The sequence below is a fragment of the Dendrobates tinctorius genome, unplaced genomic scaffold, assembly GCF_039654945.1.
Source record: "Dendrobates tinctorius isolate UK_male_01 unplaced genomic scaffold, ASM3965494v1 ptg000162l, whole genome shotgun sequence".
Lineage (NCBI taxonomy): Eukaryota > Metazoa > Chordata > Amphibia > Anura > Dendrobatidae > Dendrobates > Dendrobates tinctorius.
Genome location: NW_027361829.1, coordinates 5,798,656 through 5,870,744, shown reverse-complemented (window position 1 = coordinate 5,870,744; position 72,089 = coordinate 5,798,656). Strand labels below are relative to the sequence as shown.

At 48.6% G+C, this 72,089-nt stretch overlaps 1 long non-coding RNA gene across 1 annotated transcript; it reads right to left on the bottom strand.

Moving 5' to 3' along the window:
- Positions 1–36,866: 36,866 nt before the first annotated feature.
- On the bottom strand, positions 36,867–56,280 carry LOC141052561 (uncharacterized). The gene is made up of 2 exons (XR_012220836.1): positions 56,109–56,280; positions 36,867–37,159 (listed from the first exon to the last, which is right to left on the bottom strand). It is a non-coding gene; the product is annotated as an uncharacterized lncRNA (long non-coding RNA).
- Positions 56,281–72,089: the final 15,809 nt, after the last annotated feature.

Below are 72,089 nucleotides of genomic sequence, written 5' to 3'. Positions count from 1 at the left end.
TGCTTTCCACCAACCGAAAGGGCATCATCTCAAACGAGATTAGTTTGGCAATGTGGGCGTTCAAACCCAGTGTACGCGGATGAGAGACTGAGTACTTTGTTGACCTACTCATAGTGTCTGGGAGGGTGAGCTGGACTTGAGAGCTGCACATGGTGGAAGTAGCGGTGGACAGGGCGGACTAAGAGAGGGTTGATGATGGTGATGGAGTTGGTGTTCTTTCTGATGGCCTAGAATCAGTCTTTCGTTGATATAACAGTGGGATTCCCTGACTGCTGTGGCCTTGCAACGACACCTCAACATTTGCTGCTGTGCTAACCGGTGGGCTTACAGTGGGGGAAACAATGTAGCGTTGCTGACTACCTTCGTTGTGATCAGTTGCACATGTGGCACTTGAGGTTTGGTGTTGTGTCCACGCTTGCAAGTGCATGCTGGTTAAATGTCTAAGCATGCAACTGGTATTCACATTTTTCAGATTTTTCCCTGGGCTAAAGGTCTTTGCGCACTTCTTAGGCCTCTTTCACACATCAGTTTTTTGCCTTCAGGCGCGATCCGGCTTTTTTTTGTAAAACCGGATCCGGCAAAATGCAATGCCGGATCCAGTTTTTCCCCATTGACTTGCATTAGCGCCGGATCGTGCCGGATGGCATTGCGTTTCATCCGTTTTTTGCCGGATCCGGCAACTTGTCTCATTCCGGCGTCTGGAAAAAACGGCTACTGTAACGTTTTTGGTCTCCGGCGAAAAAGCCGGAAGCGCCGGATCCGGCGCTTCCAGCTTTTTGCTACAATGAAAGTCTATGGGCGCCGGAATGCGCCGGATCCAGAAAAAGACGGATCCAGCCACCGGATCCGGTTTTTTTAAGTCTGCGCATGCTCAGATCCAATTGGCCAGCCCCCCAGGAACAGAGACGGATCCAGCAAAAAAACGGATCCGTTTCTACAGTTCTCCAAAATTTATGCCGGATCCGTTTTTTCTAAAAAAAGCCGGATCCTGCCTGACGGCAAAAAACTGATGTGTGAAAGTAGCCTAACAGATAACCTTGGCCTGATCATGAGAATTTTGTTCAAAAAAGTGCCACACTGCACTCTTCCTACTTTGGCAGACATTTTGCGGCCTAGCATGCTGTGATCTTTTGACCCTCTGGACAAGCTGTCCAGCAACTCTTTTGATTTTTGGAAGCTGTCTTTGGAGTGCTCCGGGCCTGCCAGATAACAGCTGTTGCGATGTCGATGTCTGCTGTGGATGATCCTCATCTGAGCTATTGGAAGCAGCACCCTCTTCCCCCAATGGATGCCAATCTGGGTCAACAACTGGGTCATCCATCACCTCCTCTTCTATGTCATGTGCACCTTCCTCTGTGTCACCGTGTATGGTGGTATAGTGTGCGGGAAGGGGCACCTAAGTCTCATCAGGGTCAGAATATGGCTCTGTACACTGCGAGGACAATGTAGTGCTCTGAGTGAATGTACCAGCAGAATCATCCATCAGCGGCTGTGCATCAGTGCACTCCATGTCAGATTCATCTTGGCCTGGGTAATTCACCATTTCACTTGATAATCCAGGCATGGTATGTGAAAACAGCTCCATGGAGTAATCAGTAGTATGGCCTGCGTCATCCTTCAATCTTGGTTGGGGTGAAGGACACAAGGAAAGGTGTGGTTCATGAACATGAGCCTCCAATGACGACTCAGTGCTTTTACTTTTTACAACTGAAGAAGAGGAGGCGATAGAGCTGGAGGCTGAGTCAGCAATGTAAGACAAAACTGTCACGGGGGCTTAGTTCAACTAAGGCTGAAATACCCGGGGCCCCTGTGGTGTCCCTTTTACTAGGGGAAACCCTGTCTGACCCTCAACCCAGGGTTTTTGCTGAAGGTGCAAATGCCTGAGCCTCCGACCTTTCCTTATCTCCTGCTCAGCCCTGCACTTAACCCTCCACCCTCCACCCAGTGAGGAGTCACACCACCAAAGCTCCCACACAAATAATGACAGACAGGGAGAACTTAAACTGCACTGCGCCGCACACACACAGGAATAAACAGTAATGTGAACAGGGCACAACTAAACACAAATATGGGAAGGAGAAAGGATAACGACGGATCATACGACACCAGATATGAATCTCTCTCTCTTGAACACCTCCACTCCAGACCGGAACCACTTGGTATGAAACACAAGCTATAATCGGAGACGCCCATATGCCAGTATGACTATTTAAAGACCGTGGGCGTGACTAACCTTCCAACCTGGTCTCCAGCAGGATTAACCCCCGAGAGCCTGAAGATCAAGCCGGCGCCACTGAGGCTATAGTGGCTGGAGGTGGAACTACCTCTGCCTGACGGACGCTGTGGTGTGAACAGCGTCCGACATGACAGTACCCCATCTTCTACGAGGGACCCCAGGGCCCTCAAGACTCATAGGACCCGGCTTGTCCGGATGACGACGGTGAAAAGAACTGACCAGCCGATCCGCATGCATGTCTGAGGCTGGAACCCAAGACCTCTCCTCTGGACCATACCCCCGCCAGTGCACCAAATACTGAAGAGTACGGCGTACTACTCGAGAGTCCACTACCTTGGCGACCTCGAACTCTAACTCGCCATCCACCATGACTGGAGGTGGCATCGGCGTCGTGTCCACCAAGCCTACCACCTTTTTCAATAAAGCCCTGTGAAAAACGTTATGTATTCTGTTCACCGCAGGAAGTTCCAACCGATAAGCCACTGGGTTAATGATGGCAGAAATCCTAAAAGGCCCAATAAACCTTGGACCCAGTTTTAAAGATGGGATTTTGAGTTTTATGTTCTTCGTAGCTAACCACACCCATTCACCCACACACAGGTCCGGACCTGGCACGCGTCTACTGTCAGCCACCCGTTTGTACCTGGCACTCATGCTCAACAAACGCTGTTTCACCCGCCTCCAGACTGATGACAATTGGGCTCCTAGCTGATCCTCCTCCGGGACACCCCCGTAGTCACCCTGACGTAAGGTACAAAACTGAGGATGTTGACCGTACACACAAAAGAATGGAGACTCTCCTGATGACTCTTGGCGGTGATTACTTAATGCGAATTCGGCCAGAGGAAGGAAAGTAGACCACTCCTCCTGGTTGTCGGACACAAAGCATCGTAAATACTGTTCTAGATTTTGGTTCATGCGCTCAGTTTGTCCGTTAGACTGTGGATGAAACGCCGATGAATGTGACAACTTGATCCCCAACCTTGAGCAAAAAGCTTTCCAAAACCTCGCCACAAATTGCGTACCCCTATCAGATACTATGTCAGACGGTACTCCGTGGAGTCTGACCTCCTCCTTCACAAATACCTGAGCCAACGTCTTAGCATTGGGCAAAGAAGACAACGCCACAAAATGCGCCACCTTTGAAAAACGGTCAACCACCACCAGGATGACCGTGTTCCCTGCCGAGGCTGGCAAGTCAGTGATAAAATCCATGGAGATTTCTGTCCATGGCCTATTGGGTACCCCCAGAGGCTGTAGCGTGCCAGCAGGATGGGTTCGGGGTGACTTAGCCCTAGCGCACGTGATGCAAGCTGCCACGTACGAGACCACGTCCTGCCGGATTTTGGGCCACCAGAAACGACGCGATACCAGCTCTAAGGTGCCCTTCACCCCTGGGTGACCAGCCAGTACCGAATCGTGGTGTTCCTTCAACACCTTAAGCCGAAGATGCAGGGGTACAAATGATTTGTTGGCGGGAAGACCTGGTGGTACCTCCTCTTGGGCCTCGGCAATCTCCGCCTCTACCTTAGTCGTGAGAGCCGAGACCACTACCCCTTTCTGGAGGATGGGTACCGGCTCTTCCTGAGGTTCTCCCCCCGGAAAACACCTAGACAAAGCATCCGCCTTGGTGTTTTTAGCCCCGGGACGGTACGTCACAAGAAAATTGAAACGAGTAAAAAACAATGCCCAGCGAGCCTGCCTAGGAGACAGACGCTTGGCCGACTCCAGGTAGAGCAGATTCTTATGGTCGGTGATAACTGTGACCTGGTGAGCCGCCCCCTCCAAGAAGTGTCGCCATTCCTCAAAAGCCAGTTTGATGGCCAACAACTCCCTGTTGCCGATATCATAATTCCGTTCGGCCGGCGACAGCTTCTTGGAGAAGTAGGCGCATGGATGCATCTCGCTCAAGGACGAGCCTTGAGACAGTACTGCCCCCACTCCAACCTCCGACGCATCAACCTCTACCACAAAAGGTTTAGACACGTCTGGTTGCACCAGAATGGGGGCTGAAGCAAAACTATTCTTCAGACGCTCAAATGCACGTATAGCCACCTCAGGCCAGTTCGCCAGATCGGCACCCTTTTTTGTCATGTCCGTGAGCGGTTTGGCGACAGTCGAAAAGTGTTTTATAAATTTCCTATAATAATTCGCAAACCCAAGGAACCGCTGGAGTGCTTTCAGACTCTCCGGCCTCTCCCATTGCAACACCGCTTGCACCTTAGCGGTGTCCATTTTAAAACCGGCTGCGGACACAATATATCCCAAAAAGGGCAACTCCTGGACAAAAAATAAACATTTTTCCAGCTTAGCATAGAGCTGGTTCTCCCGGAGCAACTGTAACACCTGCCTAACATGCTCCAAATGAGTGTCCCGATCGCTAGAATAAATGAGGATATCATCCAGGTATACAATCACAAATCTCCCCAGGACATGAGCAAATACATCATTAATAAAATGTTGGAAAACGGCAGGCGCGGTGGTCAACCCAAACGGCATAACCAGACTCTCAAAATGACCCTCAGGAGTGTTAAACGCCGTCTTCCACTCATCCCCCTGACGGACCCTTATGAGGTTATACGCCCCCCTGAGGTCCAGCTTGGAAAACCATTTCGCCCCCGCTACCTGGTTGAACAAATCCGGGATCAACGGCATTGGGTAGGGATCACGGATAGTAATCTGGTTTAACTCTCGGAAATCCAGACACGGGCGTAACCCCCCATCTTTCTTCTTAATGAAGAAAAACCCCGCGGCTACAGGCGAGGACGAAGGCCGGATGTGACCTTTGCTCAGACTCTCCGTGATGTAGTCTTTCAGAGCTTGTCTCTCAGGACCAGAAATATTAAACATCCTGGCCTTAGGTAATTTGGCCCCGGGTTTTAACCTAATCGCACAGTCATAGGCTCTATGTGGAGGCAGTTCTGAGCAACCCTTCTCAGAGAAAACATCCGCGAAATCCTGCAAAGCCTCCGGCAGGCTGGGCGTCACGGCGGACACACATGTGGCCAAGCAATTGTCTTGGCAGAAACCACTCCATTGTACTATGTCCTGAGTTTTCCAATCAATTACCGGGTTGTGCCTGGACAGCCATGGAAAACCCAGGACCATTTGAGCATGGAGATTACGGAGGACCCTACATGTAACCGACTCAGAATGTAGGACCCCAATGTGGAGTTTCACCTCTGCCACAAACTCAGTAATCTCCCCTTGAGGGAGGGGAACAACATTAATGGTCACCACCTGTATGGGGTGAGGAAGTTTTTCGATCTTAAACCCGGCGGTGTGTGCAAACTCCTCATCTATGAGATTGGTGGCGGAACCGCTATCCACAAACACTGATATAGGTAGCTCTCTGCCGGCGATAATAACCTTGGCAGGGAGCATACATTGAGATACCATCATGGAGGATATGCATACGCTCAGTTGGGTCTCCTCCATACCCTCTGAGCTTAACAGTTTTCCGCCGGTGTGACCCTCTTAGGTAGTACCGGGCAAACGTTAACATAATGACCTCCTTTACCACAGTAGAAACATGCTCCGGGCTTCCGGAATCCCGGAGCGCGAGGCTGAACCTGTGCCACGCCAGCAATCTGCATAGGTTCAGGGGACTCATCTACTTCAACCACACCTGCACCTCTGTTTTCCCCCAGAGGTAGCGTCTCCTGTGCCCCCTGACGAAAACGGCGATCAATACGTATCACCAAACTCATGGCAGACTCCAATGATGCCGGAGTCTCATACATCAGGAGGGCTTGTTTCACCCTCCCTGATACCCCATGAATAAACTGGCTCCGCAGTGCTGGGTCATTCCACTGTGTGTCTACAGCCCAGCGGCGAAATTCCGAACAATAGTCTTCTGCCAAGCGCTCCCCCTGGCGGAGGGCGCGGATTTTAGATTCCGCTAGAGCCAGTCGGTCAGGGTCATCGTAAATGAGCCCGAGGGCAGAAAAAACATTATCGACCGAATGAAATGTAGCAGAGTCAGCTGGTAAGGAAAATGCCCATGCTTGGGGGTCACCACTCAGTAATGACAACACCAGCCCTACTCGCTGGGCCTCATTACCTGAGGATATTGGCCGCATGCGGAAGTATAATTTGCAGGCCTCCCGAAATACGACAAATTTGCTGCGATCGCCTGAAAATCGTTCTGGCAGCGGAAACTTCGGCTCTGCACCGATACCTGCAGATGCCGTTTGCACCTTTGCTACTACCAGGCCCTGCTGCTGAACTGCCCCTTTCAACTCGGAGACCTGTATGGACAGCGCCGCCAACTGGCGGGTTATGGAATCTAATGGATCCATGGACTCCTGAAAAAATGTGGGCCGATTATAATGTCACGGGGGCTTAGTTCAACTAAGGCTGAAATACCCGGGGCCCCTGTGGTGTCCCTTTTACTAGGGGAAACCCTGTCTGACCCTCAACCCAGGGTTTTTGCTGAAGGTGCAAATGCCTGAGCCTCCGACCTTTCCTTATCTCCTGCTCAGCCCTGCACTTAACCCTCCACCCTCCACCCAGTGAGGAGTCACACCACCAAAGCTCCCACACAAATAATGACAGACAGGGAGAACTTAAACTGCACTGTGCCGCACACACACAGGAATAAACAGTAATGTGAACAGGGCACAACTAAACACAAATATGGGAAGGAGAAAGGATAACGACGGATCATACGACACCAGATATGAATCTCTCTCTCTTGAACACCTCCACTCCAGACCGGAACCACTTGGTATGAAACACAAGCTATAATCGGCGACGCCCATATGCCAGTATGACTATTTAAAGACCGTGGGCGTGACTGACCTTCCAACCTGGTCTCCAGCAGGATTAACCCCCGAGAGCCTGAAGATCAAGCCGGCGCCACTGAGGCTATAGTGGCTGGAGGTGGAACTACCTCTGCCTGACGGACGCTGTGGTGTGAACAGCGTCCGACATGACAAAAACTTTTTCCTGATGCTCTGGCTTTAAAAGCGGTTTGCCAACTCCTAGAAAACTAAGCGTTCGAGGCCTTATGTAGCCAGACGATGACGCAGGCTCAACACCTCCTGCATTCGGTCCTATTTTGCTCTTGCCACTACCATCAGATCCACCACCAACACCATCATTACCAGCTGCCAACCCCCGCCCAATTCCACGGCCTCTTCCACCAGCCTTCCTCATTTTTGGTAGAAATGTAGACAAAATCCAACAAACTATATAGTAATGTAAAACAAGGTACAAGGTGTCTATAGGACAGGGGAGATTTTGAATTTCTGCAGACACTTGTGGACACTGGACACTTTTGGATTGTGTGAGGCCCACTGATATCTGAGCGCTATGTCACAGGCTCGATGGCACAGCTGTGACCAAAGTGACTAGAGGATAAGGGAGATTTTGAATTTCTGCACACACTTGTGGACACTGGACACTTTTGGATTGTGTGAGGCCCAATGAATATCTGAGCGCTATGTGACAGGCTCGATGGCACAGCTGTGACCAAAGTGACTAGAGGATAAGGGAGATTTTGAATTTCTGCAGACACTTGTGGACACTGGACACTTTTGGATTGTGTGAGGCCCAATGAATATCTGAGCGCTATGTGACAGGCTCGATGGCACAGCTGTGACCAAAGTGACTAGAGGATAAGGGAGATTTTGAATCTCTGCACACACTTTTGGACACTGGACACTTTTGGATTGTGTGAGGCCCAATGAATATCTGAGCGCTATGTGACAGGCTTGATGGCACAGCTGTGACCAAAGTGACTAGAGGATAAGGGAGATTTTGAATCTCTGCACACACTTTTGGACACTGGACACTTTTGGATTGTGTGAGGCCCAATGAATATCTGAGCGCTATGTGACAGGCTCGATGGCACAGCTGTGACCAAAGTGACTAGAGGATAAGGGAGATTGGATTGCTTTTAAAAAAGCAGTTTGCAGAGCAGTGGGTAAACAGCAATGCCAGCCTGTCAGGAAGCCTTAAAAGGCAGCCCAACAACCAACACCACTGATACACCACAATATAGCCTCCCCTTGCACTGCACACACAATGACTGGTGTGTTGTGCAGGCCAAATTGCTAGCAGCAGAAGCAGTTTTTTTTTCTTCTCAGCAGGACAAAAAAAAAATTGGGATTGCTTTTAAAAAAGCAGTTTGCGGAGCAGTGGGTAAACAGCAATGCAGGAATGTCAGGAAGCCTTAGAAGGCAGCCCAACAACCAACACCACTGATACACCACTATATAGCCTCCCCTTGCACTGCACACACAGTGACTGGTGTGTTGTGCAGGCCAAATCGCTAGCAGCAGAAGCAGTTTTTTTGTCTTCTTCCCTGCCTAACGCTCTCCCTACAGAATCAGCAGCAACCTCTCCCTATACTGAGATCGGCAGAAGTAAGATGGCGGTCGGCGTGCTCGCCCTTTTATACCCCCTGTGACGCCCACCAAAGCAAGCCAATCACTTGCATGCCCTTCTGAAAGATGGTGGTGACCCCTGCCTATGTCATCACGTTGCCCACAGTGTCCGTGGATCCTGATTGGCTGAAAAAGAGCGCAAAACAAACTTTTGAAATGCGACTTTGGCGCGTAAGTCGCCGACCTCGTGGCCGACCTCATCCTAGGGTCGGGTTTCGTTTCATGAAACCCGACTTTGCCAAAAGTCGGCGACTTTTGAAATTTTTCGACCCGTTTCGCTCAACTCTACCAGTTACTATGCCAACGCCTACGAACTTCACATGATGCTCCCAGGACACAGATTCTGCCAGATAATATCAGCTCTTAAAGTGAAACCCACAGCACAAATGCAAATCTAGCTTCATCACATGACGCATGCCCCTGAGAGAATGTGCGCCAAATCCGACCCCGGCCTCTAAATCGGAGGCTCATCGACCCCGGCCTCCAAATCGGAGGCTCATCGACCCCGGCCTCCAAATCGGAGGCTCATCGACCCCGGCCTCCAAATCGGAGGCTCATCGACCCCGGCCTCCAAATCGGAGGCTCATCGACCCCGGCGTCCAAATCGGAGGCTGAGCGACCCTGGCCTCCAAATCGGAGGCTGAGCCACCCCGGCCTCCATATTGGAGGCTCATCGATCCCGGCCTCCAAATCGGAGGCTCATCGACCCCGGCCTCCAAAATGGGAGGCTCATCAACCCCGGCCTCCAAATCGGGGGCTGAGCGACCCGGCCTCCAAATCGGTCACAGAGTGGCCCCGCCCACCATATCAGACTCTGAGGGGCCCTGCCCACCAAACCGGACCGAGGGGCCCCGCTCACAAAATCGGACCGAGAGGCCCCGGCCACAAAATCGGACCTGAGGGATCCCGTCCACCATTTTAAGCCCTGAGGAACCCAGGCCACCAAATCGGATCCTGAGGGGCCAAGCCCACCAAATCAAACCCTGAGGGGCCCCACCGGCCAAAGTGACCCCTGAGAGGCACCCACAGTTAAAACGGATCCTGAATTGAAAGTCTTGCAGGGGCAGCAGGCAAGTCTCTCTTAAAGGGGCAGCCCGGGCACCATTTCAAAGCACTATCTGTACTTCCTTCAGGAAATACACATCTAGTGTTATTATTATTCAGGTGATTTCCGCAATTAATGCGGCCCGAACCGCTCCACACACAGACTCTGAGGCATTGTTTCTAAGCCAGCGTCCACGAGTGGTGTGCTAAGTATTTTTCGTGTCGATCAGATTTGTAGTTTTTGCGCAATTTGCGTTTGAAATTTTTTTTTCCTGTCATTGGAATACATTGTCTCAATGCATTTCAAAGGGAAAATTTTGCCATAGAAATAAATTGCGTAGTCATGACGCAATTCAAATGGCAGCTAAGCTCATTGATATGCGCAGGCAGACCCAGTTACTATGCCAACGCCTACAAACTTTACATGACCCCACCAGGACACAGTTTCTGCCAGATAATATCAGCTCTTAAAGCGAAACCCAAAGCACAAATGTAAATCTAGCTTCATCACATGACGCATTCCCCTGAGAGAGAATGTGCGCCAAATTGCATTTAGAGGCCCAGTAAGCCAAACTGGCTCTTAATGGGTTGACGCTCCAAATTGATTCTTAAAGTGCTGGCGAGCCAAATCGAAAGCTGAGTGACCCCAGGCTCCAAATCGGAGGCTGATTGACAAATCGAACCAGAGTGGCCCGCCCACCAAATCGGACCCAGAGTGGCCCCACCCACCAAAATGGACCCAGAGTGGCCCGCCCACCAAATAGAACCCAGGGTGGCCCTGCCCACCAAATCGGACCCAGAGTGGCCCCACCCACCACATCGGACCCTGAGGGGCTACATCCACCAAATCGAACCATGAGGGGCTCCGCCCACCAAATCGGACCCAGAGTGGCCCCGCCCAATAAACCGGACCCTGAGGGGCCCCACCCACCAAACCGGACCCTGAGGGGCCCCGCCCACCAAATCAGACCCAGAATGGCCCCGCCCATCAAATCGGACCCAAAGAGGCCCCACCCCTCAAATCGGACCCTTAGGGGCCCCGCCCCTCAAATCAGACCCTGAGGGGGCCCGCCCACCAAATCGGACTCTGAGAGACCCTGCCCACCAAACCGGATCCAGAGTGGCCCCGCCCACCAAATAAGACTCTGAGGGGCCCCGCCCTCCAAATTGAACTCTGTGGGCCCCACCCACCAAATCGGACCCAGAGTGGCCACGCCCATCAAATCGTACTCTGAGGGGCCCTTCCCTCCAAATCGGAACCTGAGGGGCCCCGCCAAACAAATTGGACCCTGAGAGGCCCCGCCCACCAAATCGGACCCTGAGGGGCCCCATCCACCAAAACGGACCCTGAGGGACCCCGCCCACCAAATCGGACCCAGAGTGGCGCCGCCCACCAAATCAGACCCCGAGGGGCCCGCCCACCAAATCGGATACTGAGGGGCACTGCCAACCAAATCAGTCCCTGAGGGGCCCCACAGGCCAAAGTGGCCCCTAAGAGGCACCCACAGTTAAAACGAATCCTGAGTTGAAAGTCTTGCAGGGGCAGCAGGCAAGTCTCTCTTAAAGGGGCAGCCTGGGCACCATTTCAAAGCACTATCTGTACTTCAGGAAATACACATCTAGTTAATATTATTCTATTGAATTCCGCAATTAATGTGGCCCGAACCGCTACACACACAGACTCCGTTTAGATGTTGTTTCGAAGCCAGCGTCCACAAGTGGTGTGCTAAGTATTTTTCGTGTCAATCGGATTAGTAGTTTTTGCGCAATTTGCGTTTGAAAATTTTTTCCTGTCATTGGATTGAATTGTCTCAATGTATTTCAATGGGAAAATTTTGGCAAAGGGAAATCATACCTTGAGGCGATTCAAATGGCATTTAAGCTCATTGATATGCGCAGGCAGACCCAGTTACTATGCCAATGCCAACAAACTTCACATGACTCCAGCAGGGACACAGTTTGTGCCAGATAATTTCAGCTCTTAAAGCGAAACCCACAGCACAAATGCAAATCTAGCTTCATCACATGACGCATGCCCCTGAGAGAAAATGTGCGCCAAAGTGGATTTAGAAGCCCAGTGAGCCAAACTGGCTCTTAAAGGGCCGACGCGCCAAGGTGATTCTAAAAGGGTCGGCGCACCAAAATGAGTCTTAAGGCGCCGGCGCGCCAAATCGAAAGCTGAGTGACCCCAGGCTCCAAATTGGAGGATGAGCCACTCAGGCCTCCAAATCGGCCCCTGAGGAGCCCCGCCCAACAAATCGGACCGAGAGTGGCCACGCCCACCAAATCGGACCCGGAGTGGACCCGCCCACCAAATCGGACCCCGAGGGGCCCGCCCACCAAATGGGGCCCTGAGGGGCCCTGCCCACCAAATGGGACCCAGCGTGGCCCCATCCACCAAATCGGACCCTGAAGAGCCCCAGCAACCAAATCAGACCCTGAGGAGCCCCGGCAACCAAATAGGACCCTGAGGGGCCCCGGAAACCAAATCCGACCCTGAGGGGTCCCGCCCACCAAATCGGACCCTGAGGAGCCCCGGCCACCAAATTGGACCCTGAGGGGCTCCTCCCACCAAATCGGAACCTAAGGGGCCCCGCCCACCAAATCGGACCCTGAGGGGCCCCGCCCACCAAATGGGACCCTGAGGGGCCCCGCCCACCAAATGGGACCCTGAGGGGCCCCGCCCACCAAATGGGACCCTGAGGGGCCCCGGAAACCAAATCAGACCCTGAGGGGCCCCGCCCACCAAATCAGACCCTGAGGGGCCCCGCCCACCAAATCAGACCCTGAGGGGCCCAGCCCACCAAATCAGACCCTGAGGGGCCCCACAGGCCAAAGTGACCCCTGAGAGGCAACCACAGTTAAAACAGATCCTGATTTGAAAGTCTTGCAGGGGCAGCAGGCAAGTCTCTCTTAAAGGGGCAGCCCGGGCACCATTTCAAAGCACTATCTGTACTTCCTTCAGGAAACACACATCTAGTTATTATTACTTAGTTGATTTTCTGCAATTAATGCGGCCCGAACTGCTACACGCACAGACTCCGTTGAGGTGTCGTTTCGAAGCCAGTGTCCACAAGTGGTGTGCTAAGTAATTTTCGTGTCGATTGGATTTGTAGTTTTTGCTCAATTTGCGTTTGAAAAAACATTTTCCTCAATGCATTTCAATGGGAAAATGTTGCCATAGGGAAATCATGCCCTGAGGTGATTCAAATGGCAGTTCAGCTCATTGATATGCACAGGCACACCCAGTTTCTATGGCAACACCTACAAACTTTTCATGACCCCTCCAGGACAGAGTTTCTGGCAGATAATATGAGCTCTTAAAGCAAAACCCACAGCACAAATGCAAATCTAGCTTCATCACATGACGCATGCCCCTGAGAGAGAATGTGCGCCAAAGTGGATTTAGAAGCCCAGTGCGCCAAACTGGCTCTTAAACGGCCGACGCTCCTAAGTGATTATGAAAGGAACGGCGCACCAAAATGAGTCTTGTCTTAAAGGGCCGGCGCGCCAAATCAAAAGCTGAGTGACACCAGGCTCTAAATCAGAAGCTGATCAACCCTGGCCTACAAATCGGACCCTGAGGGGCCCCGCCCAGCAAATCGGACCCAGAGGGGCCTCACCCACCAAATTGAACCCTGAGGGCCCTCGCCCACCAAATCGGACACAGAGGGACCCCCCCACCAAATCGGCCTCTGAGGGGCCCCACCCACCAAATTGGATCCTGAGGAGCCCCGCCCACCAAATCGGACCCTGAGGGGCCCCGCCCACCAAATCGGACAGAGAGGGGCCCCGCCCACAAAATCAGACCCTGAGGGGCACCACAGGCCAAAGTGACCCCTGAGTGGCAACCACAGTTAAAACGGATCCTGAGTTGAAAGTCTTGCAGGGGCAGAAGGCAAGTCTCTCTTAAAGGGGCAGCCCGGGCACCATTTCAAAGCACTATCTGTACTTCCTTCAGGAAATACACATCTAGTTATTATTATTCAGTTGATTTTCTGCAATTAATGCGGCCCGAACTGCTACACGCACAGACTCCGTTGAGGTGTCGTTTCGAAGCCAGCGTCCACGAGTGGTGTGCCAAGTCATTTTAGTGTCGATCGGATTTGTAGTTTTTGCGCAATTTGCTTTTGAAAATACATTTTCCTCAATGCATTTCAATGGGAAAATGTTGCCATAGGGAAAACATGCCCTGAGGTGATTCAAATGGCAGTTAAGCTCATTGTTATGCGCAGGCACACCCAGTTACTATGCCAACACCTACAAACTTTTCATGACCCCTCCAGGACAGAGTTTCTGGCAGATAATATGAGCTCTTAAAGCGAAACCCACAGCACAAATGCAAATCTAGCTTCATCACATGACGCATGCCCCTGAGAGAGAATGTGCGCCAAAGTGGATTTAGAAGCCCAGTGCGCCAAACTGGCTCTTAAACGGCCGACGCGCCTAAGTGATTATTAAAGGACCGGCGCACCAAAATGAGTCTTAGGCCGGAGTCACAATAGCGATAAAATCGAATGAATTCAATGCGATAAAAAAATCGCATTGCATTCGTCCCAATGTTATTCTATGGGGCAGCTCCCATCATGCGTTTTTTTATCGCATCCGTTCCTCGGACCAAGACAATCGCAGCATGCTGCGATTGTCACCATTTTTCGGATCGGATTCGCCAATGCAAGTCTATGGATGCGATTAAAAATCGCATTGAAAACGCACCACACGTGTGACCTGCGATTAAATCGCAAGACTTCTCCTGATCAACAGGAAATTCAGGAGGCATGGCCAGGAAGCTTTGGGATGCAATTTTCTCTTGCAGCATTAAAAAAAAAACAGGAAGAACGCCTCCATGGAGTCCTCCATCATGTCCACGCCAGTCAATGTGGAAATGCTGATAGTTCTGGTCCAGGAGAAACCAGAACTATGGGACCAGAGAGATCCCCACTATGCTGACCGCACATGCAGGGAGGCAGCGTGGAGAAGAATCTGTGCCTAGATGTTCACTGGATATGTGGCAAGATCTCGGGAGGAACTGGAGCAAATTAGTAAGTGAAATTATGTGTACACATAATCAAATCCCCAAATCTAATCTGCTCAATGTTAGTCCCAATATGTGTCGTCATTGCTCACATATCTGGACATAATTACTCCGCCATTTTTATTGTGTGCATATTTACAACATCTAAATTACAGCTCCCTGACTGGTGGCACCATGACGAATTTGGCTTACAAAAATTTGAAATATTTAGGTAATTGTTATGCCACCAAATGCAGTGCTCTCCTTGTTTTTTTGCCCGTATCTTAGCCACTATATATCTTTTGCTTTTTGACTCAAAACATCATAGATGTTCGCATTATTACCACATGTTTTTCTAAATTTTGTTAGTAATTCTGTTGGTTAGAAGATCCTTTGTAGTAGGCCTCAACCTTTTCCTTATTTTTTTGATTGGTGTGGAGCCAACAGATCACAAATCATACAAATACAAATCATATCATTTGCAAAATGTGTGCCTAAGCATAGGTAAACTCTTGATACCATAGCCATATGTGTGGTGTAACAAAATCCTGTGTTTTTGTTCACATTGCAGTGACTGATGTGACAATGCGTTGGCGCAGCTGCAGGGACACATACAGGAGGGAGAGACAGCTGAGGTCCCGTAGTGGAGCGGCCGGAACCACAAAGAGAAAATACCTGTACTTCGACCACCTACATTTCCTTGCTCCTATGATGGATCTGAGACCATAAGTACATGGTTTAATGTAGTACTTTGGATATTCTCTATGCAAAATTTAATTTATGTTATTTTTTCCATTGTAGCACCGAGTCAAACCTCACATAGAAGGAGACAGGTTACGACTCTCAGGTGGTGATTGATCCTGAGTCGGATGTTGCTGCAGGGTCTGGCCCATCTGCAGGACTTCCCAGAGCCACACCACCACCACCAAGATCACCACCACCAGAATCTGTTAGCCAGGCAGCACAGCATGATGACCGGGGCAACAGTAGCAGCCCCACCATGCCACTGGATCCATCTCCTCAGCCTTTGGCCCTACCACGACAAGGCAGGCGCAGGAGAGAAGGAGCACCTTTGGGAACAAGAATGCAGGTGGACCGAGGTGTATTGGACTACTTGTCCACAGCTGCTCATGATGATGGTGAGGAGGCTTATGGGCGCAGTCTGGCACAGTATTTGAGGGCAATTCCCCATGGGTACAGGCTGCGTACGAGAGGGGCTCTCCAAATCGTTTTGGATGCCAGCACACCACCCAATAATCCCCGCAGTGTGTTTCAGTTTCTTGAAAGGTGGCAGCTGTCAGATGAGAATCAAATTGATAGGCTGGTTGGACTTGATGTGACAAGCCAACCAGCCTTGGAACCTGTTCCTCCTCCTCCTCCTCCACGGGTGGCAACACCTCCGCCTCAGCCTGCACACATCCCCAATGTGGCTCCACAGGTCCAATATATGGGCCAGGGCGCACATGCCCAATATGGCCACTTTAACGTACCCAATGTTGGTGGGTGGCCACAACATGGGTATGTTAGACATGGACATATTGGGGGATATGGGCAATTAGGGCAGCCCTACCAGGACTACCCACACCAATATCAAAATTACCCCTACCCAAACCCACAAATTGATCCTGGCAGGATGCAAGAGATGGCACAGCCAGCTGCCAGCGCACAGGGGGACAGAGATGTGGCCCAGCAACCAAAGCCAAATGTCCAAACAGGCCCCCCACCTTCACCACCCCCAACCTACCATGACTTGTAGGTTTTCATTTTTCCCTTGATGTAATGTTTTGTGTTTTGCACATGATGTTTCATTTTTGGTTTGGACTGTTAAATACTAATGTGCTGATAACAATAGGCCATATGCCATTACTATGGTTATTTGGTATGGCAATACCAAAAAAAAAAACAAGTAATAAACTTGTTAAAATTCACAATGTGTGTCTGTTCATGTTCGTACATGTTCTGTAATGTGTTAGATAGATATAGTAAAAAGTACTGTTAAAAAAAACACAAAAAAAGGCCAAGCAAACAATCTTTATGAGAGCACAACACAACCAAAGCACTACATAGATAAGGCATCATCTTGCCAGGGAGTAGCACCCTGAGGTGTTAGAATGTAAGTTGTAAAGACATCACGTACTTTGAGTCCGGAAATTGGACGACGGGGTGGGTTTACATGTGTCATAGGCCTAGACACATTAGCAGACTCCACTTCAGCATCATAATGTGAGGGACAGTCATGAATTCTTGTGAAGTTATGTAGGACAACACAAGCTTTAATAACTTCATTGACATTAGCTTCACTCAGCTGAATTGCGGACTGTAGGACCCTCCATTTGCCCGTAAGAATACCAAAGGCACACTCCACCAGTCGCCGAGCACGTGATAGGCGAAAGTTAAATATTCTACGCCGGTGGTCAAGGGTTCGTCGTGGATATGGCCTCATCACATGTCTGCTCAATTGAAACGCCTCATCTGCTACAAGAACATAAGGCACCGGTTCCAGATTTGAGGTGGGAAGCTGACGTGGTGGTGGTAGGTCTAGCTCATTGTTACGCAGCCGCTGACCCAAAATGGAAGAATTGAAGACTCTGGAGTCTCCAGTTCTTCCATAGGCCCCAATATCTACAATTATAAACCTGTAGTGAGTGTCAACCAAAGACAACAATACTACAGAAAAATATTGTTTATAATTATAGAATTGGGACCCTGAGTTCGGCATTTATGCACACGGATGTGCTTCCCATGTAGGGCTCCAATACATTGTGGAAACTGGCACGTGTCATCAAATCCACGGGAGATACGCAACCAGTCAGGCATTTTGGGCTCCGGCATTACCACATGATGGAGTCTGGTCCAGATTTCGGAGCATGTAAACCGTACAATGCCAGAGATTGTGGATTTCCCAATTAAAAATTCTAAATGCAGACCAGCATATGAAAGGCCAGTTGAAAGGAAGCTAAAATAAAAAAAAAAATACATGAGTACACAGCCCAACAAACAACAGATACAGTTTCAAACACATTTAAAGTCGAGGAATTCTAAAGTAGGCATGATGAACATTAAATTACATGCCATGGCTTGGTTCCGTAAGCCACAAGCATATAAATGTTTTGGAGAAATGTGGTGGAAATAATTTAAGAAAATAGGGCAATAAGAAATAAGGTTCAAGGTCTGTTAAATAAATATGCAGCTTCACACATCATCAACATATTGGTTTGAGACATACCGTAAGGTGAGGAGTAGACACTCCTCTGCAGAAATAGCTTTGCGCATCCTCGTGTCCTGAAACGTGATCCCAGGGCGCACAATCTCAAGCAAAATATCAAAGGTAGCAAGGCTCATCCGACAATATTGATAGATCTTCTCCGGATGGCTACGCAGAGATGTATAGAGACGGTGGATATGGCCTTTAGATATCCTTCGGAGCAAAAGTGGATGGACCCACATTCGTCTACGCCTCCTCGGATCCACAATCACAGGGTATTGCTCCCCAAAATGTCGGGATACAACCCAATAGAAAAGAACACGCTCAGTGGTGTTAAAAGTGAGCCTGTCATGTTTAGCACAAAGCAGAGCTAACCAAATCCAAGCACTGACTGTATGTCAAAGGTAGCAGGCTCACACCTGTTGGAGAGCCCATAAATATAGGGCAGGATGATTTTTTAAATGAGTTTCAGGACTAAAAACCGTTATTTGTCAATTTTGGAATGGTCAGAAAAAAAAATCGTCAGACGGATGTCAAACGGATGCTTACATGCAATTAAAATCGGATCAATAAAGAAAAATCGCATAAAAAACGGATCACTGGTCAAGAAACCTTTGTGCGATTTCGGACCGTTAAAATCGGACCGATTTTTTTTAATGGTTGTGTGTGACTCCAGCCTTAAAGGGCCGGCGCGCCAAATCGAAAGCTGAGTGACCCCAGGCTCTAAATCGGAAGCTGGTCGACCCTGGCCTACAAATCTGAGGCTGAGCCACCCTGGCCTCCAAATCGGATCCAGATGGGGCCCCGCCCGCTAAATCGGACCCAGAGGGGCCCCGCCCACCAAATAGAACCCTGAGGGGCCCCGCCCACCTAATCGGACCTTAAGGGGCCCCACCCACCAAATCAGACCCAGAGGGGCCCCGCCCACCAAGTCAGACCAAGAGGGGCCTCACCCACCAAATCGGACCCAGAGTGGCCCCGCCCATCAAATCGGACCCTGAGGGGCCCCGCCCACTAAATCGGACCCAGAGGGGCCCCGCCCACCAAATCCGACCCTGAGGGGCCCCGTGCACCAAATCGGACCCTGAGGAGCCCCGCCCATCAAATCAGACCCTGAGGGGCCCCACAGGCCAAAAAGTGACCCCTGAGAGGCACCCACAGTTAAAATGGATCCTGAGTTGAAAGTCTTGCAGGGGAAGCAGGCAAGTCTCTATTAAAGGGGCAGCCCAGGCACCATTTCAAAGCACTATCTGTACTTCCTTCAGGAATTACACATCTAGTTATTATTCAGGTGATTTCCGCAATTAATGCAGCCCGAACCGGTGTCGTTTTGCAGCCAGTGTCCACGAGTGGTGTGCTAACTATTTTTCGTGTCAATCGGATTTGTAGTTTTTGCGCAATTTGCGTTTGAAAATTTTTTTTCCCGTCATTGGAATGCACTGTCTCAATGCATTTCAATAAATGTTGCCACAATGAAAACATGCCCTGAGGTGATTCAAAAGGCAGTTAAGCTCATTAATATGCGCAGGGACACCCAGTTACTATGCCAACGCCTACGAACTTCACATGACGCCCCCAGGACACAGTTTCTGCCAGATAATTTCAGCTCTTAAAGCCACAGCACGAATGCAAATCTAGCTTCATCACATGACGCATGCCCCTGAGAGAGAATGTGCGCCAAAGTGGATTTAGAAGCCCAGTGAGCCAAACTGGCTCTTAAAAGGCCGATGCGCCAAAGTGATTCTTAAAGGGCTGGCACATGGAAATGAGTCTTAAAGGGTCGGCGTGTCAAATCGAAAGCTGAGTGACCCCAGGCTCCAAATCGGAGGCTGATTGACCCCGGCCTCTAAATAGGAGGCTAAGCCACCCAGGCCTCCAAATCGGAGGCTGATCGACCCTGGCCTACAAATCGGAGGCTGAGCCACCCTGGCCTCCAAATCGGCCCCAGAGTGGCCCCACCCACCAAATCGGCCCCAGAGTGGCCCGGCCCACCAAATCAGACCCAGAGTGGCCCGACCCACCAAACCGGCCCCTGAGGGGCCCCGCCGACCAAATCGGCCCCTGAGGAGCTCCGCCCACCAAATCGGACGCAGAGTGGCCCCGCCCACCATATCAGACTCTGAGGGGCCCCACCCATCAAATCTGACCCAGAGGGGCCCCATCCACCAAATCGGACCCTGAAGGGCCCCGCCCACCAAATCGGATCCTGAGGGGCCCCAGCCCCAAAATCGGATCCTGAGGGGCCCCGCCCAACAAATCGGACCCTTAGGGGTCCCGCCCACCAAATCGGACCCTGAGGGGCCCCGCCCTCCAAATCAGAACCTGAGGGGCCCCACAGGCCAAAGTTACCTCTGAGAGGCACCCACAGTTAAAACGGATCCTGAGTTGAAAGTCTTGCAGAGGCAGCAGGCAAGTCTCTCTTAAACGGGCAGCCCGGGCACCATTTCAAAGCACTATCTGTACTACCTTCAGGAAATACACATCTAGTTATTATTATTCAGTTGATTTTCTGCAATTAATGCGGCCCGAACTGCTACATACACCGTTGAGGTGTTGTTTCGAAGCCAGCATCCGCGAGTAGTGTGGTAAGTAATTTTCATGTCGATCGGATTTGTAGTTTTTGCGCAATTTGCATTTGAAAAAACATTTTCATCAATGCATTTCAATGGGAAAATGTTGCCATCGGGAAAACATGCCCTGAGGTGATTCAAATGGCAGTTAAGCTCATTGATATGCGCAGGCACACCCAGCTACTATGCCAACACCTACAAACTTTTCATGACCCCTCCAGGACAGAGTTTCTGGCAGATAAATATGAGCTCTTAAAGCGAAACTCACAGCACAAATGCAAATCTAGCTTCATCACATGACGCATGCCCCTGAGAGAGAATGTGCGCCAAAGTGGATTTGAAGCCCAGTGCGCCAAACTGGCTCTTAAACGGCCGACACGCCTAAGTGATTCTTAAAGGACCGGCGCACCAAAATGAGGCTTAAAGGGCCGGCGTGCCAAATCGAAAGCTGATTGACCCCAGGTTCTAAATCGGAAGCTGATCGACCCTGGCCTACAAATCGGAGGCTGAGCCACCCTGGCCTCCAAATCGGACCCTGAGGGGCCCCGCCCAGCAAATCGGACCCAGAGTGGCCCCGCCCACCAAATTGGACCCTGAGGGGCCCAGCCCACCAAATCGGACGCAGAGGGGCCCCGCCCACCAAATCGAACCCTGGGGGCCCCGCTCACCAAATCGGACCCTAAGGGCCCCGCCCACCAAAACGGACCCTGAGGGTCCCCGGCCACAAAATCGGACACAGAGGGTCCCTGCCCACCAAATCAGACCCTGAGGGGCCCCGCCCACCAAATCGGACCCTGAGGGGCCCCAGCCACAAAATCGGACCCTGAGGGGCCCCGGCCGCCAAAGCGGTCCCTGAGGGGCCCAGGCCACAAAATCGGACCAGGAGGGGCCCCGCTCACCAAATCGGACCCAGAGGGTCCCCGCCCACCAAATCGGACCCTGAGGGGCCCCGCTCACCAAATCATACCCTGAGGGGCCCCGCCCACCAAGTCTGACCCTGAGGGGCCCCATGGGCCAAAGTGACCCCTGAGAGGCACCCACAGTCTTGCAGGGGCAGCAGGCAAGTGTCTTTTAAAGTGACAGCCCGGGTACCATTTCAAAGCACTATCTGTACTTCCTTCAGGAAATACACATCTAGTTTCCCATTGAAATGCACTGAGACAGTGCATTCCAATGACTGGAAAAAAAATCTTCAAATGCAAATTGCGCAAAAACTACAAATCCGATTGACACAAAAAATGCTTAGCACACCACTTGTGGATGCTGGCTTCATAATTATACCTCAACGGAGTCTGTGCGTGTAGTGGTTCGGGCCGCATTAATTGCGGAATCAACTGAATAATAATAACAATAAGAAGAATAAGCTAGCAGCGTTCGGATAACAATATAGTGCTTTTTTCAAAAGCACTATAATAAGTTAGCAGCGCTCGGTTACAATATAGTGCTTTTTTCAAAAGCACTATAATAAGTTAGCAGCGTTTGGATTACAATATCGTGCTTTTTTTCAAAAGCACTATAATTACCCTGTTTTGTTAATTAATTTCATGTGAATCATACAATTAATATGAATTATAGTACATAGAGAAATAATCATCAATACTATACACCACTTCTCCACTGGAGGGACCACAGTGTCAGCGAGAAGGAAATACTCTGGTCTTGTCATCACAGAAACTGTGCACCCACGATACCTTCTGGAAATGTCCCTACCTCGCTGAACCAGGTCCACCTTTTTATACACAACTTCCATATCCTCCCCTATTACATCTGTGCAGTATGTTTAGGCTGAATCATCAGTATTTTGCAATTGCACAGTTGGTTGTTGTCTTGATAACAGCACAAGACTTCAAGGTCTGTTTGTTATAGACTGCTACAATCTTAAAGTTTGTTTGCACCAACCCAAGATCTGTTTGCCATTGGCATGTCTCTTAACAATAGCACAATGCATCAAGGTTGTCTGCTACTAATTACAACCCAAGATCTGTTTGCCTCTAACAATCAATGTTGCACTGTTCAAGGTTCAACATATGTTGCTTGTCACAAAGTTAACTCTTCATGATCATAGCATAACACTCTAAGATGGTGGCATATGATCAGCATGACTTCCATAATCACCTATTCTGAAAACTGGATACCTATCGTAACCCAGTCACACACTCCTACTCGTCTCATTTGTATCACAATCGGTCCTTGATTATTGATGTCATGCATGACCATGGCTACATGAGACCATCAAAACATTTTGGTCTCCCTGGTCTCCGAGCATCATACTATTATTGAACACAAGACTTCCTTGTTCAAGCAGCATAAATATTACACCATAGTATATTGCAATATATAGTGTTTGGATTCAAACAACCATATTTCATATTTGCAATACATTCCACCCTTGTTCTAGTGACCACACTATATCAAAGCACATAAATAATATATTACAATATGTAAGCTATAAGATATCCATATTTTTATTAGCACCACACATTCACCACCTCGCCTTCCACTTCCACACCCTGGTCTTCCTCCTGACTTTTTGGCAATTGTGTCTCATCATCGTCCACCTCTTGTGACATGTTCCCACAGTAGCCTTCATGTGACCGTGGCTGCTCAAATATTTGGCATGCGATCTCATCTTGCCCTGCTTTAAGTGGACCAGGCGAGAGACCCGAATCTATGAATGGGAAAGTGAGCAGCTCTTTGGAGTCTCCAAGTGTAGAATCAGTTGTCTCCAGGCACTCGGGATGGTGGGAGGAAGGAGGATCAGGCAGAGGAATATGTGGTCCAGACTCACGGCTACTCAGACTTGAGCATGTGGAAGACAGGGTGGTGGTGGCAAAGTGACTGGAAGCATCATCTGCTATCCAGCCAACAACCTTTTGACACTGCTCTGGGTACAATAGTGGTGTGCTGCTGCGGTCCCCTAGTAATTGGGACAGGAAAGTCGGACGAGAAGATGTTGGTGTTTGTTGTGGTACAATTTCAGCTTGCCGACAACCTTGGCCTCTGCATGCACCATCACCATCACGTCCATTTCCCCGTCCCTTGCCATGCGCCTTGCCCATTTTACATGGACTATAATATCTTCCACGTTCACTACAAATGGCTGAATTTGGAGCAAACTTATATGTGAACTGTGTGCAGGAAAACCACATTTTAAAATATCTGGCCTGTAGGTAACAATTTTATTTTAAGCAAACTGGTGTCAATAGCTAGGCTAAGACACAGGAAAAAAAAATTGGAATGGAGGCCTCAAATGCCACAATTCATAGCCCATAGATAGATGAGGCATGTGATGGAGATACTACACAGTAAAATATGTGGCCTGTATTTTTTTTTTTACAGGAAAGTAGTTGCAATAACTAGGGTAACACACAGCAAAAACAGTTGAATGGAGGCCTGAAATGCCACAATTTGTAGCCCACAGACACATGACGTGTGTAGCAGAGATACCATACTGTAAAATATGTGGTCTGTATTTTTATTTTTTTTACAGGAAAATAGTTTCAAAAGCTAGTGTAATACACAGCAAAAACAGCAGAATGGAGGTCTCAAATGCCACAATTTGTAGCCCACTGACAGATGAGGCGTGTGACGGACATACTACACAGTAAAATATGTGGCCTGTATTTTTATTTTTTAACTGGAAAATATTTTTAAGAACTAGGGTAACACACAGCAAAAATAGATGAATGTAGTCCTTAAATGCCACAATTTGTAGCCCACAGATAGATGAGGTGTGTGAAGGAGATACCACACTGTAAAATATGTGGCCTGTATTCTTTTTTACAGCAAAACAGTGTCACTAACTAGGGTAGCACACAGCAAAAACAGTTCAATGAAGGCATGAAATGCCACAATTTGTAGCCCACAGATAGATGAGGGGTGTGACGGAGATACCCATATTGTAAAATATGTGGCCTCAGTTTTTTTTAATCAACCACAATAAAGCACAGTTTAAATTGCCAAAAATTACAATATTTCATTATGCAAAATATGCTACTGAGTAATATGCATTAAATACAATAATATCACAGGGAAACTGCTGTCCAAACAGGGAGCTATATTGCACGTTTGCCCAAAAATTAATAATATTCTATTGGTAAACCGGCACAGCCAATAAATAAGTACATGTAAAATGCAATTTTATACATGTCAATAGTTAGTGCATATAAACAACAATTGTGGGCAGAAATAACAAACAGTTAAATGGATCAGCTTGTTCAATTAAGGAAAAGCCTTTTTGTTTCAAACAGGCATAGCCTGTATACAAGTACACAGAGTCTAGTCTCTACAGCTGTCACTAGTTTGTAAATGTGAACCAAGCCCACAGGTAGTACAATAGTGTGCCACTAATTAAATGAGCATGTAAAAATAAAGGAAAAGTTCCTGAGGGCACTTACATAGTGTGTATGAGTCACACTGGCTTCCCTGTTGCCCCAACGCGCGTTTCGCTTCTTCGTCAGCGTTATTATTTTACCTTTACCATCATGTTTTATCGTTAAATCCAAAAAGTTGATCTCCATTTTACTAATCTCAGGTGTTAATTAAATTCCCTAATTATTGCACATGATAATCTCCAGGATCTCAGATACTGTGTTCCTATGATTATTATAAATTATAAAAATATCGTCTATAAAACGCTTATAAATGATAATGTCATCCCTGAATATATTATTAAAAACATGCCAGGACTCGAAAGTGGCCATGAATAAATTTGCATATGTAGGTGCCACCCTCGAGCCCATGGCCATGCCCCGTTTCTGATGGTAAACCTTGCCCTCAAACGTGAAATAATTATTATTCAAAATGAAGGACATGCCTCTCATAATGAAATCCTTTTGAGTTTCCGGGATCCTACCAAACACCTGAGATTAGTAAAATAGAGATCAACTTTATGGATTTAATGATAAAACATGATGGTAAAGGTAAAATAATAACAAGGAATTTTTTCAAAAAAGTTGACACCAACAGCTATGTACACTACAAAAGTAACCATTACAACAAATGGTTGACAAACGTACCAAAAAATCAGTATCAACGAATAAGGAAAAATTGCACCTTACTAAAATATTATAAGGAACAAAGTAAATGTCTAAGAGAGATTTTTAGAGCGTGAATACCATAAAAATTAGTAAAAAAAAAACATACTCAGAGGCAAAAGCTATTTCACAAAGTAGATTAATACATGGGACAGACAATAAAAAAATCTACCGATGAATACTATACCACTAATTTCATCACAACCTTTTCTTCCCAAAATGGCACTATCAGGAATATAATACAGAAGCACTGGAAGGTCCTACTAAATTACCCAGTCTGTCAGAAAGTATTGCCAACTAGACCAGTGGTTACCTTTAGGAGGGTGCCATCCCTAAAAAACATTTTAGCCCCTGTAGAACTAGGGATGTGGGAGACAAAAAAGCCCCAAATGCAGGAAAAAGTACCTTACAGAAGCACATGTTTCCTTTAAATGTAAAAACAAAAAATGCTTGTGTTGTTTATGGATCAGTGATAATGTAAATACCTTTTATTCAAAGAGTGATAATGATAGAGTATGTGACATTAATTTTAAGCTAACATGTCAATTCAGTTTTGTGATTTATCTAATTGATTGTTGCTGTGAGAAACAATATGTGGGACGCACTACACAGCCTCTACATCTAAGGATGAACTCACATAGACACAATATCTCTAAAGGATATCTGAAACATGGCTTGTCTCGACATTGTTTTGAAAAACACAGGAATAAAGCCTCTCTGCGAGTTACACCCATAGATCATATACCAGCAGATACCCCAAACAGAATACAGTGTCTAAATAAGAGAGAACTGTATTGGATATATAAACTAGATACCATTCATCCTAAAGGCCTCAATGAGTTGGTAGATCTTTTTTTGATAAACTTTCTCTCATGTTTTTTTGTCCCTAGCGGTCCGACAGATTTCTTTCCCTGACCTGGCGGGTCAGCGTTCTCATGTGGGGGTCCGGTTTTGGATGTCGGACACTTAGTGGGAATTTTACCAAACAATCGGTTAATTCCAGATTACATAACCATGCCTTGCAAGTGGAGAGGTAGCATAATGGTAATGGGAAGCCTACAGGGTTCCGGCTTGCCTAAACCCTGTGGGTTTGAGTCCAGTCATTCTATCTTTATAAAAATTTAATATATATTTATTATAGGTTTCATACATTTTTTAAAGGAAAGATAGATTGTTTAGATGTTCAGTGTGTTTTATCAGAGGTTATATTTTGATATAAAGTTATCGTGACTGGCATATGACATTTTGACATTGGAGGGGGAGTTTTCACAGGAAGTGATGTTTTGTCTGTTTGTGATGTCATGTAGGTCTTATATAAAACCACAACCATTCCTAAAAAGTGGAGAGATAGTATGATGGTAATGGGAGGCCTTAAGTGTTCTGGCTTGCCTAAAATCTGTGGGTTTGATTCTAGTCAACTGTATTTTTATAAAATTTTAATATGTAGTGAATATAGGTTTCATACACTTTTTCAAATTAAAGATTGATTGTTTATATGTTTAATGTGTTTTATCAGAGGTTAGATTTTGATATAAAGTTATTGTGACTGGTGTATGACATTTTGACATTGGAGGGGGTGTTTCCACAGGAAGTGATGTCTTTTTGCATGTAATTGTGATGTCATGAAGGTTTTGTATAAAACCACTGCTGTAATCAGATACTGTAATTCTTTGGCCCTGAGGAAGAGGCAGATCTGCCACGAAACGCGTCGGCACAATAAAGCTATGAAGAATATTTCTGTCCTTGTGTGGTCAGCGCGGATACATTGAAAAACCCGTTCTTTTTCTTCCTCCTTTGTGACATTGGTATCTACGGGAGTCTGCAGTGACCACTGGTTCCTTTCACATTCTGCAAGGGGTTGTGACTGTTCACAACCTGTAAAGATAAGTGCACTAACCATGTATTGCCACCCAAAATATCACTTTTATTGCCCTATGTGCGCTCTCTTTCCTTAATTTCACAATTTGTAGCCCACAGATAGATGAGGCGTGTGACGGAGATAGCGCACTGTAAAATATGTGGCCTGTATTTTTATTTTTATTTACAAGCAAAATAGTGTCACTAACTAAGGTAGCACACAGCAAAAACAGTTCAATGTAGACCTGAAATGCCACAATTTGTAGCTCACAGATAGATGGTCTGTATTTTTTTGGCCAGTAAAATTGTGTCCATAAGTAGGCTAAGACACAGCAAAAACAATTCTATGGAGGCCTGAAATGACACAATTTTAAATGCAATGATATGCGATCCGTGTGGCAGACAAAACCCAGTGGAAAATATCTGCCCGGTAGCTAAATATATTTTTGGCAGCTAAATATTTTTTGGCAGCAAAATGGTGTCAATAAATTATATAAGCCACTCCCAAAAAAAATTTACAGTACCACAAAAATAGCAGAATTTTCTGCACACTCAGACGTGATTGCTGGGACGGGCAAAATAGCTGGATTTTCATGCTGTACTATGAAAAGGATCTGGCTGTATTCTGCAGTGTCAACAACCAAATGCAGAAAAAAAACATGTGCTCTGAATTTTTTGTTGAATAAAATAATCAGGATTAAGATGCCAAAAAAAATTATTCTTGGCCACTGATACCTGGGGCTATGTATATACGGTCAATATCTGTAATAGACAGCAGCAGGCAATGGAATGGACTCTCTTGCTGTATGCAATAAAGTATGCCACATTCAATGCCTGCCTGCCTAGCACTGATATCTATAGACCCACATTCACTGCCTGCTGCTTAGCACTGATATAGACACTGCTCAAAATAACAAAGGGAACACTTAAACAACAGAATATAACTCCAAGTAAATCAAACTCTGTGAAATCAAACGGTCCACTTAGGAAGGATTGACAATCAATTTCACATGCTGCTGTGCAAATGGAATAGTCAGCAGATGGAAATTATTGGCAATTTTCAAGACACCCTCAATAAAGGAGTGGCTCTGTGTCATGCTTACCGCTCCCGCTCCCGCTGGTCCCACGCTCGCCGCCTCCACCGCACGCTCGGCTCCTGCCGCGTACTCCTCTGGCTCCACGCTGCCCGTGGCCTCCGGGCGCGCCCGCCGTTCCAGCGCGCCCCTGCAGCGGGCGCGTGCCCACCGGCACTCCAGCCTCTTGCCCCGCAATCAGCCTGACTGCTCTGCCTGGGGCGCACGCGCAGCTCACACCCCGGGTCTCAGCACTGGCTAGCCGGTCCTCTCTCCGCCCCCATGACCCTGCTGGTCCGACCCGGAACTCATGTCCCTATAAAAGGCAGCCTCTCCTCTGGATCGCTGCCTGATCGTCTATGGTATTCCATGACTGACTCTCGGGTCCACCTAAATCCTGCCTAGCACCCAGCCTTGCCTTAGCATACCGCCTTTCTTCACTAGCTGAACTCTCACCGCCTTTGCATTTTCTTCCAGAGTCCGCCGGTCCAGTCCGTTCCTGCCTCCTCCCGTGTGTGCCTCTCCTGTCTGTCCCTGCCTGCTCCTGTGCCCCGGTCTTCCTCTCCATTTAGTTCTGCAGCTGTTCTTCCCGTGTCCTTCGGACGGTCCTGTCTGCATTCCACCCCGGTGACTGACGGTCTACTCCAGTTGTCCCCAAGGTATCAGCTTCCGCGGCGATAGTCTCCCCCGGGCCTGCACCAAATGCTCCCTGTATAGGGGTGGTACACCTGGCCCGCTCGCCCGGGGGTAGGTTCATCGTCGCGGTCCTGTGGGTTCACCCTTGGAGTCCTTCCAGCCTCACAGAACGATCAGGCCATGGACCCCGCTGGTATCCCGACCCCGACGGAACTTTTGTTCCTACGGGAAAATAAGACGAGGATCATGTCTTTCCTCAAGACCATGGAGTCCCGCCTCTCGTCGTTGCAGGCCTTGGATCCAGGGAGTGCCAGCCAGATCGCCTGTCTCCAATAGGAGCTTGCCCAGCAGCGCGACACTCAGGCTCACATCCTGAATTACATGGCCTCGGTGGATAACCGCCTGCTTGCCCTCCAGACCGCGGCCGCAGCCCCGGCAAAGCCTGCGGTTCCGCTCCCATCTCCTCGTTTGGCTAAACCCCCGCGATACAGTGGCGACCCCAATATGTGTAGAGGGTTTTTAAATCAGTGCCAGCTACACTTTGAATTGCTGCCACACCAGTATCCCACCGATCGAGCCAAGGTGGCGTTTATTGTGTCCCATTTAGAAGGAGAGGCCCTAGCTTGGGTTAACCCCTCTGGGAACGAGATGACCCATTAGTTGCTCAACTCTCCTCTTTCCTGGACACCTTTCGTAAGGTGGTTGATGAGCCAGGCCGCCTGGCCTCTTCTACAGAATCTCTGTTCAATCTGCACCAGGGCGCGCTCTCGGTAGGTCACTACGCCATTCGGTTTCGCACCCTGTCCTCAGAGTTGGGCTGGAACAATGAGGCCTTGGTGGGAGCCTTTTGGCGGGGCCTCTCAGGTCGAATCAAGGATGAGTTGGCGGGTCGTGATACTCCCACCTCTCTGGAGGACCTGATCTCTTTGGCCACCCGCATCGACCTACGCTTTCAGGAACGATCTCGAGAGCTCGCCAGAGAGAGAAGGCCTTCTCGCGCTCCACCAGCTGCCCGTAGTCCACCCCGTTCCTGCCCAATGTCAGCTTCCTCGGTCCCGGTACCAGAACCCATGCAAGTGGATCGCCTCAAACCGGTAGAGGAGCGTCGGAGAGAAAGGGTCGAACAGAGGCTCTGTTTCTATTGTGGGAGTGCGTCTCACTTTCTTCATTCTTGCCCCATTCGTCCGGGAAACGCCTCCGCCTAGGACAGGTAAGAGAGGCCTCCCTAGGTAATTGTGACTCCTCTCTACCCTTGACTCTTTCTGTCCTTTTGCATCTAGGTACTAGACGTTTTTCTAAATGGGCCTATATTGATTCTGGGGCAGCCGGTAACTTCATCCAACTTGAGGCGGTTAGGAGACTTCGGATTCCTGTCAGATCCCTGGAGACCCCTGGGCAGATTGCGTCGGTCGACGGCCAACCCCTCCGGGAGTCCGTTACTCAGGTCACTAAAGAAGTGGAACTTCAGGTCGGAGCCTTGCACCGGGAGAAGATAGTATTTTACGTGCTTCCTTCCTTATCCCATACCATTCTTTTGGACCTTCCCTGGCTAAGAACACACGAACCTGTCCTGGACTGGCGTTCTGGAGACATCCTGCGGTGGGGCCAACCTTGCCAAAATAAGTGTCTGCTCACCGTACAGCCGAAAGATTCCTCACGTTCTAGGTTGACGTCTACCGAGCTACCTCCCGCCTATCGGGCCTTTTTGGACGTCTTTCACAAGAAGGAAGCAGAGACCCTGCCTCCACATCGTCCATATGACTGCCCCATCGACCTTGTCTCCGGTTCCATGCCACATCGTGGTCGAATCTACCCGCTGTCCCCTTCCGAGACTCAGGCTATGTATGAATACGTCCAGGAAAATCTGGCCAAAGGCTTTATTCGCAAGTCGTCCTCTCCCGCGGGAGCCGGATTCTTTTTTGTCAAGAAGAAGGATGGGTCCCTTCGTCCCAGTATAGACTATAGAGGTCTCAATGATATCACCATTAAGAACAAATACCCCCTTCCTCTTATTCCAGAGCTATTTGACCATCTACGGGGTGCAAGGATCTTCACAAAATTAGATCTCCGGGGGGCCTACAATCTGGTCCAGATCCGCTCTGGCGATGAATGGAAGACCGCCTTCAACACCCGAGACGGCCATTATGAGTACCTGGTTATGCCCTTCGGCTTGTGCAATGCTCCCGCAGTGTTCCAAGAATTTGTTAATGACATATTCCGAGGCCTTCTCTACGTCTGCGTGGTGGTTTACTTGGACGACATCCTGGTGTTTTCCCCGGATCTGTCTACGCACAGAAAAGATGTACGCCAAGTCCTACTTCGTCTGAGAAAACATCGTCTCTATGCCAAGCTTGAAAGATGCGCCTTCGAACAGTCGTCACTGCCGTTCTTGGGTTACATCATTTCCGACTCTGGCTTGTGCAAGGACCCTGGAAAAGTGACCGCCGTACTCAATTGGCCGCGTCTCCAGGGAATCAAGGCAATCCAGCGGTTCCTGGGATTTGCCAACTATTACCGGCAGTTTATTCCACACTTTTCCGCTCTGACCGCTCCAATCTCCGCTTTGATCCGTAAGGGAGCCGATCCTCCCCACTGGTCTACCGAAGCCGAGAACGCCTTCCGAACCTTGAGGCAAGCCTTTGCCACAGCTCCCGTGCTACACCGTCCAGAGGCTAACAAGCCATTCACACTCGAGGTGGATGCCTCTGCCACCGGAGCCGGTGCGGTTCTCTCTCAGAGATCTCCTTCCGGACGGTTGGTCACCTGCGGCTTTTTCTCCAAGACGTTCTCCCCTTCAGAGAGAAACTATACCATCGGAGACAGAGAACTGCTCACCATTAAGCTAGCCTTGGAGGAGTGGCGATATCTTCTGGAAGGAGCCGTACACCCACTCCAGATCTTCACTGACCACAAGAATCTAGCATATATTCAGTCTGCACAAAGGCTTAACCCTCGGCGGGCCAGATGGGCGCTATTCTTTACCCGGTTCGATTTTGAGCTCCATTTTTGTCCTGGTGATAAGAACCTCAAAGCGGATGCCTTATCCCGATCCTTTCTGGTCTCTGATAAAGAGGAGGAGCCTTCACACATAGTGGAGCCTAGCAAGCTTATCGTAGTCGCTCCTGTTAACCTGACTTCCTTACCTCCGGGCAAGACTTTTGTCCAAGACAACGACAGGAGGCGAGTTCTACATTGGGATCATGCCACCAAGTTAGCCGGCCACGTCGGTCTCAAGAAAACGCTCTCCCTCGTCTCTCGCTTTTATTGGTGGCCCTCCCTGCCTCAAGATGTCCGAAGTTTCATCGCCTCTTGCCCGTCTTGTGCCAAGAACAAGGTTCCCCGGCAGCGACCCTCTGGTCTCTTGCACCCACTTCCAGTTCCCTCGGCCCCGTGGCAACACATTGCGATGGATTTTATTACAGATCTGCCTCAGTCCTCGGGCCACACGGTCATTTTTGTGGTCGTGGACCGCTTCTCCAAGATGGCCCACTTCACCCCTCTACCAGGATTACCTTCCGCTCTCGAACTGGTGAGAATTTTCATATCTCATATCTTCCGGATCCATGGCTTCCCCAAGCACATTGTCTCGGACAGAGGGGTTCAGTTTACCTCGCGATTCTGGAGGGCCCTATGCAAGATGATGGAAGTAACGCTGGACTTTTCCTCCGCTTACCATCCTCAATCTAATGGTCAAACAGAGCGTACGAACCAAACTCTCGTGACGTATCTCCGACATTTTTTCAACGCCCACCAGAACGATTGGTCCAGCTTGCTCCCTTGGGCTGAGTTCGCTTACAACAACCATCCCAGCGAATCCTCCACCAAATCACCTTTCTTTATTGTCTACGGGCAACATCCTGGTGTACCTCTGCCGGTACTCCCGGCCTCGGGTGTGCCGGCGGCCGATCTTCTGACCGAGGAGTTCTCCAGGGTCTGGCAGGAGACCAAAACCGCACTTGAACGAGCATGTGACAGATTCAAGAGACATGCCGACAAAAGACGCCTAGATTCTCCGTTGTACCATCCTGGGGATAAAGTTTGGCTATCCTCAAAATTTGTCCGTCTCAAAATTCCCTCTTATAAACTGGGCCCCCGGTACATCGGTCCTTTTGAGATTTTAGCCCGTATCAATGATGTTGCCTACAAGTTAAGACTCCCCGCTTCGCTACGGATTCCTAACTCGTTCCATGTGTCCCTCTTGAAACCGGTCGTACTCAATCAGTTCCACACTTCTGCTGGCCGTGACCCCGCGCCCGTTTCCGCACAGGATATTTTTGAGGTTAAGGAAATTCTTGCTATGAAAAGGTCCAGAGGTAAAACTCTTTTCTTAATTGACTGGAAGGGTTTTGGTCCAGAGGAGAGATCTTGGGAGCCCCGGGAGAACATTCAAGCCCCTCAAATTTTAGCTAAGTTCCTTTCCGACCTTAAGAGGAGGGGGAGTAAGAGGGGGGGTACTGTCATGCTTACCGCTCCCGCTGGTCCCACGCTCGCCGCCTCCACCGCGCACTCGGCTCCTGCCGCGTCCTCCTCTGGCTCCACACTGCCCGTGGCCTCCGGGCGCGCCCACCGTTCCAGCGCGCCCCTGCAGCGGGCGCGCGCCTGCCGGCACTCCAGCCTCTTGCCCCGCAGTCAGCCTGACTGCTCTGCCCGGGGCGCACGCGCAGCTCACACCCCGGGTCTCAGCACTGGCTAGCCGGTCCTCTCTCTGCCCCATGACCCTGCTGGTCCGACCCGGAACTCATGTCCCTATAAAAGGCAGCCTCTCCACTGGATCGTTGCCTGATCGTCTATGGTATTCCATGACTGACTCTCGGGTCCACCTAAATCCTGCCTAGCACCCAGCCTTGCCTTAGCATACCGCCTTTCTTCACTAGCTGAACTCTCATCGCCTTTGCATTTTCTTCCAGAGTCCGCCGGTCCAGTCCGTTCCTGCCTCCTCCCGTGTGTGCCTCTCCTGTCTGTCCCTGCCTGCTCCTGTGCCCCGGTCTTCCTCTCCATTTAGTCCTGCAGCTGTTCTTCCTATGTTCTTCGGACGGTCCTGTCTGCATTCCACCCCGGTGACTGACGGTCTAGTCCAGTTGTCCCCAAGGTATCAACTTCCGCGGCGATAGTCTCCTCCGGGCCTGCCCCAAACGCTCCCTGTATAAGGGGTGGTACACCTGGCCCGCTCGCCCGGGGGTAGGTTCATCGTCGCAGTCCTGTGGGTTCACCCTTGGAGTCCTTCCAGCCTCACATTCTGCAGGTGGGACCACAGACCACATATCAGTACCAATGCTTTCTGGATGATGTTTTGGTCACTTTTGAATGTTGGTTGTGCTTTCACACTCATGGTAGCATGAGACGGACTCTACAACCCACACAAGTGGCTCAGGTAGTGCAGCTCATCCAGAATAGCACATCAATGTGAGCTGTGGCAAGAAGGTTTGCGGTGTCTGTCAGCGTAGTGTACAGAGGATGGAGGCGCTACCAGGAGACAGGCCAGTACACCAGGAGACAACCCAGCAGCAGGACGTTACCTCTGCCTTTGAACAAGTAGGAACAGGAGGAGCACTGCCAGAGCCCTGAAAAATGACCTCCAGCAGGCCACAAATGTGCATGTGTCTGCACAAACAGTTAGAAACCGACTCCATGAGGATGGTCTGAGTGCCCGACGTCTACAGATGGGGGTTGTGCTCACAGTCCAACACCCTGCAGGACGCTTGGCATTTGCCACAGAACACCAGGATTGGTAAATACGCCACTGGCACCCTGTGCTCTTCACAGATGAAAGCAGGTTCACACTGAGCACATGTGACAGATGTTGCAGAGTCTGGAGATGCCATGGAGAGCGATCTGCTGCCTCCAACATTCTTCAGAATGACCGGTTTGGCAGTGGGTCAGTAATGTTGTGGGGTGGCATTTCTTTGGAGGGCCGCACAGCCCTCCATGTGCTCGCCAGAGGTAGCCTGACTGCCATTAGGTACTGAGATGAGATCCACAGACCCCTTGTGAGACCATATGCTGTCTCCCTACACTGGTGATTCCGGAGCTGACTGTGACGAGCAGGGCGGCGCCAGGGCTAATATAGACCTGATGACGCTGTATGGCCAGCCAATCACTGTAATGCCACAAGCAAGATGGCTACAGCATTATAGTGTGTGGCAGACAATCCCTGCATGTTGATTGGCACTCTAAACATGCAGGGCGGGGACCCAAGCTCCTGCCAAATAATCCCGAAAATGTTCGGCGCTCGCCGAGTACCTCAAGTACAGCGATGTTCAGGCGAATATCGAGCATTACTGAGTATGCTCGCTCATCACTAATAATTAACAGTAATTTTGGCAAGGTGTGCCCAAACTTTTACATTACTATCTATCTAGCTTTCTATTTATCTATCATACCAAAAGGGGTGGGCGGTTGACAACACTGTGAAAAAGTAAAATTGGTTGATAGCAATTAGACCTTGATCCTGCATTTTACATACATTCTTAAAGAAAATCTCAATCTGTAATTGGAAGTGAAGTATTGCCGTATACTGTTTTTTTTGTTTTTTTTTTATATTATGCTTGGTTGCAGAAAAGTAATACGGGCAACCGACCTTTATGAAATCATTAACTTTTCATGAAAAGCTAACGATTGCCCGTATGGCCGTATGGGTATAATGAACCAGGCAAACTGCCCTGTATAATTTATGTGCTGATTATCCTTGAGTGTAATCTTGAGACTGATAAAAAGTTTTATGCTTATCAAGTTCCACTCTAACGCCCCCATTCATCAGTAGTGTTTTTTTTTTTTTAAAGTGACATTTCTTTATGTCCTGTGATATTTGTTGCTGATTTTTTTTAACCATTTTCTTTAAAAGGGCGCAAAAGATTCATGAAGTTTATAATAGCATACATAAAATCACTCCAGGGGGAACTAGAGTACATTTGCACCAAATTTTGCAACTTTTTAGAAAAAAACACTAAACTCTGCCTACAATGGTAAACAAATATATACAGGATAACAAATGAAACAATTAAAAAGGCACAAATGGAAAGATGAATAGAATGCAAAAAAGAGCATGACTCTGGTAAGGTCGATTTTATGACCTGACCACTAACACCAATCCTACCTCTCCCCATAAGTTCCCCCCATCCCCCTCCCATAAATAAAAAATTCAGACAACAATCCATTTTTCTTTGGATAAAAATGGTCACCGCAGACAATTTATTGATGATTAAAACAATTGGTGAGGTCCTCGAAGCTACAAAATATGTGGTGATTTTTCCATGACATTGCCCCTCCCCTCCCAGGCTTACCCCTAACCGTGCTCACCTGCTCAGGAGCACCGTGAAACCGTAGGAAGAGGCTGTCCTCCAATACTGTTAATATAAATTCAACGTTCCATCACCGGGTATCATCCAAGTTTCACTAGATGACCATCAAATAACCATCCAATAAAGGGATCCACATATTTAATGAACGAACTTCGAGGACCCACCAACACCTCCAAAACATTAAAGGAACTCAATGTAGCAAACCTCCGCCTCACAAAGTCATCCAACAAGAGCGGAAAACTTCCCTGTGGAAAGAACCTCTAGGTAACCGTGGATGAAGGATTGCCCTTCCCTTAGGTTTAGAAGCTAAAAAATTATTAAAAGTTACTGAAAAGTAATTAAACAATGTGACACGTTTTAACTAACCCCCTTTTTTTCTTTTTCTTTTTCTTTTTTATTTGTAAAAATCTGATATATATTTTTATTATAAGTCATCCTTTCTTGCTACAAATGTTGTTAAACCATTAATTAATTAAACCATTAATTAATGAATGCATACACAAAATTTCAAACACATATTTTTATTGTTTTATATTTTTTTCTGCAGCTGTTGGTGGATACATATTTTTAATACATTCTTAATAAAAATATTTTTTAATATCCATATGATTTTTTTTATTGCAGTGAAAGTTTCCTTGGAGATCAGCATCCGTTGTGGTGTAGTGGTTAGAGCCTCTGATCTTCCTCCTTTTTCTTTTCTTCAAGTGGGATCGTTTTTCTCGGACATAATAAAAGATTTTCTATATATATATTTTTTTATATTTTTTTCTCCTCTCATTTTTCTTCTTTAAATTTTATCTATGAATGAACAAAGAAATTGTGTTATTTTATACGGAAATTGAAGATTATGTTTCAACTTGTGATAGATGCAAACGTCATTTGTAGAGTTGAGCGAAACGGGTCGAAAAAATTCAAAAGTCGCCGACTTTTGGCAAAGTCGGGTTTCATGAAACGAAACCCGACCCTAGGATGAGGTCGGCCACGAGGTCGGCGACTTACGCGCCAAAGTCGCGTTTCAAAAGTTTGTTTTGCGCTCTTTTTCAGCCAATCAGGATCCACGGACACTGTGGGCAACGTGATGACATAAACACGGGTCACCACCATCTTTCAGAAGGGCATGCAAGTGATTGGCTTGCTTTGGTGGGCGTCACAGGGGGTATAAAAGGGCGTGCACGCCGACCGCCATCTTACTTCTGCCGATCTTAGTATAGGGAGAGGTTGCTGCTGATTCTGTAGGGAGAGCGTTAGGCAGGGAAGAAGACAAAAAAACTGCTTCTGCTGCTAGCGATTTGGCCTGCACAACACACAAGTCACTGTGTGTGCAGTGCAAGGGGAGGCTATATTGTGGTGTATCAGTGGTGTTGGTTGTTGGGCTGCCTTTTAAGGCTTCCTGACACGCTGGCATTGCTGTTTACCCACTGCTAAGCAAACTGCTTTTTTAAAAGCAATCCAATCTCCCTTATCCTCTCGTCACTTTGGTCACAGGCAGCTGTGCCATCGAGCGTGTCACATAGCGCTCAGATATCAGTGGGCCGCACACAATCCACAAGTGTCCACTGTCCACAAGTGTACGCAGAGATGCAAAATCTCCATTATCCTCTCGTCACTTTGGTCACAGGCAGCTGTGCCATCGAGCGTGTCACATAGCGCTCAGATATCAGTGGGCCGCACACAATCCACAAGTGTCCAGTGTCCAAAAGTGTACGCAGAGATTCAAAATCTCCATTATCCTCTCGTCACTTTGGTCACAGGCAGCTGTGCCATCGAGCGTGTCACATAGCGCTCAGATATCAGTGGGCCGCACACAATCCACAAGTGTCCAGTGTCCAAAAGTGTACGTAGAGATTCAAAATCTCCATTATCCTCTCGTCACTTTGGTCACAGGCAGCTGTGCCATCGAGCGTGTCACATAGCGCTCAGATATCAGTGGGCCGCACACAATCCACAAGTGTACGCAGAGATTCAAAATCTCCATTATCCTCTCGTCACTTTGGTCACAGGCAGCTGTGCCATCGAGCGTGTCACATAGCGCTCAGATATCAGTGGGCCGCACACAATCCACAAGTGTCCAGTGTCCAAAAGTGTATGCAGAGATTCAAAATCTCCATTATCCTCTCGTCACTTTGGTCACAGGCAGCTGTGCCATCGAGCGTGTCACATAGCGCTCAGATATCAGTGGGCCGCACACAATCCACAAGTGTCCAAAAGTGTACGCAGAGATTCAAAATCTCCATTATCCTCTCGTCACTTTGGTCACAGGCAGCTGTGCCATCGAGCGTGTCACATAGCGCTCAGATATCAGTGGGCCGCACACAATCCACAAGTGTCCACTGTCCACAAGTGTACGCACAGATTCAAAATCTCCATTATCCTCTCGTCACTTTGGTCACAGGCAGCTGTGCCATCGAGCGTGTCACATAGCGCTCAGATATCAGTGGGCCGCACAAAATCCACAAGTGTCCACTGTCCACAAGTGTACGCAGAGATTCAAAATCTCCATTATCCTCTTGTCACTTTGGTCACAGGCAGCTGTGCTATCGAGAGTGTCACATAGCGCTCAGATATCAGTGGGCCGCACACAATCCACAAGTGTCCAGTGTCCAAAAGTGTACGCAGAGATTCAAAATCTCCATTATCCTCTCGTCACTTTGGTCACAGGCAGCTGTGCCATCGAGCGTGTCACATAGCGCTCAGATATCAGTGGGCTGCACACAATCCACAAGTGTCCAGTGTCCAAAAGTGTACGCAGAGATTCAAAATCTCCATTATCCTCTCGTCACTTTGGTCACAGGCAGCTGTGCCATCGAGCGTGTCACATAGCGCTCAGATATCAGTGGGCCGCACACAATCCACAAGTGTCCAGTGTCCAAAAGTGTACGCAGAGATTCAAAATCTCCATTATCCTCTCGTCACTTTGGTCACAGGCAGCTGTGCCATCGAGCGTGTCACATAGCGCTCAGATATCAGTGGGCCGCACACAATCCACAAGTGTACGCAGAGATTCAAAATCTCCATTATCCTCTCGTCACTTTGGTCACAGGCAGCTGTGCCATCGAGCGTGTCACATAGCGCTCAGATATCAGTGGGCCACACACAATCCACAAGTGTCCACTGTCCACAAGTGTACGCAGAGATTCAAAATCTCCATTATCCTCTCGTCACTTTGGTCACAGGCAGCTGTGCCATCGAGCGTGTCACATAGCGCTCAGATATCAGTGGGCCGCACACAATCCACAAGTGTCCACTGTCCACAAGTGTGTGCAGAAATTCTAAAACTCCCCTGTCCTATAGACACCTTGTACCTTGTTTTACATTACTATATAGTTTGTTGGATTTTGTCTACATTTCTACCAAAAATGAGGAAGGCTGGTGGAAGAGGCCGTGGAATTGGGCGGGGGTTGGCAGCTGGTAATGATGGTGTTGGTGGTGGATCTGATGGTAGTGGCACGAGCAAAATAGGACCGAATGCAGGAGGTGCTGACCCTGCGTCATCGTCTGGCTACATAAGGCCTCGAACGCTTAGTTTTCTAGGAGTTGGCAAACCGCTTTTAAAGGCAGAGCATCAGGAAAAAGTTTTGTCTTACATTGCTGACTCAGCCTCCAGCTCTATCGCCTCCTCTTCTTCAGTTGTAAAAAGTAAAAGCACTGAGTCGTCATTGGAGGCTCATGTTCATGAACCACACCTTTCCTTGTGTCCTTCACCCCAACCAAGATTGAAGGATGACGCAGGCCATACTACTGATTACTCCATGGAGCTGTTTTCACATACCATGCCTGGATTATCAAGTCAAATGGTGAATTACCCAGGCCAAGATGAATCTGACATGGAGTGCACTGATGCACAGCCGCTGATGGATGGTTCTGCTGGTACATTCACTCAGAGCACTACATTGTCCTCGCAGTGTACAGAGCCAGATTTTGACCCTGATGAGACTCAGGTGCCCCTTCCCGCACACTATACCACCATACACGGTGACACAGAGAAAGGTGCACATGACATAGAAGAGGAGGTGATGGATGACCCAGTTGTTGACCCAGATTGGCATCCATTGGGGGAAGAGGGTGCTGCTTCCAATAGCTCAGATGAGGAGCATCCACAGCAGACATCGACATCGCAACAGCTGTTATCTGGCAGGCCCGGAGCACTCCAAAGACAGGTTCCAAACATCAAAAGAGTTGCTGGACAGCTTGTCCAGAGGGTCAAAAGATCACAGCGTGCTAGGCCGCAAAATGTCTGCCAAAGTAGGAAGAGTGCAGTGTGGCACTTTTTTGAACAAAATCCTCATGATCAGGCCAAGGTTATCTGTAAGAAGTGCGCAAAGACCTTTAGCCGAGGGAAAAATCTGAAAAATTTGAATACCAGTTGCATGCTTAGACATTTAACCAGCATGCACTTGCAAGCGTGGACACAACACCAAACCTCAAGTGCCACATGTGCAACTGATCACAACGAAGGTAGTCAGCAACGCTACATTGTTTCCCCCACTGTAAGCCCACCGGTTAGCACAGCAGCAAATGTTGAGGTGTCGTTGCAAGGCCACAGCAGTGAGGGAATCCCACTGTTATATCAACGAAAGACTGATTCTAGGCCATCAGAAAGAACACCAACTCCATCACCATCATCAACCCTCTCTCAGTCTGCCCTGTCCACCGCTACTTCCACCATATGCAGCTCTCAAGTCCAGCTCACCCTCCCAGACACTATGAGTAGGTCAAGAAAGTACTCAGTCTCTCATCCGCGTACACTGGGTTTGAACGCCCACATTGCCAAACTAATCTCGTTTGAGATGATGCCCTTTCGGTTGGTGGAAAGCACAGCTTTCCGCGAACTCATGGCCTATGCAGTACCACGCTATGACCTACCCAGTCGCCACTTCTTCTCTCGCAAAGCCATCCCAGCCCTCCACCATCATGTGAAAGACCGCATTGTCCATGCACTCAAGCAGTCAGTGAGCGGAAAGGTGCACCTCACAACTGATGCATGGTCCAGTCAGCATGGCCAGGGCCGTTACGTGTCCATCACTGCGCACTGGGTTAATGTGGTGGATGCAGGGTCCACAGGGGACAGCGGTGGTGGGACAGTGCTGCCTAGCCCACGGTATAGGAAACAGTTGGCTGTAGGCGTTCGACCATCCTCCTCCTCCTCCTCCTCCAGAAGCGACAGCTCGTCCACAGAGCGCAGTCGTACGAGCACTCCATCTGCAGCTGCCACTGTTGCACACGATGTGTCCCCCTATCGAGCAGCTAGTGGAAAGCGTCAGCAGGCTGTGTTGCAGATGATGTGTTTGGGCGACAGACACACCGCCGAGGTGCTGGCCGAGTACTTGAAGCGACAAACTGAGTCATGGCTGGGCAGTGTACATCTTGAGGCAGGCAAGGTAGTTAGTGATAACGGCCGTAATTTTGTGGCAGCCATAGCCCTTTCAAAACTCAACCACATACCTTGCTTGGCTCACACCTTGAACCTGGTGGTGCAGTGCTTCCTCAAAAATTATCCGGAGTTAACAGCCCTGCTCCAGAAGGTGCGAAGACTGTGCGCGCACATCCGCCGGTCGCCTGTACACTCCGTTCGTATGCAGAAGCTGCAGCGATTGCTCCACCTTCCCAACCACCGCCTCATTATCGACATTGCAACAAGGTGGAACTCCACCCTGCACATGGTGGAGTGGCTGTGCGAGCAGAGGCAGGCCATAATGCATTTGTGGGAGGATACACGGCCAGGCACTTTGAGAGCAGACATGGAGTTGACAGGCGTGCAGTGGTCGAAGCTGAAAGTCCTTTGTAAAGTCCTTCAGTGTTTTGAGGAATGCACACGGCTGGTAAGCGCAGACGACGCCATCCTAAGCATGAGCATCCCACTTATGCGTCTGCTCATGCAAACTTTGACGCACCTTAAGGAGCAGGCGTCTGCAGCCAATGTTGATGAGGAGGAAGAGGAGGAGGGAATCCTTGATGACATTCAGCCATTGTCTGCTCAGGGACCTCTCCTGGACGAGGTGGAGGAAGAAGAGGAGGAGGAGGAGGAGGATGATGGGGATGATTACTTAGGGGAGGAGGATGCATCTCGTGGGTCAAGTGAAAATGTTGGCGTGGCAAGGTCTGGTACAGGGTTTGTGCGTGACTGGAGGGATGTGGATTTGCCAGAAAGTGCTCCTCCACCCAGCACTCGCAGTGCATCATTGACACCGGGAACATTGGCCCACATGTCAGATTATGCCTTGCGGATCCTAAAAAGGGACCCCCGCATTGCCAAAATGATGAACGATGACGACTACTGGTTGGCCAGCATCCTGGATCCACGCTATAAAGGCAAATTACAAAACATCATGCCACAGGAGAACCTTGACCTAATATTGGCTAATAAACAAGCAACTCTGGTAAATCGGTTGCTTGAGGCATTCCCAGCACACAGCAGCGGTGATGGTTCTCACACAAGCCGTACGGGCCGGGGGCAGCTTGGCAGAGGTGTTCGTGGTGTACACAGCAGAAGTGGCATTGGAGACAGGGGTTTCATGACAATGTTGTGGACTGATTTTTCAAATACCGCTCACACAACTGGTAATACTGCATCGATGGAAAGAGACAGGAGACAGCAGTTGTCAACTATGGTTACAAACTAATTTTCCTCCCATATCGATGTTCTCCCACACAGGTCATTCCCCTTTGACTATTGGGCCGCTAAACTGGACACCTGGCCTGAATTGGCCCAATATGCCTTACAGGAGCTCGCTTGCCCAGCTGCAAGTGTGCTATCGGAAAGAGTCTTCAGTGCAGCTGGATCAATCCTGACAGAAAAAAGGTGGTGTGCACACCCGCCGTCAGACACACCGCTGTACTATGAGGGGCCCAGTGCCAGTACCGACGCCCACGAGTGGGCCCCCCTTGCTTGGCCAGGGCCCCAGCATTTGCAATCTTTACCTCTCCCTGCTCCTCCGCTGTGTAATCTGGGCTGTCAAATCCATACTGTGCCTGACACCGTCTGAGCCTGCCTCCTGAGACATATATTTTGAATGTGTACGCTATCCATACATGTTATCCGGGGATATGGTACCCCTTCTAACCTTTGTGCAATGACGTGCAATCCATACTGGGCCTAACACCGTCTGAGCCTGCCTCATGCTGTATAGACATATATTTTGAATGTGTACGCTATCCATACATGTTATCCGGGGATACGGTACCCCTTCTAACCTTTGTGCAATGACGTGCAATCCATACTGGGCCTAACACCGTCTGAGCCTGCCTCATGCTGTATAGACATATATTTTGAATGTGTACGCTATACATGTTATCCGGGGATACGGTACCCCTTCTAACCTTTGTGCAATGACGTGCAATCCATACTGGGCCTAACACCGTCTGAGCCTGCCTCATGCTGTATAGACATATATTTTGAATGTGTACGCTATCCATACATGTTATCCGGGGACACGGTACCCCTTCTAACCTTTGTGCAATGACGTGCAATCCATACTGGGCCTAACACCGTCTGAGCCTGCCTCATGCTGTATAGACATATATTTTGAATGTGTACGCTATCCATACATGTTATCCGGGGATACGGTACCCCTTCTAACCTTTGTGCAATGACGTGCAATCCATACTGGGCCTAACACCGTCTGAGCCTGCCTCATGCTGTATAGACATATATTTTGAATGTGTACGCTATCCATACATGTTATCCGGGGACACGGTACCCCTTCTAACCTTTGTGCAATGACGTGCAATCCATACTGGGCCTAACACCGTCTGAGCCTGCCTCATGCTGTATAGATATATATTTTGAATGTGTACGCTATCCATACATGTTATCCGGGGATACGGTACCCCTTCCAACCTTTGTGCAATGACGTGCAATCCATACTGGGCCTAACACCGTCTGAGCCTGCCTCATGCTGTATAGACATATATTTTGAATGTGTACGCTATCCATACATGTTATCCAGGGATACGGTACCCTTTCTAACCTTTGTGCAATCACGTGCAATCCATACTGGGCCTAACACCGTCTGAGCCTGCCTCATGCTGTATAGACATATATTTTGAATGTGTACGCTATCCAAACATGTTATCCAGGGATACGGTACCCTTTCTAACCTTTGTGCAATCACGTGCAATCCATACTGGGCGTGAGAACGGCTGGCAAGCTGTTAAGCAAGCTACAGCACCTGTCCAGACAAGTACAGGGATTCCCTAGCGAGGAGACTTATTTGATTGTTTTCTATGTTGGGACAGCAATTTTTGGGGAGCACTATACTCTGGAGAATGATAGATGGGGCCCACCATACACTGGAACATTCCAAAGGTGGACATCAGACACTGGAGCAGCATTTACAGGGCCCATTATACACTAGAGCAGTAGAAATGGGGCCCATTATGTTTGGAGCATTATTTGGGCCCATAAGACAGTGGAGCTTCATCCATGGGGACCAACATATACTGTAGCATTATGTGGAGCTCATCATATACTGTTTCAAACATTATATGGGACCAATGATTTTGTATGGAGAAATAGATGGGCCTCGTCATGAGATGTAAAAAGTGAGGTATTTTTCATTGTACTATACCGCTATTTCTCTGCCGTATCGGAGCATGATGAGTTGTGGTATGTGTTAAAGGGGCGCTCTTTCGCCCAGGGCACATGAAAACCTGCAGCCAGCCCTCCCCCCCCACAAATTTAGCCAAATAACCCCCATTTTTCAGTGCGTAACTTGTATTATGAAGTTAATTAAGGTTGACAAGCTTAAGTAAGAAGAATTGATGCTTTTGGCATTCAAATGGGCACTGTAGGTGTGTTTCCTGTCCTCCTCTCACTGCCGACTTTTATTCCCCATTGACTTACATTGGGTTTCGTGTTTCGGGACGACCCCGACTTTTCCCTATAATCGGACGATCTTGCTCGACCCGACTTTTGGAAAAGTCGGGTTTCACGAAACGAAACGCGACCCTAAAAAACCAAAAGTCGCTCAACTCTAGTCATTTGAACTTTGACTTCTTGTAAAAAGCATGTGACTATTGGCGCCAAATTTCAAATATGGAGTGTATTTAGTCTGGCAACAATGCTAGTTTTTCATGTATGTCATCCCCTGAGGAAGAAGTAACCATTACTTTGAAACGCGTTGGGAATAAAAACATTAATCTTTCATCTCAACTGGAATTGTGTCTATTGTTTAGCTGAGCACGAAGTCCATAAAAAAAGTTCCATAAGGTTTTATATATTGGCAGTCACTGGTTTAGACCTTGGACGTGCAGCAGCTGAACGTTTATTCTACAGGCTTTATCTCTCCTACAGCGGGTGAGTGACTATTTTATATTTATATACCTTATCATCAGATAAGACCCTAATTGCACCTCTTTCGCTCCAACAGTATAAATCATGTTCATGACCTCATCACAGGTCCTGCAGATTCACAACCACACACATGTCTTCAGCCAAAACAAGGTACAGTGAGCCCCCTCACCACAGTGTTTGGTACATGGGTAGCCTGACCCTCACAACTCTCAAAGCTACCCGTAGCCTGAACCCAAATGTGAACATCAACTGCTTAAGAAAACACTCAGGGCTACATCACAGGGAGCTGCCATTGCCGTGACAGATACCTTCCATTAACCACGCGACCACCAGTCACACCACACTGTATATGCCACGTATTGTTCAACAATATATATATACTGGCAATGTAAAACGATCGGCAATGTATGATCCAGAAATATCTAGATAATGGAATATTTATATATCAGCCATGAATATACAGTAATATGATATATACAGCCATGATATATACAGTAATATGTATATATCATTGTGCATTACGCACAGTGTCTATGATATATACAGATATAACTACAGATATTGATATAAATATATATAAATAAAGACCCATATATAGGATAGGTATAATACAAAATGTATATCTGCCTAATAGTGTTTGTGATATATCTGCTCTATATTATACAGCAGTGTCTATTCATCAGCCACAATAATACAATATTATCTGTTATATTGGTGAAGTTATATAAAAATGCATCTATATAAGTGCCTGCACCATGCACTGTATTGTGGTATCTATATATACCCCTGCACTAAATTGCAGTATATACATATACGCCATGCATTACATTGAAGAATCACATACATTCACCATGCACTACATTGCAATATGTATAAATGTGGGGAGGTTGACCTGACAGAGGAATCTGCTTTTAGTAAAAGGCAGAGGGAATAATTCAGTGTAGAACTAGAGGCACTGAGAAGAAGGAAAAAGGGTGCTGTATTGAGTGTTACCATTAGAGGGCAGTGGTGAGCACAGAAGAGAGTGGTTACATAACTGCCACAGGTCAAGTTCACACCCATTGGTCAAAGGTGACTGTCAGGTGACAGTGGGCGGAGCTACCTAGGCTGGCAGTATAAAGGCTGGGAGAAACTTCCAGAAGAGTCAGTCAGGGGAGCTCACTAGAAAGGAGGGTCTGCTATGCAGTGGAGAGCCCTCAGAGAGTACCAGACAGTAGAGATGGTCAAGGGGGGTGACCCAGGAACACAGAAGCATCAGACGGAGACAGTCTGAGCGGAATAGGTACCAGTGTACTTTGAACGGGGAAGCACTGTGGTGGAAGTGCCTAGGGCAGCCACAGTGAGGAGAACCGCAGAGGACACCACTACAGTGGCACAGAGGCATCTAAGGTACCCGGGTCTGTGTGAGGAGGAAAAGTGAACAGTCCTGTATTAAAGTGTGGACGTCGGCAAAGTTGGTGAATAAATCCAGACCTGTTGAACTACAGTACTGTCTCATTCTCCAGTCTGTTTGCACTAAGAAGTGGGTAACCCCCCCAGTTCTGTTGGATCAGCGCACTTCCCCGCCTATTAGCATCAGTAACACCACCTAATTATCTCATCCTCGCCACCCTCTACATATATACACCAGCTGAAGAGCCCGGTGCTGCCCGGGCATAGTAACTAACTATGGCTAGTTATAACAAATTATAATGATTATATCTATATATACTGTATATAAAAAGCTGAGTGTATAGCCCCGCCCACTCCGCATAGCCACATTCACTATAATATCCCACACAATACCATCAGCCAGAGCTACCGGACTACTACCCCTAATATCCCACATCATCCCGTCAGCCTGGGGTCAGAACCAGAGCACTAAGTGGAATGGTCCTAACTGCCATACCAGGGATCCCTTTAAGAGAGGCCTTGCGTCAGAACCAGAGCACTGAGTTGATTTGCCTTGACTTCCATACCAATGATCCCTTTAATGGAAGCCTGGGGTGAGAATCAGAGTGCTGAGGGATTTACCCTAACTTCCATACCGGAGATCCCTTTAAGAGAGGCCTGGGGTCAATACCAAAGCACAGAGTAGATTTGCCCTCACTTCCATACCGGGGATCCTTTAAGAGGGGCCTGGGGTCAGAATCAGAGTGCTGAGTGGAATTGCCCTAACTTCCATACCAATGATCCCTTTAAGATGCCCTGGGTTCAGAACCACAATGCTGAGCGGAACGGTCCTAATGTCCATACCGGGGATCCCTTTAAGAGAGGCCTGGGGTCAAAACCAAAGCGCTGGATGGATTTGCCCTGACTTCCATGCCAATGATCCCTTTAATAGAGCCTGGGGTCAGAACCAGAATGCTGAGTGGAACTGCCCTAACTTCCATACCGGTGATCCCTTTAAGAGAGGCCTGGCATCAGAACCAAAGCGCTGGATGGATTTTCCCTGACTTCGATACTAATGATCCCTTTAAGAGAGGCCTGGAGTCCGAATCAGAGTACTGAGGGATTTGCCCTAACTTCCATACCAATGATCCCTTTAGGAGACCCTGGGGTCAGAACCACAGCGCTGAGTGGAACGGTCCTAACTTCCATACCGGGGATCCCTTTAAGAGGGAAGATTTGCCTATTGGATGGAGGATGTGTGATGGGGATATGGGCACGGGAGAGGAGGATTCATTTCTGTCATGTGCTCTCTGCTCCTTTCTGGGGGGCAGACAATGGCTGGAATCTTATGCTTGTGGGGATGCTATATTTCTCCCACCCAGTCACTGGGTCTGCTGAGGTGTTGTCGTGGAGTGAGAAAACTGTTGCTCATAGCAACCAATAGCAGCTCAGCTTCTTTTAAACAGATCTGGTGAAATGAAAGATGCTTCGGGATTGGTTGGTGATACACACACACACACACATGCATTCAATTTTATATATAGAGATAACAGCCATGCACTATATTACAACACCTAGGTATAACAACCATGCACCAAATTACAGTATCTTTAAATACCCCATGCACTATATTGCAGTATCTATATATACCGTGCACCACATTGTAGCATATATATATATATATATATATATATATATTCTATGAATAATAGAGCAGTAATCCATGGCATAACATCCATGCAGTGCATAATATAACAGCATTGTCTATGTATATTATTATATATGTATGTCATGTCTGCAGCCATGCCACAGTCACACAATGTGGTGCCAGTGAGGATCTGCCATGTGTGAGGCAACATATAGAAATACCTGAGGACAAAGATCTCCCAGGATATAATGATCCTATATATATCGTGATGCGCCTGCGCAGCCTGGCTCCAGACAGAATGAGGCATCCAGCATTACAGGTAACGGATATGGCGCCAAAGATGGCGGTACGCGTAGACACTGCATACCATGATCTCTGGCGCCATACTTGCCTCACTGGAAGGAGCGTTGCCGCGGTGCTTCTCTTCTTCCAGAGACCGGGGCAGGAGTGTGCGTGAGAATCGCACATGCACATAGCGCTATCTAGCGCCATTTTACTGAAGACACATTTGCAGTGTGTCTTCAGCAATATGGCGCTGGACAGCGTGGTATGGGCATGCACGTACTCCGGCACCACACTTCTCCCCCGACCTCTGACAGAACGGGACAGCGCTGGAACACAGGAAAGAAAGGTGAGTATAAATGCTTTTTTTTGTATGTGTGCAGTTTAATAGGGGTGAGGGGGGGACCATGCATACCAGTATAGGGGGTGAGAGGTAGCATGCATACCAGGAAAAGGGGGTGAGGGGACTATGCATACCAGGAAAGGGGGGTGAGCGGGACCATGTATACCATGAAATGGGGGGTGAGAGGACCATGCATACCAGGAAAGGGGGGTGAGAGGACCATGCATACCAGGATTGGGGGGCGAGAGGACCATGCATACCAGGATTGGGGGGTGAGAGGACCATGCATACCAGGATAGGGGGGTGAGAAGACCATGTATGCCAAAATTGGGGATGAAGGGACCATGCATACCAGGATTGGGGAGTGAGGGGGTACCATACATCCTACAATAGGGATGAGGGGGGACCATGCATACCAGGATTGGGGGGTGAGGGGACCATGCATACAAGGATTAGGGGGTGAAGGGGCTATGCATACCAGGATTGGGGTGGTGAGGGGACCATGCATACCATGATAGGGATAAGGGGGTACCATGCATACCAGGATTGGGGGGTGATGGAACCATGAATACCAGGATACGGATGAGGGGTACCATGCATATCAGGATTGGGGGTGAGGGGACCATACATACCAGCATAGCGATGAGGGGGTACCATGCATACCAGGATTGGGGGTGAGGGGACCATGTATACCAGGATGAGGAATGGGGTGCCAAGCATACCAGGATTGGGAGGTGAGGGGACCATACATACCAGAATAGGGATGAGAGGGCCATGCATACCATTGTAGGGATGACTGGGCCATGCATAGCTGGATAGGGATGAGGATTACCATACATGTGTCATGATCTGCTGAGTTTGTGGGATCAGGTAGTTCAGAGGTTAATTTGGACAGCCTCACTCTGAGATCTGGCAGGCTTTTTATAGCCTTATTGTGGGCTCACTCCTTGTCGCTTATACTCAGACCCTTGGCCGAGTGTGTGACCCTGGTGTGCTTTGTGACTGTGATACTTTATGCTTGCTTGGTTTTGATCCAGTTCTGTCCCTGTTACGAGTTCTGCCTGTTCCTTTTATACTGCTCTGCTATTCCCGTGTATGACTCTTTTGCCTTGGACCTGACTACTCTCTGACTGCCTCCCTTGTACCACGCTGTTATCTCTGTGTATGATTCATTGCTTATGTTTTGACTATTCTCTGCTTGTCTCTCTGGTACTGTGCTGCCCTCCCCGTGTATGACCCCCCGCTTGTCTGACCTGAGTTTCCCTAGCCTGTACTCCAGAATTCCTGTAATAGAACCCTACAGTCATCTCCTGCAGCAGGATGCTAAGCCATGCCCCTTGTGGTCACATGATCGTAGGTCCTTGTACTGTTTACTACTTTCAGTGTCGTAGGTCCTGTGCTCTGAACTTTCCCTGCAGTATCGGATCCCAGGCCCTCCCGTAGTCTGGGTAAGTTACCTTGCTCAGCCGCTGCAGTCCGCCGGTGCTGACAGGATCCTGATAACATGCCAGGATAGGGATGAGGGGTGCAATGCATACCAGGATAGGAGGGGGCAGCACGTACCAGGATGGGAGACCATATACCAATAAAAATGCTCGCCACCCGGGCGTAGAACGGGTTCATAGCTAGTATATATATAAATCAAGAAAAAAGGGCAGCACTACCAAAATAATATAGTATGTGCAAAACCTATTCAGCAGTGTCCAAACAGCCAAATTAACAAAAGGAAGAAAAAATTAGGCAGCACTCAAATTAAATGTGAAAATAGTGGATACTTTACTGATCCTCAGGTGGCTTTTCCTTTTAGTATATATATATATATATATATATATATATATACATACAGTGGGGAAAAAAAGTATTTAGTCAGTCAGCAATAGTGCAAGTTCCACCACTTAAAAAGATGAGAGGCGTCTGTAATTTACATCATAGGTAGACCTCAACTATGGGAGACAAACTGAGAAAAAAAAATCCAGAAAATCACATTGTATGTTTTTTTTTCATTTTATTTGCATATTATGGTGGAAAATAAGTATTTGGTCAGAAACAAGCAATCAAGATTTCTGGCTCTCACAGACCTGTAACTTCTTCTTTAAGAGTCTCCTCTTTCCTCCACTCATTACCTGTAGTAATGGCACCTGTTTAAACTTGTTATCAGTATAAAAAGACACCTGTGCACACCCTCAAACAGTCTGACTCCAAACTCCACTATGGTGAAGACCAAAGAGCTGTCAAAGGACACCAGAAACAAAATTGTAGCCCTGCACCAGGCTGGGAAGACTGAATCTGCAATAGCCAACCAGCTTGGAGTGAAGAAATCAACTGTGGGAGCAATAATTAGAAAATGGAAGACATACAAGACCACTGATAATCTCCCTCGATCTGGTGCTCCACGCAAAATCCCACCCCGTGGGGTCAGAATGATCACAAGAACGGTGAGCAAAAATCCCAGAACCACGCGGGGGGACCTAGTGAATGAACTGCAGAGAGCTGGGACCAATGTAACAAGGCCTACCATAAGTAACACACTACGCCACCATGGACTCAGATCCTGCAGTGCCAGACGTGTCCCACTGCTTAAGCCTGTACATGTCCGGGCCCGTCTGAAGTTTGCTAGAGAGCATTTGGATGATCCAGAGGAGTTTTGGGAGAATGTCCTATGGTCTGATGAAACCAAACTGGAACTGTTTTGTAGAAACACAACTTGTCGTGTTTGGAGGAAAAAGAATACTGAGTTGCATCCATCAAACACCATACCTACTGTAAAGCATGGTGGTGGAAACATCATGCTTTGGGGCTGTTTCTCTGCAAAGGGGCCAGGACGACTGATCCGGGTACATGAAAGAATGAATGGGGCCATGTATCGTGAGATTTTGAGTGCAGACCTCCTTCCATCAGCAAGGGCATTGAAGATGAAACGTGGCTGGGTCTTTCAACATGACAATGATCCAAAGCACACCGCCAGGGCAACGAAGGAGTGGCTTCGTAAGAAGCATTTCAAGGTCCTGGAGTGGCCTAGCCAGTCTCCAGATCTCAACCCTATAGAAAACCTTTGGAGGGAGTTGAAAGTCCGTGTTGCCAAGCGAAAAGCCAAAAACATCACTGCTCTAGAGGAGATCTGCATGGAGGAATGGGCCAACATACCAACAACAGTGTGTGGCAACCTTGTGAAGACTTACAGAAAACGTTTGACCTCTGTCATTGCCAACAAAGGATATATCACAAAGTATTGAGATGAAATTTTGTTTCTGACCAAATACTTATTTTCCACCATAATATGCAAATAAAATGAAAAAAAAACATACAATGTGATTTTCTGGATTTTTTTTCTCAGTTTGTCTCCCATAGTTGAGGTCTACCTATGATGTAAATTACAGACGCCTCTCATCTTTTTAAGTGGTGGAACTTGCACTATTGCTGACTGACTAAATACTTTTTTTCCCCACTGTATATATATATATATATATATATATATATATATATATATATATATATACAGGATCAGATATTGCAGCAGTACATCTCTCATACTGAGGCCTGACATCCCCAATATTATAGTCCCTGAGGCTGCAGACTTTGCTGTCCAGTAGTCTAAGGTCAAAGAGGGCCACTCAACCTCGGTCAGTCCTACTTGTTTTTTGTTTTTTTTCCAGAAACCCCACCTATGTCATTTCCTGTCCCTACATTTCGACCAGTAGCCCTTGTATCACCTTTCGTCCTCCTCCCCACTTTTCACCCCCCCATCTTCTCCTTATATGGTCACTCCCTCCCTTCCAGCTTCATGTCAGTGTCCCCCTATCCCTGCGGAGGGTCCAGCTGAGACTAAACACTAAAAAGTTGACTAAAATGATCCAAATGCTACAATTAAATAAGCTACAAGTTAAACAAAAAAATAAACAAAAGACTATCTTGCCTCAAGTTGAAGACATTTTTACTTTCCAACAGCAATCGGATAATTTCCCAGAATCGACTAAACGTCGGTCTCCAACCTTAACAATAACTCTCCATGTCCCTGGATATTAGATGCTTTATTCAATCGCTGCATTGGCCATGACAGGCTGTTGTGGGGAATCATTCTAAAGGCCCCGTTACATTTAGCGATGCATCAGCGATCCCGACCATGATACGACCCGGTCAGGATCGCTGGGGCATCGCTAAATGGTCGCTAGTGAGCTGCCAAACAGGCAGATCTCACTAGCGATGCAGCAGCGGTCGGCGGTCGATACTTACCGTCAGATGCAGCGGTGATGTCTTCCGCCCGCGTCCGTGGCTTGCTCGTCGGCGCCAGCAGGAAGCCGACGACGAGAAATGGACCAGGCCGATCTCGCGCGATCAGCGATAGCCAGCGGGGGGGGGGCGGTTGGAGGTGAGTATCACATGTAGCGATATCGCTAGTGATATCGCTGCTGTATCACAAAATTGGTGACGCTTTAGCGATATCGCTATATGTAAAGGGCCCTTAAGTTTTGACTATTCTAACTATATTGAACATTTTCCTATACTGATTATAAACTGCTTCTCCTTGTAAATAAATAAACAATATTCTCTGCACATTCACACAGTTTATGCAAATAACACCATGGTCAGTTTTTAGAACATTGCGTGTAACCTGTAGCAAAACGCAGATCTAGCTGGAATGGTGTGCTGTGTGTCCACTATGTCTGTGTAACCAATGCTTGCAGGAGTGCCATGGCTGCTGGATTCTCATCTAGGACAGTGGGATGATTTTCCTCACTTGTCATCCGAGTACAATCACTTTTTGACTCAGCAATTATTAATCTTTTACACGACCATTTACAGTTTCCTATGGTACAGAATTGTAATGTACCCATAAAATCGGATGCCGCTCTGATGGTCCGTATGGGGTGGGATGCTTTTCTCGTTCTGTCCAATTTCACAGTGAAATTGCAGTATGCTACGATTTTTTTCTAATGTCAGATACAGCGGAAAAAAAATGTGTAACTGAACTGCTTCATTGAATAGCATTGGTCCGAGAGCAATCCGGTTTTATTTTAAAGTCTAATTTATACGCTACTGTGAGCGAGCCCTTGTGCTGATGAGTAACAGTCCTAGACCTCGGACCTCCACAATCAAACACAAATAGCGGCCATCTGGGTTAAATTCCAATGAATACTTTCATATATCAGAAAGATGACACATTTTAAAGAACGTTCTTAGTTACAACTTTTTATGAAAATGGATTGAACTGATGCCGCAGAGTGCAACAAAATAACCTCATTCTACAAACCTTAATGTGACCACAGAATGGAAGCTTTAGTTTGAATACAATGAAGCAAAAAAAATCAGCCCATATTTGTGTTTTTTTAAAACCTTTAGTGTTTCATAAAGCTGTTAAATAAAACATAACATTGTACACATTTTCATAAAAAGCATTTTCATTGTGTTAGATGTTTGGGAAATGCAATAAGGAAAACATTAATCACCTTTAGTGTTTTGCCAAAAGCAATTTCCCACTACTGAGCCCATAAATATAGCAAAGCCACAGGAAAGGAAAGATAATTTGCTTACTTATGCCTAGAACTGTACCTTAATACATAGTGTCAGTGGAAAATGGAAGCCTTGTGGCTTGGAGGCAAGCATTGAACCATTTCAGCAGGTATTGCTTGTAATTCTTGAATGTCAATTCTAACAAAGTGATATAGCAATTGCATCAAGATGTATCTCCATGGCTAGGAGCAAACAATTACAAAATTGCACAAAAAACAATTGTACAAATTTACAAAACAGACAAATTAGCTGAAAAGTTGATTAAAATAGTTTACATTTAAATATTATTTTTATATATCTAATCTTCATGTGTGTAACAGAAAAAAAAACACAAACAAATGCAGAAAACTTGGTTTCTACAGGACAAAATGGGAAACAATTAATGGAAAATTTGTAAAACTAATAAGAATTTATAAAATTTAATGGACTGGGGTAGCACTGGGGTTCTGGGCACAAATCCCACCAAAAACAATATCTACATCCTGATCAAAAAAGTATGATAGAAACACTATTTAATAAAATTCCAATTTTTATTTTATCAACATATAAATATAAAACAAGGTGCCTCATACCATAGAAAACTCAGAATTTAGCGTACACACAAGTTTAGGAAACATGGATATAATACATAACATATTTCATTAAATATATCTGTCAGAATTTTGCATACATCAAAATAATAGGAATATTTCCCTATAGCGCTCAAATAAATTGTAGTGAAAAGAATATATATATATATATATATATATATATCACTATAACCTCATATGAAACTAAATAGTTAAATTAATATGAGACATAATATTGCAAAAAAAGCTGCAGAATCCCATATACTACATTTGCATAATTTTGCACATAAATGAAGGCGCACTATTTAATTGCAATACAAAAAGATTACCAGAAAGAATTATCCTCCTCTTATTATATATATGTGCATTAGAAAAGGTTCCTTATAAAGTGCTCCTTTTTTACATTATATATAGCAACATGCCACATGGCCTAATTAAATATGATTCGCATAACATGCTTTTAAATTAACGCTCCAATATAGACACATGATGTAGCGGTAAAGCTGCATCACTCAATGAGTTGCATGCTTTGCACATGAAAGAAAGCGCACTGAGACAGCTACAAATACTGCCGTGTGCTTCACACAATATTGAACCCTATCATGGGCATGAAAAAGGAGCACATAAGGACGGCTGCAGATGCTGCCGTTGTAATACACACAAAGCTGAAACCTGTCACGACTCACCGATAGACATATAGATAACACTATCAATGTCTCATAAATACATATTACCTGTTCCCAGCTCTTGCTGCATATAGGTGCCAAGTGGCCTGCTAAAACTCCTAAACCCCGACGCTCGTTTTGCTGTCAATGCTTCCTCCAGGGGGTGTGTCTCTGTGATGGGCAGTCACCATACTTGTATCACACAATCATGATAGAGGGGGAGGGGTTTAACCTTAATGACTCATTCATTCATATATTTTCTCTCACAGGTGTTCAGTCATTACAACCAAATTAGGGTTGAGAACAGGTGGCATACTACCAGCCGCTACACCGCATTTAATCATTGCAATGTGGCGCTGACATACTGCAAACAGTCTCCAATCTCAGTTGAACCAATTCACGGGTTCTCAGCCATTGCATACAAATTAAAGCAAATGGTATACTGCAGCCACACCCCATCTAATCACTAATATAGCGCTGACATATTGTAACGAACCTTTAATCATCAGATTAAAATCGAATCCTAATATATACCAATCTTAGTTACCTACAATTCCAGAGTTACAAATGAAAACGGCACAGCATATTTATCTGTATTTGGAACGACTATATAAGTCTCCATTATCTGAAATTCCGAAATTGTAGATAAAAATAGCACAGCATATTTATTAATATTAAAGCATGTTCGTTTATAATAAAGCAAATAGATATGCTTCTATAATTATTGCCCACTAATTCAAACACAAAAATCAGTCAAAAAAGCAGAAGTTGCCAGCTTTTTCACTCTATATAATAGCAACAGAGGGATAACGAAAAACATTTTTCCACAGAAGGGAAGATTTAACACACATGTCTGCTCAGCAATAAATGTTCAATTTCCAATTGATATCGGTAATGTTGTTTCTAGGGAAATCATATAAACTCAGATCAATTATATATAAAAAATGATGTGAAAAAATTAAAATATAATCAAAACTAGAAAGAAAAACTGGCACATTGAATACATAAGATTAAAAGGCTCTTTACAGAATGATGTATTGTCCTGGCCGTCAAATGGAAGCATGGAGGCTGGTTGACCCCCCTGCAGGTGGGGACCAAATCCTGCCATTCCATACAGCAAAAAGATCGGACAAGATCAGTCATCTCTAGTGTTGAGCATTCCGATACCGCAAGTATCGGGTATCGGCCGATATCAGCGGTATCGGAATTCCGATACTTAATTCCGATACTTTTTTCATATCGGATTCCGGGATCGGAATCGGAATAGGAAGTTCCCATCATGCTATGAGCCTGCTTGCTTTGATTAAGCCAATGGGAATCCTCCGAAGTGTGGGCACATCCTGTTAGGCATGTAGGCATGTTAACTATTGGCATGGCTGTGATTGGCTGCCGAAATGATGTCATGATGCACTATAAAAGCCACCGCAGCCGCCATTTCTGGTCACTCTGCTGTGAATTCAGTTAGGGACAGGCTGCTGTAGAAGACTGTGAGGGACAGTTAGAAATAGCGATTCTAAAAACAATATTGTGCTTTATCCAGGCTACATAAACCACCACTGTAGCTTGCTTTTCCCTAGCAGCGCTGTTTTCACAGCTGTCTGCAAGGGCTGTGTGAGTGCAGCTCACGCTGTGGAGTGGGTCCTGCAGCCACGTCAGGCTGTAGGCCACCCAGTGTGATCACTGCTGCCTCATACATCTTTTATTTTTTGAGCTGCATTTTTTAAATAATTTCAATCTAGTGTGCTTCCATCCGTATCCATATACGTTGGTTGCAAACACTAGTAGTAGACAGCGGAGCCTTTCTGCAGCCTTTCAGTGCTAGTGTCCACTTTGCTGCACTGTTCACGGCTGTCTGAGAGGTCTCTGACTGTGTGTGAGTGCAGCTCACGCTGAGTAGTGTGTCCTGCAGCTACGTCTGGCTGTAGGACGCTCAGCGTGCGTCACTGCCTCACACATATTTTTATTTGAGTGCAGCTCATTTTTTCTTCTATTAGTGTGCATCCATCCGTCTCCATCTACGGTGGTTGCAAACACTATATAGGAGTACACAGCGGAGCCTTTCTGCAGCCTGTCAGTGCCAGTGCCCACTTAGCTGCACTGTTGACGGCTGTCTGAGAGGTCTCTGACTGTGTGTGAGTGCAGCTCACGCTGAGTAGAGTGTCCTGCAGCTACGTCTGGTTGTAGGACGCTCAACGTGCGTCACTGCCTCACACATATTTGTCTCTGAGTGCAGCTCATTTTTTCTTCTCCTATTAGTGTGCATCCATCCGTATCCATCAACATTGGTTGGTTGCAAACACTATATAGGAGTAGATAGAGGAGCCTTTTTTTCTGGCTTGTGCCCTGCCGGCGCAGCCAGATTAGTATTACCCAATTTTTTTGGAGCCTCATCTTTTGCATTGTAGGTTACCTGCCTGCATTGTAATAGCTCCAAAAAGTTGGTGATACTATCAGTTTCAATTCTTTGTTCTCATACTTTGAGTTTGTTTCAAACAAAGAAACCACATAAAAAGTTCACCAAACACTACATTTTGAACTTGTGTAGGCCACATCAGCTCCTATTAAAGTCTAGTCCACACACACACACTTCATAAAATTAGTGTTTCTTGTACCTGTAACCAGCTGTTCAGGAATAAGCACACTAAGGCCCCCCTTTGTCCTTTTTTGCCTATCTTAAGCAGTCTTGCAAGATGAAGAAGGCAGGGAGTAAGGCGCGGGGGCGTGGGCGTGGGCGTGGAGTTTCAGCAGGGAGAGGACGTGGGGATTCTGCAGGGAGAGGACGTGGGGATTCTACAGGTAGAGGACGTGGGGATTCTGGGCCTGCTGCGGGCACCAGTGGATCAGCATCCCCCAGTTTTAGCAGGCAACAGTCCTTTATGCGCAGCTTTGTAGGACCTCAACGTACCCCACTGCTGCGGGAGGAACAAATTGAAGCCGTTGTCGGATGGATGGCAGCTAACGCATCGACTTCAATTACTTCCGCATCCTCTCAGGGTCAGAGCACCGAAGAGCAACCATCTGTCTCTTCACCACCTGCCAAAGTGCCCAGGCAGTCAGAGAGACATGGACAGGAGCCATCACAATCTCTACTTCTGTTCTCGGAATCTGTTGGCTTGGAAAGAGGGGGCCAGCCAAGCAGCATTCCTGAATGTGAAGAAGAGGGAGTATGCAGTGATGCGCAACTTCTTTGTCCCTCTGAATCTGAAGAGGCGAGTGGGCCAGTGCCTATGGTCAGCACACCTCAGTACGCATCAGATGATGACGAGACTCAGTTGCCACTTTCTGGTGCGTACGGTGCTGGCGAGACAACCCCGGAGAAGCAGCTGTTTGAAGAGGGGAGGGAAGATGATGAGGTCCTTGACCCATCATGGCGTGAGCAACAGGAAGGTGGTGGGAGCAGCTCGGAGGAAGAGATTCCCCTACCGGCCAAAACAGGAGGCAGAGGGAGGGGGAAGACTTGGTTGCCTGTACCCTCCACTTCGGCACCCGTTAGGAGCATTCCTCCTTCCAAAGGCAAACCGGGCGCTCACAAGAGTTGCAGTGCGTGGTCCTTTTTTGACACAGTTGCAGATGACATTTGCTTTGTCAAATGCAAGCTGTGTCATCAGAGAGTCAAAAGAGGGAGAAATGTCAGCAACCTCAATACCACAAATATGTGGAAACATGTGCGCACCAAGCACGAGTTGGAGTTGCATAGACACCCTCAAGACGTAGGCCAACGTACAGCACCACCTACCACCTCTTCAGTTCGTGTTGGGCCCTCTTCCTCCAGCTCACACACTGCTGGTTCGGCTTCCTCACAGGATCGCCAAGGAAGAACCTCTGCCACTGTTGTCCGGAGACCCTGTCAGATTCCACCCATAACAGCACGTTCCCATCCATCACAGCCATCGGTAGCACAGGCATGGGATAAAAGGCGCCCTTACTCGGCAAACCATCCCCGAGCACAGTCTCTGAATGCTGGCATTGCCAAACTTCTGGCAGTTGAAATGCTGTCATTCAGGCTGGTGGACACTGACACCTTCCGGGACTTAATGGCATTGGCAGTCCCCCAATACAACGTGCCCAGCCGCTTTTATTTCAGCAGGCGAGCCGTCCCTGCCCTGCAGAAACATGTTGAGGGCAAAATAAAACATGCGCTACTAAACGCCGTTAGTAGCAAGGTCCACCTGACCACCGATGCGTGGACCAGTAACCATGGACAGGGACGATACCTTTCCCTCACTGCCCACTGGGTCAATGTTGTGGAGCCGGGTACGGATCTGGAGAGTGGCGCTGTACGTGTTCTTCCAACGCCACGGATTGCAGGACTCCAGTCTGTACACATAGACTCCTCCTCCTACTCAAGTTCCTCAGAAACAGCAGAGCAGGAGCCTGTTACGACCGATATGAGCACAGCCGTGGCCAAACGTCAACAGGCTGTACTCAAATTAATTTCTTTGGGGAATCGAAGCCACACAGCGCAGGAGCTCTGGAATGCTATCAAGCTGGAGAGCGATGTGTGGTTTGGGCCAGCGAATCTCCAGCCGGGCTTGGTAGTGTGTGACAATGGCCGAAATCTGGTGGCAGCTCTTGGCCTAGGCAACCTCACACACATCCCATGTCTGGCACATGTTCTTAACTTGGTCGTGCAGAGCTTTCTGAGGGACTATCCGGATCTTGATGCACTGTTGCACAAGGTCCGCATAGAGTGCGCTCACTTGCGACGTTCCAGCACGGCAAGATCGCGCCTCGCTGCTCTGCAGCGACGATTTGGCCTTCCAGAACATCGCATCATATGTGACCTACCCACCCGGTGGAATTCAACGTTACATATGTTGGAGCGGTTGTGTGAGCAGCAGGCAGCAGTCATGGAGTACCAGCTGCATCAGGCGCAAACAAGTCGCACTGTGCGCCGTTCACACTTCAGCACCATTGAGTGGGCCTCTATGAAGGACATCTGCCTCGTTTTGCGTGCCTTCGATGAATCCACGCGGATGGCGAGTGCAGATGATGCACTAGTCAGCATGACTGTCCCCCTTATCTGCCTGCTTCAACAAACACTGCAAGCACTAAGGGATGAGGTTTCAGAAGAGGTGGAGGATGAGGAGTCCCAAATGCCATCTGCTTCTGGACAGTCTGCGCTACGTGTTTCCTCACAAAGGCCTAGGCAGGGGACACTTTGTGAGGAGGATGAGGAGGAGTCGATGGAGGAGGAAGACATCTCTCCAGAGGAGGGAGGTACACAAACCTCTACTCAGTATGTACAGCGAGGGTGGGGTGATGCAGAGCAGGTCGAGGTCACGCCTCAAACAGGGGACAGCGGTTCTTTGGCAGTTGGGAGTCTGCAGCACATGGTTGATTTCATGCTGCAGTGCCTGAGAAACGACCGCCGCATCGCCCACATTCTCGTCTCGGCTGATTATTGGGTGTACACCCTCCTAGATCCTCGCTACCGGGACAGCGTACAAAGGCTCATACCAACGTTGAACCGGGAGCGTAAAATGCGGGAGTACGAAGAGTCACTGGTGCAGTCCATAATGTTTTCCATTCCACCCGACAGCATTGTTGCAAGTGCTTTACAAAGCAGCTCTGTGCGTCGAGGCAGTGGAGGAAACTCTGCACAAAGAGGGAGCAGAGGCAGTGCCGCAGCACAAGGCAAGACCACTATGGCCCAAATGTGGCAAAGTTTTGTGTGTCCACCACAATTGTCTACACCATCAGCGACGCCTCGAGTCAGCAGGAGGCAACGCTTCCGTCAGATGGTGTCAGACTACATGTCTTGCCCTGTCGCTGTACTCCCAGATGGCTCTTCCCCCTTCAAGTTTTGGGTCTCTAAGCTGGATACATGGCCAGAGCTTAGCCAGTATGCATTGGAGGTGCTGGCTTGCCCTGCTGCCAGTGTATTATCGGAACGTGTCTTTAGTGCCGCAGGTGGTGTACTAACAGACCGTCGCACGCGACTATCTTCCGATAATGTTGACCGGCTGACTTTTCTGAAAATGAACAAGGCCTGGATCTCCAAAGACTTTGCCATTCCTCTTACAGACTAAATTAGTGGTTGGCAACTGTATCCAGGTCTGCTGGTGTGTTCATTTTTCTACCACCTGAACTATAATCCCTGTGCTTCAACACAGCCAGTTGTCGCTCAGATGTGTCGTCTGCACAGAGAAACACACTAGCTCCTGTGTTACTGGGGTTCAGTAATGCCAGCTGATCCCCTGCTGTGTGGACGGCAGAGTCACCAGCTCCATCAACATTCAAACCACTACTGATTTTTAACCGTGCCCAACTTAGGTCTCTGGCTCCACTGTCTCTACTATTTCCCCTGACCTCCAACCCCGCCATCTACATCTCTGAAGTGGCGTCAGCACAATCTACACTTGTTCCTGTGTTCCTGTGGCTCAGTCCCATCAGTTTATCCCCTGATGTGTGTCCGGCAAGGTCTCCTGCTCTGTCCACATTCCCATAACCAGTAGTGGGAATGAGGACAGAGCTGGCGAACTTGCCGGACAAACATCAGGGGATCAACTGATGGGACTGAGCACCAGTAACACAGGAACAAGTGTAGATTGTGCTGACGCCACTTCAGAGATGTAGCTGGCGGGGTTGGAGGCCAGGGTAAATAGTAGAGACAGTGGAGCCAGAGGCCTAAGTGGAGCATGGTTAGAATCAGTAGTAGTCCACAACCTCCATAAAAACCGCTGCCCATTGGCCTCTGCATGCGGCATGCGTAATCCTGGGCACCAACAGCGTCAGTTGGTGTTCAGAAGTGTCGTCTCCACAGAGCCAAACACATTCGTTCAAGTGTTAGTGGGGTTCAGCACTGCCAGCTGTTCCCCTGCTGTGGAGATGGCAAGTCTCCTGCTGCATTCACCTGCCAAAATCCAGTAGGCCCCAGCCTGCTCCTCGCCTAATCCTGGGCTCCAACAGCGTCAGTTGGTGTTCAGAAGTGTCGTCTCCACAGAGCCAAACACATTCGTTCAAGTGTTAGTGGGGTTCAGCACTGCCAGCTGTTCCCCTGCTGTGGAGATGGCAAGTCTCCTGCTGCCTTCACCTGCCAAAATCCAGTAGGCCCCAGCCTGCTCCTCGCCTAATCCTGGGCTCCAACAGCGTCAGTTGGTGTTCAGAAGTGTCGTCTCCACAGAGCCAAACACGTTCGTTCAAGTGTTAGTGGGGTTCAGCACTGCCAGCTGTTCCCCTGCTGTGGAGATGGCAAGTCTCCTGCTGCCTTCACCTGCCAAAATCCAGTAGGCCCCAGCCTGCTCCTCGCCTAATCCTGGGCTCCAACAGCGTCAGTTGGTGTTCAGAAGTGTCGTCTCCACAGAGCCAAACACGTTCGTTCAAGTGTTAGTGGGGTTCAGCACTGCCAGCTGTTCCCCTGCTGTGGAGATGGCAAGTCTCCTGCTGCATTCACCTGCCAAAATCCAGTAGGCCCCAGCCTGCTCCTCGCCTAATCCTGGGCTCCAACAGCGTCAGTTGGTGTTCAGAAGTGTCGTCTCCACAGAGCCAAACACGTTCGTTCAAGTGTTAGTGGGGTTCAGCACTGCCAGCTGTTCCCCTGCTGTGGAGATGGCAAGTCTCCTGCTGCCTTCACCTGCCAAAATCCAGTAGGCCCCAGCCTGCTCCTCGCCTAATCCTGGGCTCCAACAGCGTCAGTTGGTGTTCAGAAGTGTCGTCTCCACAGAGCCAAACACGTTCGTTCAAGTGTTAGTGGGGTTCAGCACTGCCAGCTGTTCCCCTGCTGTGGAGATGGCAAGTCTCCTGCTGCCTTCACCTGCCAAAATCCAGTAGGCCCCAGCCTGCTCCTCTCCTAATCCTGGGCTCCAACAGCGTCAGTTGGTGTTCAGAAGTGTCGTCTCCACAGAGCCAAACACGTTCGTTCAAGTGTTAGTGGGGTTCAGCACTGCCAGCTGTTCCCCTGCTGTGGAGATGGCAAGTCTCCTGCTGCCTTCACCTGCCAAAATCCAGTAGGCCCCAGCCTGCTCCTCGCCTAATCCTGGGCTCCAACAGCGTCAGTTGGTGTTCAGAAGTGTCGTCTCCACAGAGCCAAACACGTTCGTTCAAGTGTTAGTGGGGTTCAGCACTGCCAGCTGTTCCCCTGCTGTGGAGATGGCAAGTCTCCTGCTGCCTTCACCTGCCAAAATCCAGTAGGCCCCAGCCTGCTCCTCGCCTAATCCTGGGCTCCAACAGCGTCAGTTGGTGTTCAGAAGTGTCGTCTCCACAGAGCCAAACACGTTCGTTCAAGTGTTAGTGGGGTTCAGCACTGCCAGCTGTTCCCCTGCTGTGGAGATGGCAAGTCTCCTGCTGCATTCACCTGCCAAAATCCAGTAGGCCCCAGCCTGCTCCTCGCCTAATCCTGGGCTCCAACAGCGTCAGTTGGTGTTCAGAAGTGTCGTCTCCACAGAGCCAAACGCGTTCGTTCAAGTGTTAGTGGGGTTCAGCACTGCCAGCTGTTCCCCTGCTGTGGAGATGGCAAGTCTCCTGCTGCCTTCACCTGCCAAAATCCAGTAGGCCCCAGCCTGCTCCTCGCCTAATCCTGGGCTCCAACAGCGTCAGTTGGTGTTCAGAAGTGTCGTCTCCACAGAGCCAAACACGTTCGTTCAAGTGTTAGTGGGGTTCAGCACTGCCAGCTGTTCCCCTGCTGTGGAGATGGCAAGTCTCCTGCTGCCTTCACCTGCCAAAATCCAGTAGGCCCCAGCCTGCTCCTCGCCTAATCCTGGGCTCCAACAGCGTCAGTTGGTGTTCAGAAGTGTCGTCTCCACAGAGCCAAACACGTTCGTTCAAGTGTTAGTGGGGTTCAGCACTGCCAGCTGTTCCCCTGCTGTGGAGATGGCAAGTCTCCTGCTGCATTCACCTGCCAAAATCCAGTAGGCCCCAGCCTGCTCCTCGCCTAATCCTGGGCTCCAACAGCGTCAGTTGGTGTTCAGAAGTGTCGTCTCCACAGAAACAAACACGTTCGTTCAAGTGTTAGTGGGGTTCAGCACTGCCAGCTGTTCCCCTGCTGTGGAGATGGCAAGTCTCCTGCTGCCTTCACCTGCCAAAATCCAGTAGGCCCCAGCCTGCTCCTCGCCTAATCCTGGGCTCCAACAGCGTCAGTTGGTGTTCAGAAGTGTCGTCTCCACAGAGCCAAACACGTTCGTTCAAGTGTTAGTGGGGTTCAGCACTGCCAGCTGTTCCCCTGCTGTGGAGATGGCAAGTCTCCTGCTGCATTCACCTGCCAAAATCCAGTAGGCCCCAGCCTGCTCCTCGCCTAATCCTGGGCTCCAACAGCGTCAGTTGGTGTTCAGAAGTGTCGTCTCCACAGAGCCAAACACGTTCGTTCAAGTGTTAGTGGGGTTCAGCACTGCCAGCTGTTCCCCTGCTGTGGAGATGGCAAGTCTCCTGCTGCATTCACCTGCCAAAATCCAGTAGGCCCCAGCCTGCTCCTCGCCTAATCCTGGGCTCCAACAGCGTCAGTTGGTGTTCAGAAGTGTCGTCTCCACAGAAACAAACACGTTCGTTCAAGTGTTAGTGGGGTTCAGCACTGCCAGCTGTTCCCCTGCTGTGGAGATGGCAAGTCTCCTGCTGCCTTCACCTGCCAAAATCCAGTAGGCCCCAGCCTGCTCCTCGCCTAATCCTGGGCTCCAACAGCGTCAGTTGGTGTTCAGAAGTGTCGTCTCCACAGAGCCAAACACGTTCGTTCAAGTGTTAGTGGGGTTCAGCACTGCCAGCTGTTCCCCTGCTGTGGAGATGGCAAGTCTCCTGCTGCATTCACCTGCCAAAATCCAGTAGGCCCCAGCCTGCTCCTCGCCTAATCCTGGGCTCCAACAGCGTCAGTTGGTGTTCAGAAGTGTCGTCTCCACAGAGCCAAACACGTTCGTTCAAGTGTTAGTGGGGTTCAGCACTGCCAGCTGTTCCCCTGCTGTGGAGATGGCAAGTCTCCTGCTGCATTCACCTGCCAAAATCCAGTAGGCCCCAGCCTGCTCCTCGCCTAATCCTGGGCTCCAACAGCGTCAGTTGGTGTTCAGAAGTGTCGTCTCCACAGAGCCAAACACGTTCGTTCAAGTGTTAGTGGGGTTCAGCACTGCCAGCTGTTCCCCTGCTGTGGAGATGGCAAGTCTCCTGCTGCCTTCACCTGCCAAAATCCAGTAGGCCCCAGCCTGCTCCTCGCCTAATCCTGGGCTCCAACAGCGTCAGTTGGTGTTCAGAAGTGTCGTCTCCACAGAACCAAACACATTCGTTCAAGTGTTAGTGGGGTTCAGCACTGCCAGCTGTTCCCCTGCTGTGGAGATGGCAGTCTCTCCTGCTGTCTCCGCATTACAAAGACAGTAGGCCTCTGCCTACACCCTCCTATTTCCTGGGCTTCAACACAGCCAGTTGTAGTTCGGAAGTGCCGTCCACACGGAAAGAGATACTTGCTCCCGTGTCTCAGTGGGGTTCAGTAACGTCAGCTGATCCCCTGCTGTGTGGATGGCAGTCTCTCCTGCTGTAAACTCATTCAAATACAGTAGGCCTCTGCCTACACCCTCCTATTTCCTGGGCTTCAACACAGCCAGTTGTAGTTCGGAAGTGCCGTCCACACGGAAAGAGATACTTGCTCCCGTGTCTCAGTGGGGTTCAGTAACGTCAGCTGATCCCCTGCTGTGTGGATGGCAGTCTCTCCTGCTGTCACCTCATTCCAAATACAGTAGGCCTGTGCCTACACCCTCCTATTTCCTGGGCTTCAACACAGCCAGTTGTAGCTCGGAAGTGCCGTCCACACGGAAAGAGATACTTGCTCCCGTGTCTCAGTGGGGTTCAGTAACGTCAGCTGATCCCCTGCTGTGTGGATGGCAGTCTCTCCTGCTGTCACCTCATTCAAAATTCAGTAGGCCTCTGCCTACACCCTCCTATTTCCTGGGCTTCAACACAGCCAGTTGTAGTTCGGAAGTGCCGTCCACACGGAAAGAGATACTTGCTCCCGTGTCTCAGTGGGGTTCAGTAACGTCAGCTGATCCCCTGCTGTGTGGATGGCAGTCTCTCCTGCTGTCACCTCATTCCAAATACAGTAGGCCTGTGCCTACACCCTCCTATTTCCTGGGCTTCAACACAGCCAGTTGTAGCTCGGAAGTGCCGTCCACACGGAAAGAGATACTTGCTCCCGTGTCTCAGTGGGGTTCAGTAACGTCAGCTGATCCCCTGCTGTGTGGATGGCAGTCTCTCCTGCTGTCACCTCATTCAAAATTCAGTAGGCCTCTGCCTACACCCTCCTATTTCCTGGGCTTCAACACAGCCAGTTGTAGTTCTGAAGTGCCGTCCACACGGAAAGAGATACTTGCTCCCGTGTCTCAGTGGGGTTCAGTAACGTCAGCTGATCCCCTGCTGTGTGGATGGCAGTCTCTCCTGCTGTCACCTCATTCCAAATACAGTAGGCCTGTGCCTACACCCTCCTATTTCCTGGGCTTCAACACAGCCAGTTGTAGCTCGGAAGTGCCGTCCACACGGAAAGAGATACTTGCTCCCGTGTCTCAGTGGGGTTCAGTAACGTCAGCTGATCCCCTGCTGTGTGGATGGCAGTCTCTCCTGCTGTCACCTCATTCAAAATTCAGTAGGCCTCTGCCTACACCCTCCTATTTCCTGGGCTTCAACACAGCCAGTTGTAGTTCGGAAGTGCCGTCCACACGGAAAGAGATACTTGCTCCCGTGTCTCAGTGGGGTTCAGTAACGTCAGCTGATCCCCTGCTGTGTGGATGGCAGTCTCTCCTGCTGTCACCTCATTCCAAATACAGTAGGCCTGTGCCTACACCCTCCTATTTCCTGGGCTTCAACACAGCCAGTTGTAGCTCGGAAGTGCCGTCCACACGGAAAGAGATACTTGCTCCCGTGTCTCAGTGGGGTTCAGTAACGTCAGCTGATCCCCTGCTGTGTGGATGGCAGTCTCTCCTGCTGTCACCTCATTCAAAATTCAGTAGGCCTCTGCCTACACCCTCCTATTTCCTGGGCTTCAACACAGCCAGTTGTAGTTCGGAAGTGCCGTCCACACGGAAAGAGATACTTGCTCCCGTGTCTCAGTGGGGTTCAGTAACGTCAGCTGATCCCCTGCTGTGTGGATGGCAGTCTCTCCTGCTGTCACCTCATTCCAAATACAGTAGGCCTGTGCCTACACCCTCCTATTTCCTGGGCTTCAACACAGCCAGTTGTAGCTCGGAAGTGCCGTCCACACGGAAAGAGATACTTGCTCCCGTGTCTCAGTGGGGTTCAGTAACGTCAGCTGATCCCCTGCTGTGTGGATGGCAGTCTCTCCTGCTGTCACCTCATTCCAAATACAGTAGGCCTGTGCCTACACCCTCCTATTTCCTGGGCTTCAACACAGCCAGTTGTAGCTCGGAAGTGCCGTCCACACGGAAAGAGATACTTGCTCCCGTGTCTCAGTGGGGTTCAGTAACGTCAGCTGATCCCCTGCTGTGTGGATGGCAGTCTCTCCTGCTGTCACCTCATTCAAAATTCAGTAGGCCTCTGCCTACACCCTCCTATTTCCTGGGCTTCAACACAGCCAGTTGTAGTTCGGAAGTGCCGTCCACACGGAAAGAGATACTTGCTCCCGTGTCTCAGTGGGGTTCAGTAACGTCAGCTGATCCCCTGCTGTGTGGATGGCAGTCTCTCCTGCTGTCACCTCATTCCAAATACAGTAGGCCTGTGCCTACACCCTCCTATTTCCTGGGCTTCAACACAGCCAGTTGTAGCTCGGAAGTGCCGTCCACACGGAAAGAGATACTTGCTCCCGTGTCTCAGTGGGGTTCAGTAACGTCAGCTGATCCCCTGCTGTGTGGATGGCAGTCTCTCCTGCTGTCACCTCATTCAAAATTCAGTAGGCCTCTGCCTACACCCTCCTATTTCCTGGGCTTCAACACAGCCAGTTGTAGTTCGGAAGTGCCGTCCACACGGAAAGAGATACTTGCTCCCGTGTCTCAGTGGGGTTCAGTAACGTCAGCTGATCCCCTGCTGTGTGGATGGCAGTCTCTCCTGCTGTAAACTCATTCAAAATACAGTAGGCCTCTGCCTACACCCTCCTATTTCCTGGGCTTCAACACAGCCAGTTGTAGTTCGGAAGTGCCGTCCACACGGAAAGAGATACTTGCTCCCGTGTCTCAGTGGGGTTCAGTAACGTCAGCTGATCCCCTGCTGTGTGGATGGCAGTCTCTCCTGCTGTAAACTCATTCAAAATACAGTAGGCCTCTGCCTACACCCTCCTATTTCCTGGGCTTCAACACAGCCAGTTGTAGTTCGGAAGTGCCGTCCACACGGAAAGAGACACTTGCTCCCGTGTCTCAGTGGGGTTCAGTAACGTCAGCTGATCCCCTGCTGTGTGGATGGCAGTCTCTCCTGCTGTAAACTCATTCAAAATACAGTAGGCCTCTGCCTACACCCTCCTATTTCCTGGGCTTCAACACAGCCAGTTGTAGTTCGGAAGTGCCGTCCACACGGAAAGAGACACTTGCTCCCGTGTCTCAGTGGGGTTCAGTAACGTCAGCTGATCCCCTGCTGTGTGGATGGCAGTCTCTCCTGCTGTCACCTCATTCAAAATTCAGTAGGCCTCTGCCTACACCCTCCTATTTCCTGGGCTTCAACACAGCCAGTTGTAGTTCGGAAGTGCCGTCCACACGGAAAGAGATACTTGCTCCCGTGTCTCAGTGGGGTTCAGTAATGTCAGCTGATCCCCTGCTGTGTGGATGGCAAAGTCTCCTGCTGCCTACACAGTCGTACCACTACTGATTTTTAACCGTGCTCCAATTAGGCCTGTGGCTCCACTGTCTCTCGTATTTCCCCTGTTCTCCAACCCTGCCAGTTACAGCTCCGAAGTGGCGTCTGCACAATCCACACTTGTTCCTGTGTTACAGGTGTTCAGTCCGATCAGTTAATCCCCTGATGTGTGTCCGGCAATGTCGCCTGCTCTGTCCACATTCCCATTATCGGAATGTGGACAGAGCAGGCGACATTGCCGGACACACATCAGGGGATTAACTGACCGGACTGAACACCTGTAACACAGGAACAAGTGTGGATTGTGCAGACGCCACTTCGGAGCTGTAACTGGCGGGGTTGGAGGACAGGGGAAATACGAAAATCAGTGAATCCACAGGCCTAAGTGGAGCTTGGTTCAAATTAGTAGTCTACAACCGATCTTAAAATTTCTTCAATGCAGCCTAAGCCTGCTCCGTGCTTGTCCCTGGGCTTCAACACAGCCAGTTGTTGCTCGGAAGTGCCGTCTTCACAGAGTAAAACACTAGCTCCTGTGTTTGTGGGGTTCAGTAACGTCAGCTGTTCCCCTGCTGTTTTGATGGCAATCTGTCCTGCTGCCTCCCAATTGACAGCACATCAGGCCTCAGCCTGCTAAGTGCTTGTCCTGGGCTCCAACATCGCCAGTTGCTGCTCATAACTGACTTTGGCACGGGTACTCCCTCCTGCCCAGCTTGGTTCCAGCCCTGCCTGCTGTTTCCGGGAAGTGTCAATGTCAGTTTGCCACCCCAAGTTGCCATGTCGTGTTGCGGTTGGGTTAGCCGAGGCTAGGGTGCCAGCAGTTTAGGTGCTTCCTATGTGGACTGCGGGTTCTGGTAAGAAAGGTTTGTTCCATAGTGCCAGTAGGACAAGCACCCCCTGTAGGACTGTGTGATTCGGTAACTGCGGCCAGCTTGCGGCATGCCAACTTTGCTTTTCAGGGGTAACTTCTGATACCCCTCCGGGTTCCAGCACCGTCAGCTGGTTCTCATCAGAGCCTTTGGCCTAGGTGCCTCCATCTCGGTATCCGAGTTCCAGCAACGTCTGCTGGTCCTTGGTAGTGCTTTGTAGCACAGGTACCTCCTGCTTAGTAACCGGGTTCCAGCACCGTCAGCTGGTCCTAGGTTGTGCCATTGGCTCTTATTCCTTCTGCTGCCCCTCCGGGTGCCAGCACTGTCAGCTGGTCCTTGCTATTTCCATTTGCTCTTGCAGCTTATGCTACCCCTCCGGGTTCCAGCACCGTCAGCTGGTTCTCGTCAGAGCCTTTGGCCTAGGTGCCTCCATCTCGGTATCCGAGTTCCGGCAACGTCTGCTGGTCCTTGGTAGTGCTTTGTAGCACAGGTACCTCCTGCTTAGTAACCGGGTTCCAGCACCGTCAGCTGGTCCTCGGTTGTGCCATTGGCTCTTATTCCTTCTGCTGCCCCTCCGGGTGCCAGCACTGTCAGCTGGTCCTCGCTATTTCCATTTGCTCTTGCAGCTTATGCTACCCCTCCGGGTTCCAGCACCGTCAGCTGGTTCTCGTCAGAGCGTTTGGCCTAGGTGCCTCCATCTCGGTATCCGAGTTCCGGCAACGTCTGCTGGTCCTTGGTAGTGCTTTGTAGCACAGGTACCTCCTGCTTAGTAACCGGGTTCCAGCACCGTCAGCTGGTCCTCGGTAGTGCCATTGGCTCTTGTTCCTTCTGCTGCCCCTCCGGGTGCCAGTACCGTCAGCTGGTTCAAGAGGACAAAGAACAGGAAGACAACCACCAAGATGCAGAACAACAAGAGAGAGAAGACAAAGAAGCATAAAAAAAACAAAGCAGAAGAACATTAAGCATAAGACTAATACTCTGAGCAAATGATATTATCTTATTTATAAGCAGAAGAAGACTAAGCAGTGTATGGGGGTGAGTCCGTTCCTCCTCGTGGTGCCCCTGGAAAAGGCCTGCTTCTGCAGGCCAAACTGAACGCGGACAAATCCTGTTGTAAATCTTTTGTGACAGGCAGAACGGAAGGTGTAAACTTCTAACTTTTCTAGATAACAACTACAGGAATGCCTGACACAAACAAGAATATGATGAAGAAGAATAGGAAGAAGATGAAGAAGCTGAATATGTAGAATAATAATTGTTGAATAAGAAGAATATGAAGAATGTAAGAAAAGGAAGAAGAAGAAGAAGAAGAAGAAGAAGAAGAAGAAGAAGAATGTAAAAAAAGGAAGTAGAAGAAGAAGAAGAAGAATGTAAAAAAAGGAATAAGAAGAAGAATGTAAAAAAAGGAAGTAGAAGAAGAAGAAGAAGAATGTAAAAAAAGGAAGTAGAAGAAGAAGAAGAAGAATGTAAAAAAAGGAAGTAG